The sequence below is a fragment of the Oryza glaberrima genome, chromosome 4 (genome assembly GCF_000147395.1).
Source record: "Oryza glaberrima chromosome 4, OglaRS2, whole genome shotgun sequence".
In the NCBI taxonomy this organism is placed as follows: domain Eukaryota; kingdom Viridiplantae; phylum Streptophyta; class Magnoliopsida; order Poales; family Poaceae; genus Oryza; species Oryza glaberrima.
Genome location: NC_068329.1, coordinates 4130708 through 4202495, shown reverse-complemented (window position 1 = coordinate 4202495; position 71788 = coordinate 4130708). Strand labels below are relative to the sequence as shown.

The 71788-nt window shown below is 42.1% G+C and overlaps 5 protein-coding genes and 1 long non-coding RNA gene across 6 annotated transcripts; 3 read left to right on the top strand and 3 right to left on the bottom strand.

The window, feature by feature from the left end:
- The first annotated feature begins 2593 nt into the window (after positions 1-2593).
- Positions 2594-6337, top strand: LOC127769567 (electron transfer flavoprotein subunit beta, mitochondrial). The gene is made up of 4 exons (XM_052295163.1): positions 2594-3036; positions 4542-4622; positions 5733-5821; positions 6007-6337. Exons 1-4 carry the CDS (start codon positions 2671-2673, stop codon positions 6230-6232), a joined length of 762 nt encoding a protein of 253 aa, XP_052151123.1. The 5' UTR covers positions 2594-2670; the 3' UTR covers positions 6233-6337.
- A 2727-nt stretch (positions 6338-9064) lies between these two features.
- Positions 9065-10854, top strand: LOC127770210 (protein FAR-RED IMPAIRED RESPONSE 1-like). The gene is made up of 4 exons (XM_052295877.1): positions 9065-9553; positions 9728-10432; positions 10613-10741; positions 10813-10854. Exons 1-4 carry the CDS (start codon positions 9065-9067, stop codon positions 10852-10854), a joined length of 1365 nt encoding a protein of 454 aa, XP_052151837.1.
- Positions 10855-13015: 2161 nt separating this feature from the next.
- LOC127769394 (uncharacterized) lies at positions 13016-34105 on the bottom strand. Its single transcript, XM_052294975.1, has 22 exons — positions 33079-34105; positions 32033-32148; positions 30596-30804; positions 27934-28053; positions 25984-26112; positions 25773-25898; positions 24726-24781; positions 24543-24642; positions 22680-22797; positions 22369-22578; positions 21726-22050; positions 20763-20856; positions 19873-19981; positions 19488-19756; positions 18720-18847; positions 17774-18008; positions 16952-17140; positions 16389-16672; positions 16108-16300; positions 15789-16028; positions 15482-15567; positions 13016-13681 (listed from the first exon to the last, which is right to left on the bottom strand). The coding sequence occupies exons 1-22, from the start codon at positions 33891-33893 to the stop codon at positions 13522-13524; spliced, it is 4311 nt and encodes a 1436-aa protein (XP_052150935.1). The 5' UTR covers positions 33894-34105; the 3' UTR covers positions 13016-13521.
- Positions 34106-37737: 3632 nt separating this feature from the next.
- Positions 37738-40292, bottom strand: LOC127772139 (uncharacterized). The gene is made up of 3 exons (XR_008017289.1): positions 39839-40292; positions 39650-39761; positions 37738-37789 (listed from the first exon to the last, which is right to left on the bottom strand). It is a non-coding gene; the product is annotated as an uncharacterized LOC127772139 (long non-coding RNA).
- A 3366-nt stretch (positions 40293-43658) lies between these two features.
- LOC127771551 (subtilisin-like protease 4) lies at positions 43659-46246 on the top strand. Its single transcript, XM_052297476.1, has one exon. The coding sequence runs from the start codon at positions 43734-43736 to the stop codon at positions 46008-46010; it is 2277 nt and encodes a 758-aa protein (XP_052153436.1). The 5' UTR covers positions 43659-43733; the 3' UTR covers positions 46011-46246.
- A 3953-nt stretch (positions 46247-50199) lies between these two features.
- LOC127769635 (1-aminocyclopropane-1-carboxylate oxidase homolog 1-like) lies at positions 50200-52565 on the bottom strand. The gene is made up of 3 exons (XM_052295237.1): positions 51918-52565; positions 50823-51144; positions 50200-50715 (listed from the first exon to the last, which is right to left on the bottom strand). Exons 1-3 carry the CDS (start codon positions 52460-52462, stop codon positions 50455-50457), a joined length of 1128 nt encoding a protein of 375 aa, XP_052151197.1. The 5' UTR covers positions 52463-52565; the 3' UTR covers positions 50200-50454.
- Between the last annotated feature and the right edge of the window lie 19223 nt (positions 52566-71788).

Below are 71788 nucleotides of genomic sequence, written 5' to 3'. Positions count from 1 at the left end.
ACAAAATAGAGGAGAACTAGTCATGCTTGCAATGCATATTTTGTATTAAAATAATAATATTCCACTAGTATTAGTATTAGGTTTACTAATCTTTTGCAGAGAATAACCATAAAGTGGAGAAGAATTGACATCAAATCAAACAATCAATCAATCGGACGATGTCGAGAATCAGACTTATGTATAAAATGGGCCAAGAACTCAGAATTGACATGATGAATTGGGCCAAAATTCACAAGTCTGCAACAAGGATCAGGAGAAGAGGCCGCCAGCTAAACCATGGCCTGGTTGGGCCGACCCCTGGTTCGGTCGAACCTCGGGTTCGTCCGAACCCCCCTCACGGCCGGGAACCCCACCGATTTTAGGGAATTTTATGATGTGGTCCATCACAAATGTTATACATGTTGCATGCTAAACTGTATGAATTATGATGAGAACCATAATCACGCCACACATGTAGAATTTACCGTGAATCTCACATGTCAATAGGACCGTTGATGAGGGTGCACAGTATGGACGACAAAACACGCCCCTAATTTTTTTTTAAAAAAATTAGTCCATTCCGATACGTTCCAATGTGTTTAAAAGCCTCTTGCTCTATTTTTTTTCAAAAAAAACACTCTTAGTTTTTATTGATTTGGCTAGAACATGTTTTTTTCTTTTCTTTAGCTTAGATAAGTGTTCGATAATTATAATGGCCGCCTCAAATAGCTATGGCTCATAACGATGATATACGTGTGTTGTAGGTATTAAAGATTTTGTTTTTCTGCTTATCAACAAATAAATGACATAATCAATTTTTTCAACCTTCATTTAAAAAAATATTCTTCCGACTTTGGAAGAGTGTCACCACTAATTCATTTTTTTTTTGTTTCTTGGTATTTTCTAAATATAGGACATCAATTTGTGTTTCGCGTAGGGGCGTCGAATTGCCCTGCATGTGAATGCTAAAGCGTATTTATAGAATTTACTTTGTACTTGCCACACATAAATCTTAGCAAATTTACTATATCCATATTGTTATAGTAGGAAATTGAAGTTTTTTTGGGATTCAACTGTATCGTGCCTTGCTTTTGTTCTTATTTTTGTTCTCTAACTTAGCCAACAGCTAGGTGAGGTGGGGGGACTGGATAGTAAAGAGGATAAGAAAGAAGGATGAAAACGAAAAAATGAAAGACTATTCCATAGGGATGTGGAAGGACCTTTCTGCAATAGAAGTTTCTCGATGAGAACTTTATGATATTTTCCGCAGATGATGTAACAAATAAAGGATCATCCTTTCACTTATTTAGATATTCTAAGGTGGTTCGTTAAAGTGGTTTTTATATCATTTATATATACGTTAGATGAGTTTATCAATGTGACATATGTATTGAACATATATGTTAAAATCTTCACCTAAATCTTTTTTACCCATTTTTTATCTCCCACTTACAAATGAATGTCGATATAATATTAGTACAACATTACTAGAGATTATAGATTGATGACCAGCTATTGATGATTGATAATATGTAAATATGTGATACTGGCTATTCAAACCACTTTTTTAAGCTTCCAATTATACAAAATCACCATCCAAAACCATCCAAAGTTGTAATATAAACAGTATTGCAAAGTTTGGAAGCTTGATGTCTAGTTTCAAAATTGGGGGTGCTAGATGGATTTCTATCCAAAGTTTAGGGGTATATGAACTTTTTACTAAATTCAATAAATCCTGGAAGTAATTTACATAAATCCTAAAAGTAACTTAACACAAATAAAAGTAAGTTTTCACGGAATTAAAAGTAAATCCGTTGTGTGGGGTTAAGGGTAAAAACATAAGTCTATTTAGAAATTAAATTTAATTATCGTCAATTATAGAGCTAACTAAAATTAACAATAAAAGTAAAAAACTAACAATATGAGAAGTAATTTAATTAAATTTAAAAGTAATTTACATATATGATAAAAATTAATTTACATATACAATAAAAGTAATTTAAAACATATTTTTCCTCGGAATATAATCATGTAAAATTTAATTATAACATTGGATAATAGACCTGATAAGTAATTTAAAAGAAAATTTTATTTGAAGGTTAGCTATTAGAAATCTTTTCCTTACGGTTGCATCCTTGCATACTCGAAATGTATACTGTTTTTTGCCATTTGTTAGAATGATAGTTGGTTAAGACTAATTAGTCATGTCTCTTTTTTTTTCATTCAACCAAAAACCAAACGAAACAAGGGTATCAAAATATTTCCACCCCTTTTTATCTTTTTTCCTCATCAGCCAAACGCTACCGCGGTGTTAAGAAAAAACAAACAAACGCCACCTAAGTGATGAGTCAGAAACAGTGAGATGCTCTAACTCGCAACTCTCCTCTCTTCTTCTTGCTTTTGCATATGCCCAGACCTAGGCTCAGGCTCGTGGGTTTAGAATTTTAAGTAAATTTATTGGGTTATATAATTTATAAACCGGTGAATTAAATATCTATTTTATATAAATTAAAAAAATAAAAGCTTCTCCAATTTAGCTTTTGGCTTAATAATATTAGAGTGGTTTATGACTTAAAAAGCCAAATGAAAAAACGACTTTTCTATAAGGTCCTTACTACCAGTGGTCTTTCCCCGTGAAGAGGAGGAAGGTAAGGTCGCCGGGCGCCCACCATTGCCGTCGCGTGGCGAGGCATGAAGATCCTAGTGGCGGTGAAGCGGGTGGTGGACTACGCCGTCAAGGTGCGGGTGAGGCCCGACCGGACGGGCGTCGAGACGGCGAGCGTCAAGATGTCCATGAACCCATTCTGCGAGATCGCCGTCGAGGAGGCGCTCCGCCTCCGCGAGGCCGGCGCCGCCACCGAGGTCGTCGCCGCCACCGTCGGCCCCTCCCAGTCCGCCGACACCCTCCGCACCGCGCTCGCCATGGGCGCCGACCGCGCCGTCCACGTCCTCCACGACCCCGACCCCTCCCGCCCCCTCCTCCCCCTCACCGTCGCCAAGATCCTCCGCTCCCTCGCGCTCCAGGAGAACCCCGGCCTCGTCATCCTCGGCAAGCAGGTAGGCGCGCCCAATCTTCGATTTGACCGATTTTGTGGTATAGAGATTGGATTTACTTGATTTCACTGATAAATTCGTGGGATTGTAGGTAGGTGATGTTCCTGCATGATTACCTAGTTGTGGTGATTCTTTTTTGCTTCATAGTGTGATTATCCAAGGATTTTCTTAATGGGAAGAGTTCATGGGATTTCAGGATTATTATATACTTCTTGCCTCATTACATATCTTGTTATGTTTTATTGCATTAGGGATTAGGGATTCTTGTTAGCTTGTTGAGACTGGGATTGGGGTATCTCAATTTGATCGAGAGCTTTCATTCTTAATGCGAAGAGTTCATGGGATTTCAGGATTATTATATACTTCTTGCCTCATTACATATCTTGTTACGTTTTATTGCATTAGGGATTAGGGATTCTTGTTAGCTTGTTGAGACTGGGATTGGGGTATCTCAATTTGATCGAGAGCTTTCATTCTTAATGTTCTTAATAATGTTCTTAATGCGAAGAGTTCATGGGATTTCAGGATTATTATATACTTCTTGCCTCATTACATATCTTGTTATGTTTTATTGCATTAGGGATTCTTGTTAGCTTGTTGAGACTGGGATTGGGTATCTCAATTTGATCGAGAGCTTTCATTTTTGCAGCATAATTAATTGTGTGCTTGTGATTACATTTTGACGGCTTCATCTAATCAAGACATATTCCTGTGATTTGGGGGGCATGACTTTTGTGAATATGGAATGATTGACTCTGTATTTGGAGCTTAGTACTTCATTCTTACGATAATAAAGGTTGCTATTTCCCCGCAAAAAAATAAAATAAAATAAAGGTTGCTATTAGTGTGTTTTGGGTTGAATCTTAGTGGTTTACTTCTTGGTTCGTTGAAGCTTGTGTAAATTGACAATGTTGATATCCATGTGATTGTATAGTGCAAATTTAGTTACCAATATGCAATATGGTACCAACAGTGAGATCCCATCTCAAAAAATAAAGTGAGATATGAGAGAACCATGGTTGTGTTAATGCAAGCCATTTGCTGATTTTGCTTCTACCTTAATTTAATTTATTGCCCTAAAGTGAGGTACAGTATTATTCTGAGACACTAGGGTGCATCTCTATACAGTGTACTTGTGTTCAACATCCATGAAATTGGCAAATTGCTCCTACACATGTCCTCATAGTGCTTGACTTTGTTGACCCTGTTTAATATGAAAGTTCAAAGTGTAGAATTGGTGCATTTTCCCCACTTTAGACCTAATGCTCCTGGATTATTTCATGACATTGTCTAATTGCTGCATATAAGACTTGAATCCTTAGTACTATTTTATTAAACTTTGACGTCTTGATTTTTTTTCAAAATGTTGACAGTCTTTGCTGTCATGAGCAAATGAGTACGTACAAAAGACGAATAAGAAAATATTAGCTAACTAGTGATAGGAAATTTAACTTGAAATTGTATATATATATATAATCATCAGGTATTATATCTTCTGGTAATTGCAGGCAATTGATGATGATTGCAACCAAACAGGACAAATGCTAGCTGGGTTGCTTAATTGGCCACAAGGAACCTTTGCCTCGAAGGTGTGTTTTTTGTTACTCCTTCCATTGCTTTTTACTGCTGTCATGATTGCCCTCGCATGCAAGTGGGGCGCCAAGAGCATGGCACAGCAGGCTGGGCTGGGCTTGTCATTTTAAGTTCATTACTTGAAGATTTGTTCTCCCCTTCTCATCACTTCCCCCCGTGCCTGTTAATCCTCTCCTCAAACACAGCTCCTGGCTGGGGAGATCCAGGGCCAAAACCCCCAGTTACCCAAGGGTTGTCCCATTGATATTTAAACCTAGACAACCATTACCTTTAATTTGATTACCAAATGAGTTCTTATCAATGTATTTGCTCCTTCAATTTTTTTCTGCATTTAAATGATCTGCTCCTAGACCCTAAACTGTATGAAGCTCGTGTTGAACTTTGGTATAGTTTCTCCCACAATTGTGGAATTGGCCACATAGGACCTTACAGTTTTTTTGGTTTGCTCATTTTCGTCCTTCTGCCATGTGGCGTCCCGTGTGGACTTGTCCGGTCAGCGCCTTCTTTCCAATTTAGACTATGCAGGTGACTGAAATGCGTGCTTTGCATCACCTGAAAAAACAAATAATGAACTACATAGGGTCATCCTACATCGATGGTAAGAAAAATTAGGGCAATTCAGTTACTTTATATAGTTTGTAGCATTTGAAGGCCCTGAATATTGCCTGCCCGAACCCTGGATATTGCCTGCCTGAGACCATCTGTGATGTCATTAGAGGCATTACCATTAAAACAAGCCAACTAACGAAGCTCAGGGCGCTAACATACCAATTCACAGTTGAATGACCAATTTGAGCAAGAAGCAAGGGACCAAATGAACTATTAATCTTTCAGATTGTGGAAGGAATTTCTGAGCACTGATGGAAGTTTGCTGTTCCGTTTTTTTAATCCCATTTTAGGAACATTAATTTTTTCTTCTTTCAAGATATCTGATTTCCTTTTGTTGGCCGAACATAGTAGAGCAACCAAAAAAAATCACTGTAATGGCGTTTTCTATGGGTTCACATTGACCAAGTGTTTATTGGTTTTCTCTTATCATGGTGTTTCCAATTCAAGTTTGTGTTACACAGGCAGTTGTATTCAAAGATGCTGTTTGATTCTGGCAGGTTATATTGAACAAGGAAAAGGCTACTGTGGAGAGAGAGGTCGATGGCGGAATCGAGACCATTAGCTTGGATTTGCCTGCAGTTATCACGTATGTTCCATGAAACATTTATTTTCTTGTTTTAGTTTTATTTAACAAGGCTAGTACTTCTTCGATTCTTCATAAGCATTGCGATCATTTAGTGATCTCTGTCACATAGCTGGATCTTTGTATTGCATTGTGGTTTTGAGCCAATTTCAGAAATTGCCTAAACTATTGTTTGATTTTTGTGACAGCACGGATTTGAGACTGAACCAACCAAGGTATGCAACATTGCCAAACATAATGAAGGCAAAATCAAAAGTCATCAAGAAAGTCACCCCCGAAGATCTGGATGTAGATATCAGATCAGACATGGAAGTAGTTGAGGTCACTGAACCACCTAAGAGAAAAGCCGGTGTCATTCTTTCATCCGTCGATGAGCTCATTGACAGGTTGAAAAATGAAGCCCGTGTTTTATAACATTCTTTGTACTAATGCTCATGAGCTAAGGAATGTGGCATATGCAAATAAAGTGTAATTATAAATGGTCATCATATGCAAATAAAAATGTGGCGTTCCCGTATAGCACCAGTATACCTGCTAATGGTCATCGAAATGCTAGTGTGTGTGTGTGTGTTTTTAAGAAGCCATGTAAGCAGAAGTGTTCACTAAAATCAATCAATCTTTACTCATTCAGAAAAAAAGATAATTCTATTTATAGAAATAAAGATCTAGGCATCTAGCACACGTGTGATGTGGTAAAATTAGTTTCGTCTCCACTAGATATGCCTTGAGCTCTACAACTATTTACGTTTCAACCTCGTTGCTGTTGCTTCGTGGGATGTAGTGCTGACTTGGTAAAGGTAATTTGGTTCAAAGCTGAAATATTTTCAAGTTAATAAATCGAGAGGACAAAAACATTGAGCTAGGAAAGTGTTCATAAATGGGAAGTGTCTGGTTTTTCTTTTAACTGAAGGAGCTCATGTGTTGTACTTGGAAGCAGCTTCTCACTAAAGTCAGAGATATAGGTCCAAACAGGAGGGACTCGTCCTCATAGACCCATACATTAAAAACACACATCCCGACTTATATAGGCCGTGTTTATGTCCCCCTTCAAACTTCCGAAAATTTCGTCATATCAAATATTTGGACGTATGCATGGAGTATTAAATGTAGATGAAAAAAAACAATTACACAATTTACATGTAAATTGCGAGACGAATCTTTAGAGCCTAATTACTCTATGATTTGACAATGTGATGCTATAGTAAACATTTGCTAACGATGAATTAATTAGGCTTAATAAATTCGTCTTGTAGTTTACAGGCGAAAAATGTATAATTTGTTTTATTATTAGTCTACGTTAACACTTCAAATGTGTATCCGTATACTTAAAAAAAATTTTGGCCAAGTAACTAAACACAACCATAGTATATTACATTACATGAGTCTTATCAGATTGTATTATCAGATCGTACTAAGTACATGAATAAATGGGAGTGACATACAGTTTGAGCCGATCTATACATACTCTCTTCGTCCCAAAAAAAGACAAATCCTGGGTTTCCGTGTTCAACGTTTGACTGTCCGTCTTATGTAAATTTTTTTATAATTAGTATTTTTATTGTTGTTAGATGATAAAACATGATTAATACTTTATGCGTGACTTATCTTTTTATTTTTTTCATATTTTTTTCAAATAAGACGGTCAAACGTTGGACACAGAAACTCAGGGTTTGTCTTTTTTTTGGGACGGAGGGAGTACAAAAGATCACTGACCCCTTGGTGGAAGCAGATCGTCTGACGTTAGGCACACAACGTCAGAGGGACGTCCAGCGTCGATCCATCGTCCGATCGGCATCTCACGGCGCTGCTGCTTCCTTCGTTCCGTATCGCACGAGCGCGGCGAGGACGGCCCATTCAGCCCATTTACGAGCAACCGCGGAGGGACAAAAACGAACGAAACTGCTCGTCATTCGTCAATCTGCCATCGCGCAAAAAAAAAGAAAAGAAAAAGCAATCCCCGGCATGGCTGCCCGCCGCTCCGCTGCGGCTCGCCGCCTTCCTCGACGCGGGCGTGAGAGGAGTGGACTGCCGAGGAAGACTGCTTCAACCTCGCCTCCTCTCCATCCCTCGGCCCCATGTCCTCCCCCACGCGAGAGCTTCCAGGCGTTGCCGTCCTCAACAACGACGGCTTCCACAGCGGCGGCGGCGGTCGCACGAGCGCAACGAATAAGGCGGTCAAACGGGCTCGCGGTCAGCCCATGCCAGTGAAAATGGCCCACAAACATCCTCATTGCCGTGCACCGCCATTCGTTGCTCTGTTTCTGGAGGGAAAAAAGGGTGCCATTATACTCGGATGGAGGGAAAAAAAAGACCATTCGGCTGCTGTTCTTACGGCGATGAAGATGGTGAGCGAGCAACAAGAAGCTTTTCTCCAATTGATCGTAAGTCTGCACTAGTTACGTATCTTCTTCTATATCCTTCATGAATAGCTTCTTAGAATTCATCAAACTCCCCTTATTAGGTTGCCCCCCTTGCCATCAAAGAAACATCAGACTGAAGATACAAATCAAGTTCTGCCATCTAACTCGTGAGATGGAAGGAGATAGATTTGTAATACATCTCCATGCTCGTGTATTCTTTTCCTTTTTGTCATATGTATGCACTAGTCTCATATTTTTTTATAGAGAAATGCTAGTACCATGTTCTGTACCTCACATTGGAATGGAATTCAAAAGTCCAGATGAGGCTTGGATATTTTGGCATCACTATGGAGGTCAAAAAGGTTTTGAGGTTAGGAAAAGGTACACAAACAAAAGACAATCAGATGACAAAGTTACATCATTTAGATATGTTTGTGGAAATGAGGGTCATCGAGGACAAGACAAGAGGGATCATCTAACAAAGTGTCCCCGAGCTGAAACCCGCACTGATTGTCAAGTCCGCATGGGTGTAGTATTGGACAAAAAGACGAAAAAGTATAAAGTGACTAACCTGGTTTTGGAACACAATCACTCCTTGCACTTGCCTGAAACCTTGCACTTGATGGTTTCACCAAGGAAAATTTCAGATTTACAAGCTTTTGAAATTGAAACAGCTGATGATGCAGGAATTGGGCCAAAGGCAGCACATGAGTTGGCTAGTCGCCAAGTCGGTGGATCACATAGTCTTAGCTATAGCCTTCGTGATCGCAAGAATTATTTGCGGAGCAAGCAGCAAAGAGAGATGGCATATGGTCAGGCAGGTAGCATGCTTATGTATTTCTAGGACAAAATTGCTGAGAACCCATCATTCCAATATGCATTGCAAATGGACAGTGAAGAACAGATAGCAAATATTTTCTGGGCTGATGCTAAGATGATAAGTGACTATGCACATTTTGGGGATGTCGTTAGTTTTGATACTACTTTTGGAACAAACAATGAGAGCAGGCCTTTTGGTGTCTTTGTTGGATTCAATCATTTTAGAGAAACAGTAGTTTTTGGTGCTGCTCTCATGTATGATGAAACATTCGACTCTTTCAAGTGGCTCTTTGAGACTTTTCTAAAAGCACATAATGGGAAGCATCCCAAAACAATATATACAGATCAAGATATAGCAATGGGAAAGGCCATTGAGGAAGTATTTCCTGTAGCATGGCATGGATTGTGCACCTTCCATATTTCACAAAATGCTGCAAAACATCTATCACAAGGGAATAATGGAGAATCAAGTATTCTTTCAGATTTTAGCGCATGCATGTATGAGTATGAGGATGTGACAAAAATTGAATATGAATTTAACATCATGAGGGAAAAGGTGAGCAAGCAAACTTGGCTAGATAGTATATACAAGTTGAAAGAAAAATGGGCTGAATCTTATATGAGGAATGTTTTCACATTGGGAATGAGAAGTACACAATTGAGTGAGAGTTTCAACAATGACCTGAAAATTCATTTCAAATCTGATTTTGATATCATTCGTTTTTTCAAGCATTTTGAAAGAGTGGTGCAAGGAAAAAGAAATACGGAACTAGCTTCCGAATTTGATTCAAGGAAAAAATTGCCTAGAATCAAAATGAGGACACCTATGCTGCTGCAAGCTAGCAAGGTGTACACCCCTATTATATTTGAAGCTTTTCAAGGGGAATATGAGAGATCAATGGCAGCATGCACTAAAGCATGGGATGGCGATAATGAATTTCTAGTATCAATTGGGAGTTTTGAGGGAGATCTAACATTTGAGGAGTACAGAGTTGTTGGTGATCCTTCAGAGCAGACATCTATTTGCAGCTGTGGGCAATTTAATAGGATTGGAATATTGTGTGGGCATGCTCTAAAGGTTCTTGATTTGATGAACATCAAGTCACTTCCAGCACAATATATATTAAAGCGATGGACACGGGAAGCAAGGAGTGGAATAGTAACGGACAGCAAGGGAATAAATATAATTGAGAACCCAATGATGGAAGCTTCCCTTCGCTACAAATTTCTATCCCACAGGTTTCTCACTTTGGCCCAACAAGCTGCTAGCTATCCTAAGTGCACATTGTTAGTAAATAATACACTTGACATTCTTAGCAAGCAAATTGAAGAGCACCTCAGTGGATGTGCTAGTACTTCAGATCAAAGTGCAACCCACAAGGAGGTTATGTCCCCAAATAACTTGTTGAGTAATGCACGCCTAAATAAAAAGGAGGTTCGTGTTAGAAGTTCAAAGCGAAAAAGAAATTGGCTTGATAAAAAACGAGACACTACACAAAAACGACAAAGTAAAAAAGGGTAAAAGTCTGAAGGTATGTTCTAAAAAGATATTGCAATACCATGTTACTATTCAGTCATGTGTTCACTTCATCTTTTTACATTATTTGGTTTGAAGGAACAAAAGACTAGGCAAAATGCACTCCATGTTGGTGCAGCAACACAAGTGGCAGAAGATAGTTTTGCTATGGACAAGGAGGAGCCTGGAGAATACATGCACCTAAATAGCTTCACTCAGCTTTTGACGGTAATACATGCACCTAAATAGCTATGAAAATATATAATAAAACAACCAATGATTAATCTTTTTCTTTGTAGGGGCAGATAAATGATGATCTTTTAGTTGACGATGCATTTTAGTGATGAAGTCATGTTCTGGAGGATAACCCAAGTTTGGTTGCAACACTATGATAGTACAAGTATGATGGAGCTGGGGAAAAAACATGAGAACATTTGTGTCTATGGTTAATTTTGTTTTGGCAGATCCTAGTGAAGCACTTCTGTTCTGTTTTGGGGTTATCCTGTCCAAGACATACTCTTATATTGGCAGCACTCAATGATGTATATATGTCTAGCTTTTTTTTGCTATCTTGAAAGCAAAACTTCAGGGACAAAATATGTTCAGTCATCAGATGTCCGATGCAGCAACAAGTATCACATTTTAATGTTCAGTGTTCACTGTCCAAGCCTTTCTGCCATTGCTATCTGAAACTCTCAATCTGATTTTGTCACAAATAAAATGACCCAATTAACTTCTTCACATTCTCAAATGCTCACAAAAATCAGAGTATCAAATTGACATTATTATCACATTCAATACTGAATCACAGTTTCAGTTGACATCGATTTTCAATCTCAATTCAGATATTCCCAAATTCTAAAACAGAGATTGTCGCCCTCTTCAGAAAGCTATGGTGGTGCTGCTATGCTGGTCGCCTCCTAACCATCCCTGTCTGGGCTTGGCAGCAACGGTCGCCCTTTCTCTCGTTTTTGTTCGGCTCTTGCGATTCCTCCGACGTGGGTAGTGGTGAAGAGCTTGGCGCCACCGCTGCCGCCGCCGCCGCTGTGGAAGCCGTCGTTGTCGAGGACGGCAACGCCTGGAAGCTCTCGCATGGGGGAGGACATGGGGCCGAGGGATGGAGAGGAGGGCGAGGTCGAAGCAGTCTTCCTCGGCAGTCTGCTCCTCTCACGCCCGCGTCGAGGAAGGCGGCGAGCCGCAGCGGAGCGGCGGGCAGCCATGCCGGGGATTGCTTTTTCTTTTCTGTTCTTTTGCGCGATGGCAGATTGACGAATGACGAGCAGTCTCGTTCGTTTTTGTCCCTCCGCGGTTGCTCGTAAATGTGTCCTCACCGCGCTCGTGTGATGCGGAACGAAGGAAGCAGCAACGCGTGAGATGCCGATCGGATGATGGATCAACGCTGGACGTCCCTCTGACATTGTGCGCCTAACGTCAGACGATCTGCTTCCCCCGCTGGAAGATTTCAATTATGGCTGTGTTTAGTTCAGCGTAAAGTTTGGATTTTGGTGGAAATTAGAGATGATGTGACTGAAAAGTTGTGTGTGTATGACAGATTGATGTGATGGAAAAGGACTTAAGTTTGGATCCAAACTTTGGATCTAAACACAGCCTATGACTAACCATTATTTGCCTGCGTAATATTTTACTACTACTAGGAGGCATTTACTATTTTAAAAAGTCTACCCCTCCGATTTAGATTATAAATCGTTTTGACTTTAATCAATCAAATTGCTTCAAGTTTAACCAAGCTTGTAGAAAAAAGTTATAATATTTTTAACCCAAGACATATATTATGAAAATATATTCAATTACAAATTAATGAAACTAATTAATGTTATAAATATTATTATATTTGTTTACAATCTTAGTTAAACTTAAAATGGTTTGGCTTCGACCAAAGTTAAAACCACTTATAATCTAAAACATACCAAAGTTAAAACCACTTATAATCTAAAACATACCAAAGTTAAAACCACTTATAATCTAAGGGAGTACTTAACACCAGTTTACCGGAAATCACAACACTCACCATTACCGTTTTCTTATCAGACACTAATATTTTACATTCAAGAACCAGCGACCAGGGGTTATCGGCCAAAAAATTCTAGCATGATTATTATACATTTTTTTTTACAAATCCAGACAAATACATTGCAAATATATTGCAAATATGTTAAACGATGAAAATGCAATCAAAGGAATGAGAAAGGCAAAGGAAAAGGAAAGAACAAAGAAAGCAAAGAAGGAAAGAACAAAGAAAATAGCTGTCAATGGAATAAATTGAATTATTGTGGTAAAATTTTATTTTTTGGTTCTCGCAAGATTGACTCCCGGCTAGGGTTCCAGCGGTTACCGCTAAGGATCCAAGATTAACGTTGCATAAATGCAAAGGTAAGTTATTTTGGGGTAACTTATCCTTATCTATTGAGAGCTACAAACATAAATAAATCATCATATTCTACAAAATTCTCACGTTCCATAACTTCCGGAAAGTTTACAAGATAACCCACAAAGCTGCCTCCAGAAAAACCCTTTTACTCCAAGATTCTTGCCACTAATTATCATGGCATTTTGTAAAGAGTCCAGGTATCGCTGACAAAATGAACCGGGAAAAACAGGAAAGGGAAAAAAAGAACCAAGCAACGTTTTCTAAGCACTACTCTACAATTGAATCAGCAAGGGTCACTATTACTTACACAATGTACAACAGATCTGACCTGTTCCACCTGTACACTCAAAACAAGACTTAAACCTAAGCCTAAGAACTCCAGAAATCTAGTTTACTCAAAATACCAAGGCTATTCTAACCACGATCAAAATGTATGCTAATGCATATCTAACTTTAATATATCTGCACTAGTCTGGAATACTCCTAGAAATTGGAGGAAAAGTTGCAGGTTTAGATCACTAGGCTGCCTCTCAAATTCAGAATGTGGCTGACCAACCATGAGATAAAAGGTGGCTTGTCAGCACCAAGCATTTCAGTGCCCTTCTAAGCCTATAAGTGATTACATTGCCCAGAATCTATCAGGGTCAGGGCTAAAGAGCGAATAATCTTGTATCTCCAGATTTGCTAAATGCCAATTGACGAATCCAGCTTGCAATGATTTGACAACAAAGAGGATAATAGGCAGTATCCACCATTCATTGTCTTCCCTACTCTTAAAGCTGCACAAGATTCCAGAGAAAGAAGAGACCAGCATATCAGTAAAGCAGATATGGCAAGGTGCAGGTTTTTCCCTAACATAGCTAAAAGAACAATTAAGTCCTGTGAATTGCCATTGAGAAGACAGTTAAAAGAAAGTGTAGAATATATAATCTAGATATATCTTTAAACAGTTTTTTTAAGAGTTCTTTTAACAGATTAGACAGAAGACATACCACATATTACATCACAGATAGAGACAAAATCAGATGTCCCCAATTTATAAAAGATTTTGGTTAATGAATCCAATTTGAAGAATGCTATTTATTGTACAAAACAAAAGGTTTCAAGTTGTTCAATTTAAATAAAGACAATTCAAATAAACATACTCTCTCCGTTTCAAAATGTTTGACACCGTTGACTTTTTAGCACATGTTTGACTGTGCGTCTTATTCAAAAAATTTTGTGAAATATGTAAAACTATATGTGTACATGAAAGTATATTTAACAATGAATCAAATGATATGAAAAGAATAAATAATTACTTAATTTTTTTGAATAAGACGAATGGTCAAACACGTACTAAAAAGTCAACGGTGTCAAACATTTTGAAACGGAGGGAGTACTATTTTAGGCTGGTCACTCATTCAGGTTTTCGATAAAGTGAGTATGCCAAAGATATAGGAAAATGTTGTTGGCTATTACCACCAGGACCAAAAACACACAATCGTACATACAGGAAATGAACATTGGAGACTAGTCGACATGAACTCATATTACATCAATTATCTTTCTGTTATTCCATGCAATAACTCTTGGGTGATTTAAATTCAATGACTACGGGTAACTCACAGCAGCCTATATATGATAATCAGGTTCATGAACCACGAATCCAAGTATATGGACATGGTCACATCTCCTAATCACCGAGAGCATGCACCCAACATCCAAACTAATCATTCAACTAATGCAAAAACAATGTGAACCTTATTATCATCACATGTATGGCTCATGCACTCATAGAGAAGAACTGATATGCTTTCCATGGTCCATCACTACTAAATGCACGCAGGAAGAGACTTGTGCACAAAAGAACATGAACAAGTTAACTCCTAACAGGGACTTTCTTAACCTAAATTATATTAATTTAGATTTGGATATAAATATATATTCTGTTATAAATGTATTTTGCAAACTCTTATTATTGCAACCAACAGTGGAAAATTTTGGAAAGGTTGGTAGATCTGTAGCATGTAGTCTTTCCCAACTAGACATGCCTTGAACCCACGATATGCAGCCACATGGGCATCTCTAAACCCCCAGAAATACTGCCTAATCTCTTATGTTAGTTTTGATGTGCAAAGTCATAGGATAATCTGGTTGGGAACATATCCTGTGCACACAAGCTTCCCGTGCACACCAACTAGCAAATGTCACAGAAAATTCTACAAAAAATTAGACACATAGTTTCAATAGTACTACGCCTACATGTGAAATCTTATCTTCAAATTCATTATATTTTAGCCGTAACAAAAAAGACAAAATCCTGACAGATTTTTACCCTTAAAACTGTCAGATTTTTCACTTTTTTGTTACGACTAAAATATAATGAATGAATATGAGACTTTGCATATATGTGTAATACTATTAGGAGTAAATGTCCATTTTGTAGAATTTTTCGCGACATTTCCTAGTTGGTGTGCACAGGAAAGTTGTGTGCATAAGGATATGTTCCCAAGCTAGTTTCCTGAACATTGGAAGTCACCTTTTCTTTATTTGGAGAATGAATTCTGGAATTCAAAAGAAATATTAGAACTACAAACCTTTTAGTGTTTAGGGCATGAGGAACGGAAGACACTGATAAAGAAGACAGCCCAGAGTACAAAGCTCCATAAATGATTGCTACAATCTGCATAGAATAAAAATTGCATATAAAATCTCCACCGCCTGTTATGAATAATTAAGCCATAAAATTGAGTATATGAACATTACTTAAGTAACAGGATGCAAACCAACTCTTGTTAGGCTATTCTGAAATAGAACTTTGTAACAAAGCATAACAGATCATGCTACTCATGCAATACCACAAATAAAGGGGTTCTTAGACAAACCATGAGAGGAAAGGCTTACAATGTTTATGACAGAAGTAGTATTCCAAAGTGCAAAAATACGGGTCACGGAAGATCTCTTTGGTCCTCGGCTGAAAAGTGCATTGAGACCAGCAAGAAAGGGAGACAGCAAAGCAAGGGGAGGAATAAGAAGTACAGCAAGGAATGCTCCAACAGATATCCAATAGTACTGCACAAGCATAAGCAGGGTGACGGAAAAATCACCCAGTAGTATAATACATATAAGCAGCTGCAAAGTTTCCTGAAATATTATAGCATGGTTCCAGTTAAGATGCCTTCCTCTCAAATATGTGTCTGTAAAACAGGATTATAGTGCTTACCGCATAACCAATGGGCCTACAATTTTGCAATAGCAATGAGAGAGGGAAAAGACAATCTCTTTTACATTCCAGTGATTTTAGTGTACCCTCATTGATTATCCCACCATTCACTCCACCTGTCAAACGCTTTCTAGAAACAGCATAGCTTGTGCAAGGCTGATCTTGATTTAGCTTCTTGGAACTGATGTTCTTCCTGTAGGATTAAAAGCGATACCACTATTTTACACAGCAAGAGTAATATTAGTAAAATATGATATTGTGATTGGTAATTATTTCCATACCTTGAGCGATCGATGAATTCTGAGACATGATCATGCTGGTGAAGACTCTTATAGAAGTGCTCATTGACAGCAACAACAATACCTAGCTGATAATAACAAGAAGCAGTGGCCTGGAACCATCCTAACTCCACTCGAACACCATGCCGCTCAAGTTGGGGATTTCCATGACTATTAATCCAAGAAACAACAGGTCCCAAAGTTGATCGGATGTTCCCTTGCCGTACTGTCCTCAACTGAGCATTCAAGCCCGCAACCAATCTGTTCCAGATCGCAGTTGACACATACTAGAGAAAGGGAATGAAGTCAATGGAAAGGATTGGATAATAATTTTGCACTTCTACATAGAGGCTTCAGATATCTAGAATATCATATCTAGACTGTTCATTATCTAAATACAGCATCTGCATGCTTTACTAGGTCCCAAAAACTATGCACCAAACATATCTTGGTCAGTGGCACCAATAATGTGGAACAAAGTGAACTGTCCTATGTGATGATATAATTGGAAGTTTGGAACACCAGGAATGTCATTAACATCCCTATTAAGTTAATCTTATTTTTACCTGGCCAAGAAGGTTAGATAGCAATGTATCACTGTGTAGGTAGTATGGAGACATATAGCTTCCATCACCACCAAAAATTAAGCACATGGGAAACCTCTTCTGGATTGTGGATGTAACATCAAGTCGTTTCTCATCACCCCCGAGAAAGAAATCAATGTACGCGACCATCAAGTCTGGTGTAGAACCAACCTGTAATGCTCAAAAATTAGCCATGTGCTCTCGTTATAGGCTAATGGTCTGTAACAAAAGGTGATGCACCTGCTGTTTTGAAACACATCCATTCCTACCACTTTTTTTTTTCTCTAAAATGCAGGACGAATATTCCTAACACTTCACTACTCATAGCCAGAACATATAGGATGTTGAGTTACTACCTCCATCCCAAAATGTAGCTACCTAGTACAGGATGTAACATTACCTAGTACTACGAATCTGTCCAGATTCGTAGTACTAGGTAATGTTACATCCTATACTAGGTAGCTACATTTTGGGACGGAGGTATTAGCAAATAACATCATTCAAGGTATTAGTATTTATTGGTTATTTAAGCTAAGTTCAGATACATCTTTAATGTATCATTAAAATGAAACTCTGCTGAAATTGGCTAGTAAGTTAGTTCATACTAATAAGTTCTGGCAAAAATGCTGCTACATCCACGTGGGTTATAACTTGATTGATTTTAAACAGCCTACATATTGTATAAAACCAAGAACGACTACTGTTCATTATGGTGCAAAACTGGACCAGACAGTTCTTGTTTTGAAAGTTATCACCACTGCTGGCTCTAGCACCACATAACATTATTGAATTACAATTACTGACCTTCAAGCCTTTATAGAGTGCTCGTGATCTGCAAGAGCGAAGACATGAATGGTCATATTCAGATTTAACGTACTCTTGAAGACGATGGATTTTCTTTCTTCTGCGCCATTGCTTCCAAGACCAGGCACAAGGATATGCAAGTACTGAAAGTATACTATGTATAGATCCTTCCCACCACTCGTATGCAGCCACCAAATTGATCTCATCGATAAAACGGTTAAAAGCATCTTCATATCTGGCAAAAAAAAGTAACAAGATATCACCTATGGCAAGGAATACAAACAAAATACTGATGGAGACATGAACATTCTTTGGAAATATATATGACATAGTTGGGATGGTGCAAGTAAAATATATGGGACTTTATGGAAGATCGTTATTCTTACAAATTGCATGAGATGGGATGGTGCAGCCGTGCAGGTACATTGTTTGGTTGGTTATATAGCATGGTAGGAGACTATCTTTGGTAGGTCATTTGGTAGTTTTTTAAATGATATGCATTATATTGCCTGTAGCTTAGTTTTTTAACATGATTACATGAATATTCATTTCTGCCAATAAGTTCATGAAAATGACCAAAAGATTATTTGGATCTTTAAAGGTATGTTTTTATATCGAGTTTCATCTGTAACATCAGTACTAAGCATGACATTTTGATCTGAGTCTAATCATTATAATTCCAAGTTCCAATCGCTCATAAAGAACAATGCAATTCTTATGCAGGTAGTAAGGTATGATGCTAGTAGTAGGATGCAATGTAGAATGAGCCAGCTATTAAGAAATTTAAATAGTGTATGTTTTCCCTGTTCAACATTAGTAAATAGTAACACGTAAAGTAGCTTTTTACTATAGAAAATGTATTTACATTGTGAATCATTATGAGATGAGATGAGATGAAATAACTATAAGTGATACTCTGCTAATGTAGATTCTTAGAAAATCTTACACGATTCCGATTATAGCATCAGGGGGTGAGTAAGGAAGGTGCCAAGGTTCCCGGAAGGTGTTAGGTCCCATGAAGTACATTCTGTGGGCATGGCTTTGTGTTTCTTCTGCCCTGCTAGCCCCAGGTACCTACAGAACAAATCAGAGCCACCATTTATCGAAACAAATACAAGCAGAAAGATTTCTTTAACAACCTGAGATAGAAAGCATAAGTGGTTTCTGGACATCCTTTAAAATCCAACTGCACTTTGAATCAGAAACTATTGGAGAAATTATGAATTTGTAAAAATCATGGATTGAGCATTTGACTATTGTGAGTTGACGTGCAGATGCCAGATCTAGTGATTTCACAATGGGGAAATATCCAGTGAAAACCATCAAATAAGTGAAAACCCATGAAAGCCATGCCTATAAGTTCTCTAAATTTAGACATAGATATAGGCATTAAATACTTTTCTACCAAATCGCAAGTCCAAATGCAACTTCATTTGAGAAATAAGACAAATTTCAGGTGAATAGCGTCATGTTACTGTTCACCTGAAATTTGTCTTTTTTGTTACGCCTAAATAAAGTTTGAGATTCGGTGGGAATGTATTTCATGCCTACACCTATCTATAGTAATCTTTTCATAAATTTACAGAACTTTTAGGTCCAGTTTTCACGGGTTTTTACTTATTTGATGGTTTTCATCGTATATGTCCCCTTTCACAATAGCTCTACATTAATATTTAATCGATCCTAAGATTATGTTGTATGAATTGATACATACCTCAGCCAATGAAAGCAAAAAGGGGAAAGAAGCACAGCCATCATTGTGGATTGCATTTGTTGACCGGTATGTGATGTCACTCTCACCAATCTTGACTCTGAGAGCACTTAAGACAAGTGCCAAAAGAATAATGGTAAAAGATAGGATAATTGCAAAAGACCAAGGACCACCAAAAGTATAAATAAGTTCCTCAAGTGGTGTGTAACAGTTTGGCATCTTGTACTTAGAAGATATGCACTTATATGGGCAGGACGGCTCGGTAACACCACCTAGCATGTAAAAAGTTAATGGTTAGTTTCTCCAATTTAACATCATAAATTTTGGAGTTACAAGGCAATTAAATAATTATAGTTCCACATAAGACCATGTCTTTCCAAGGACCTACCTCTTACATATATGAAGTCAGCGCGGTTAGGAAGACTATCCAGAGAACAAGGCATACACAGAGATGAATCGGACCCAACAACATTTTTGTATGTACCGATTGGGCATTCCTGGAATATAATTTAATCATTACTGGTTGCGAACAAACTAATAAAAAGCATTTGCTAGTTACCAAAACAATAGTACATAAAAAGAAACTACCTAGTTGCAAAGTATTGACCATATCAATATAGGATATTTTATTAGCTCATGGATACAGATAGAAAACCCGGAGTACACAATGAAATCCTACATAGTTCAGTTAAAATTAAAAGCGTGTCTGAATTTGCAAGTGACACAGATCAACCTGGCCATTATGAACTGTTAAAAGCATAATATAAACAGAGGTCTGTGTTCAACTAACTGTTGGTTAAGAACTCTGAGCATCAAGCAGTAGTTATTTTGGCAAAATGTTGCTTAAGATTATAGCAGTGGCACAGTTATTTGCAGTTTTGCACCCTCTGGGGGGCAAACAGTTTACGTAGTAGCTGGCATGCATCACCACAAAAACCATTGTTTATAAGGAACAAATAACCACCCCATCCTGGTATTTCTGGATAAGGGCGAGAAACCAGTGTGGCAACCCAAGTTCAAAATAGTTTATCTACGAGTGGTGGTGATATCAGAGGACATAAAATCTCCTCTATAACCCCTATAATTTTCCTCTATTCACATGGAGAGACCAAATTTTGGCTCCTATTGCACACATCTAGCATGAGGTTAACCAACAGGACAGAGATTAAATTTCATGAATACACACATTTAAAATAATAATATTATTTCCTATGGATTAGGTTATTATCATAACAGGAACATGAAGCAATAAAGGCACAATGAGAGAAGTGCTCATACGGTGCAAAATGTTCCATATAGTCCAACAGGACACTTTTTTCCTGTTACTGTTCCAGTTTCTCCAAAATGTCCATCATCATTACCAGATCCTCCACTATGCAAAAATAAAAACAACAATAAATTTTCAGAATATTTTTTTCTAAATTCTAGTACTCAAATACTTTTTGTTCTAGCTTTGTCCTAAGTCAAGCATGTATATCTTTGACCATCAATTTTTAGAAATCCGTATAGTTCAAAATATGAGTTGTATTTATTAAAGTATTTGTCATAGTGAATCTAAAAAAAAATCATATGATGTTAAACCATATGAGTTTTTAAAAATTGATGGTCAAAGATATACATGTTTAAGGACAAAGCTAGAACGACAAGTAATTTGAAATGAAGGGAGTAATACTTTTCAGGATCAAAGCAACACGCAAATTTAATTCCATGACAAATAAATAATGGGCCATGCAACAGCAATACTAGTAAAAGCAGGACTATATCCTGAAGGTCCACGAGGATGGTAATAATAGTTGCATTCATGAAGTAAGCATGCATTTCGAAAAAAGATGCACAAGGTTGCTCAGGATCACTGATCATGTAGCATACTATCTGTAGGTCCCTGAACACAAAAACTCAACTGGCAGGACACTAAGCTTGTAGCGTAGTGCCACTTGCACCATTTTGAGTACAGCTAAAATGCAGAGATTACACTGAAATAAAGGGATAACCATGATTTTGAGCATTAATTCATTATGGGAAGCCAAATTGCCACATTGATCATCCAGCTTAATAGTTGACATTTTTCTTTTGCAATAGCTTTATGATTGACATTAGTTTGGAACAGCTCATCAGTGGACATGTCACTGTATCTAGTTTTGAGACATGCATCTACATTAGAAGGCAGAAACTGATTTTATGATGACAACCAAGCAACCTCTTTTACTATATGCAGTTATCAAATAGACATAGTTTGCATACCTTGATGCTACTAAGCCATTGACAGAAGCAATCTGAACATACTCATCCCCAGTAGCAATATTTGACCAATGGAAATGGATTCTACCACCACCACCACCTCCTCCACCAATTAAACCTCCGTTGCCACCAGAAGCTGATAGTGATGAGTTTCTCTCTAGCAGAAGCCCTTGAAGAAATAACAGGATTGTCCCTCCAGAACCACCACCAATCCCTCCTTTATATGTCCCATTCGAATTTTTTTTAGTGCCTCTATGGCTTTCACCATCAGAGCTCAAGGAGCCATAAATTAGCAATTTTGATAGTGGCCATTTCATGGATCCAACAACTGGATTACGAAATTGTCAGATATTAGAACATAAAAGGAATACAAAAAACATTGCAAAGTAAATGCAATTAGCTTCAGAAAAGAAAAGGTGAATTACATCAAAGGGTAAAATCAGTATAATATGCTTATTTGCAATGCATTACATATGTCAAGAATAGAAGAATGGAAAGCAAATTGCATTAACTGTATATGGGGACTCATATGATCAAATTAAAAAGCTTGAAAGAACACAAAAATTCGCATGGAAACATCTAATATGAGGGTACAAAGGATATAAAAGACTGCAATATAGGATTACAAACAAAAGATGGTACCTACCAATTAATCCCCCACCAGCAGTGTTATCAGTTGACTCAGAGGAACCACTGCCACTCCCTAGCTCACACGGAAGATCAGCACTGCCATATTGTGGACCTCCTTCACTTCTCATCCCATTGTAAATCCCTATGCCACCCCGGCCCCCATGCCCAGCACCACCACCAGCTCCATATTTGAGAAACTTCCCTTTCCCAATGCCTTCCTTGCAACCTATCAAAGAATCCGAATTGATGAGTGCACAAAGTTATAACATTGATAAATAATGCATTCCAGTTGCTTTACTGATTACATCAAGAGAACACAAGAATCACCTAACTCTGAAGCACTTATTGTGCCATTATTTGTAACAGTGACAGTTCTTGCTCGATGAATGTGAATTATACTCCCCCTGACTATGCCACTGACAGTTATGTCTTCAACACGGCAAATCTGCAAAATGTGATTTTATTACCAAGAAGGCAGAAGCTTAAACACAATCAGCACGCCTCTTACTGCTGCAACTTGTCGAGATTCACATTTACATTAATATAAACACAAATATAACAATAAGTATAGCACTAATGTACTATCGTTTCTATCAGCACAATTGTTCACAAGGAAATACATAAATATTAGTGAAACAATCAATATACACGAACATAAGGGTGTATTTTCATTCAGAAGATGTCCCTCCATATTAAGGCTTTGTTCAGCATCCTGTGTTGGAAACACATCTCTTGCGCACGGAAAACAGAGGGGTCCATTAGCGCGTGATTTATTAAGTATTAGCTATTTTGTTTTATTTTTTTGAAAAATGCCATGTGGGCCCATGATGTTAGTGTCCACTATATGAAGACAAAATCCCTTCTATGACCCTAAAAGTTTAGCTAATCCCTTCTACACCCCTGAATTTTGCTTACTTCCTTGTATGCCCCTAAAATTTGATTTTGATCCCTTCCATGCCCCTTCCATCAGTTGACCGTGTAATTTCTATAAAAATAACCATTTTACCCTTTGGATGAACATAAAAATTTACGAATTACATTATTGGAAATGTAAAAGTTTGTCGCATGAGACTATTATAGTTATGAGTTTGGTGTGTGATACATTATTTATGACAAAATATTTTTAGATAATGAAATAAAAAATACGTATTTATTTTATTTTTAAAAGTCATAAAAATGAGGAGCATACATACAAAGATAGGACTGCGAATGCTCACCATATTTTTTTTATGAATGCTCCCGATAAAAAAATCTATTGTTCTATTAAATTTTAAATAAAAATTTTTATTTATTACATTTGTTTTATTTTCAAAATTTATGTTAAAATTTTCCGCACTAATTATTTAGTCCCATTTTCTACATAAAATGCACATATTCTGCACTCAAGCAAAATTTTCAATCGTTTTCAAGCTTATATTCAAACCTAAATCATCAAGGGCATTAAAGACATTTGCCACCAACTTAACGGTGAAATGAAGGAAAATGTGACGGCAAGGGCATGGAAGGGATCAAGTTAAATTTCAGGGGTATAAAAGGGATTGAGTGATTTTTCAGGGGTATACAGGAAATTTACTCCTATAAATCAAATATAATGTGTATAATTTATATCAATTGTTCATCACTATGAGCAATTGTGTAGCTCGACATACATGTACAAGATTGTACCAAATATGATATGATGATTAGAGTGGGAATAATTTTATTTTGCTTTTTGGGCTTTCATGTGATCCTGTTGCAACATACGGGTATTTAGATAGTTTGTACAAATATATGCAACTATTAGTGTTTGAACTTTGAAATCTGATATTTGCCATTTAATACCCGTGTGTTACAGATAATGCTGTATGAGAAAAAATGAATAAGTTCAATGAAATTCAGAAAACTGGCATAGAATGGAGAAGGTTCATGTTATTGTATGACCATGAAATTTGTAGTGCATATGTCAATTGACGTGATATGCAGGTAAAACACTTCCATAATCAAGTAGACCATCTATAAGACCTATCATGTTGGACACTGGGATGGAAATGATTATGAAATACACAAGTGTAATTTAAAGTCCATTTGTCACAACCCTCCACTCAGAGAGCGTCTCTGATTAATCCTCTGTTATCACTTAAAATATAAAGCTAATAAAATAAATGAGCTCCAGAAGAAAAGAATATCATAGTGTTAATGAACCATCCTTACTTGTAGTGTGAATGATAGAGAGTTGTTAACATGGCAATCATCAGGAGGTGTGATTAGCTCACTGGGGCAAGTTTTACTTTCACAGCGTGAAAGGGCATCCCTGATAAACACAAAAGTTATTCCACGGCATTATTTAAAAAGAAATAAAGATAATTAGTTTCACAGTGACATGAGATATCTTACAAGCTGCTTTGAACAGCATCATCTAGTGGTGCCTGAACAAATGAACCAGGACCAACCTGCTCATAGTCATATAAAGGGAGGTTGTTAGTTTCGAAAACAATCAAATGGAGAAAATTTTAATGAACACAAGATGGTTCGGTATGGGCAGCTGAAAATAAAAATGCAATGAATAAACTCCAAAAAAATATAATGGCATAGAATTGAGAATACATCAAGTTGATTTACTTGCTAGTTCCTAGTATCCAAAGTAATCGATTCATCGCTCTAATGCAGAATACGACAGAAGAAAATTATACCAGTGTCATTGGCACCGAGGACCTATTTGTAAGAAAAAATATTTACATTTTAACCCTTTTCAGAACTTCTTTACAAATAAGTCCTCACACCAGTGTCATCGGCACCAACCCCCTTCACATCAGTGGCTTAGCTTCCAGGGGGGGTGAGGGTATCGGTGCCAGCATCGTTAGCTAGACGTTGGACCTCGGCACCAGTAAGTTTGTTTTTTCAGGGGTCTATTTGTAAAATAAGTTTCCAAAAAGGACTAAATGTAAAAAAATCCAGCTACATCTACTGTCTAATTCCATGTTCTTAAACCCCAATCTCCTTCAAAGGGCACTGCGAGTTCAAAAGAACAGCGAACCAAGCTTACAGAACGATAAAAGGCACCTAGTTCTAGCTAATCACATTCTTAATAATAGGTGATATCTAATCGTAATACTAGGTTAATATATTTTGGGATGGAGGGAGTAGATTATATTAAGAAACAGCTTTAAAAACGCCCCTCTGGTGCAGACAGTCTGAAACTCTGAATGCAACCCAGCTCAAACATTTACTTTGTAAGTTATAGGGTCTTTAAGAAATTATAAGAAACTAATATATTTGTGATGGAATATAGTATATCAATTGTCCCAGCATAATATGACTTAGTGGATACCTAGTGGAAAGTGCATATAAAATAGAGGTATTATCTAGCATATACAAAAGGTAATGTATAGCATAAAGATACACTGTACCACAAATGTTACAAAAGGATGCAATTAATCTTACTTCAATGTTGTAAAACAGAGAGAGAAAAAGTCGGCGTGCTTTTATTCCATCACCAGGGCCAGTCAAGTTAAGAAGTCCTTGCCCATAGACTCCCAAAGCAGCATTCGAAGATATGACTGACCCATGCTGTAGTAGTTACATTAAAAAAAAATTAAAATTCCACAACTAACAAAAAGTTGACAGTGAGTTTTTTTTTTTTCAAACAACATACCCTGAGTACAACAAGGTTTCTGGCCTCAAGCATAGATGCAAGAACAACATCCTTACCCCCACCATCTATCTGAATCTCAGAATCCCACATCAAGAGCACTTTCACATACATTCTGAAAGCACCATAGACCTTTAACAAGAGATGGAAGTTAGAACTACAGAAAACACTAACAATGTTTGAATGGAGTTGCCATACACTAAACTTAAAATGCTCTATATAGCAGAGGTGACAGATCCAAAAGAACCCATATGGCAATACCACATAAGGTTCAACTAATAATACCTACATTTGATCAAAAATAAACCTTAGCTAATTTATTTATTTTTAATTTAACTCCACTGTATCAAATAGCACTTTCATGTCTGAAATTGCTGAACGTAGGGCACTTCACCAACACTTGTGGAGCAAGTGGGTGAACCACGTGAAGTATCTGATGCTCCCTCACGTGTCAAAGCCATGTTGGGTAACACACTCGCATGGTAGGATATTGCTACTCCGCTTTCAGGAGTTGACGATTCTACTGATAGTGTGTAACAGCAATGCCACAAGAAGTCCTAAATAAAAACCCCCCCTGTATTGCTGTGGGAATTTGCAGGGAACAATTTTGGACAAAAGATGATAAACTTTGTACAATCTGACAGCATCGTGATGAATCGAATTGCAGTTCCGTTCACAAGTGGGCTCTAATGCAGCCCAAACAGGCCTGTGCATTTGGCTGGCCTGGTAGGTTTAGCAGCAGGAACTACTAAAAACCAAAGTATCCAAGAACGCCAAGATAAAATCTAATAGCTCGCGTATTCTTGCTGTGGGTCACCTAAGAGTTTCTTTATAGCATTAATTGCAGCTAGTGGGTCACAACTCACAAACTCAATTATATAGAAATATAGGGAAAAGATTAAATAAAATTAACTATAAAATTCATGCCATAGGGTGTGGAGCAAATCAGAAGAGTAGCATGAACTAACAAGGTCCAGAATGGTATTTCTATAAAAAAAATATGTGAAATGAAATCCACAGATTACTAGTCCCTCCGCCCACAAATAAAGGCATTTTAGGTTGTTTATACAAAAATTAGGTTAAGGAGAAAAGACTTTGGTGCCCCTTATTAAATGAGGGATGGTTGGGGATGGGAGGGCTGATTGGGGGTGCGATGGGAAGAAATTTTAATGAGATGTGATTGATGGTACAGGTAGTACTCTAGGAATGCTTATATTTGTGGACAAAAGTCAAACAAATGGAATGCTTGTATTTGTGGATATAGGGAGTACTATACATATATATTTACTGCAAACAGAACGGGACAATTTGATAGGTGAAATTTGGGTACAAAATTATGAATTATTCCATGTTATGGCCACTGAAAATACAGCCAGATGCAACAGCATAATCCTTGCTCTACAAAGATGCCACAGTTGCATCCAAGGCATAGGTCATACTGTCATAGAGTATCACCACAAGGCAGAAATCCTACAGCTCAGATCAAATGGTGTTAAATATGTAGTTATGCACCACATATAATTTCCATTTGTCAAATTTACATATTAGCCCGTCGAGTCACTTGACCCCTCATGTTTCACATCTCTCAACAACTTATAAACACTATTTTATAATTTTCGACAACAAATATTTACATACTTCATTTGAGGTATCATTGTTGTTTCAAAACAATATAAAGAAATTTCATATTTCTTTCAAAATTTAAAGATGTAACAGAACATTTATTAGAAACCAAGTACGAGAATGTTTTTTTTGTTGACATAATTTAAAGTTTTTCAGGTAAATAGCATAATTATATGTTATTTATACTATCCCGTAGCCGGGGTGATAGCAGTGCCCTGCCCCGGCACTAAAGATGATATCTCATAGCGCACTATAAAATATATACCGAGTTGGTTAATTACGTGGGGCTTATGAATCATTTTGGCACCATCAATGATTGAAAAGACATACCTTTATAACTGAGTCACTCATTAAAAGCTCTTCTGCAACCAGCTCAAATTCTGATATTGGATTTTCAGACAACCCAAAGCTGATGCTACCCTTGCTAAGTAGTCTAATTTGGCCTGTGACCTGATAAATAGAAAAAGGGAGAGAATGTATTAGTGGACAGGCAGGTACGCATAAGTGGAGATGGTAATACAGGAAACAATAAAAAGCAGCACCTCGCAAAATAAAAATAAAAAAGAGCAGGTAAAAGGGAACAGATATGTGTTTTAAGAACTACTCATTTACTGGTGCTTGCTGGATTTCATAGTTTCATTGTATTCTGAACTTATACAGATCACTCTGTTGATTCATTTCCTCATCCATGGTTTTCAGATAGAATAGAAAAGCTGGCTTTTGTTAGGTTATTGTTCGGTTGTTTGCTACCCCTTGTCACATTAAACAGACTAGTCCCACGTTATCAAAGATCATACAGCATGAAAATCAGGCACAACTGCGCATCAACTTCTCTCATGGTTTTATATGTATCAATAATTTCTGTAAAAATAATTGTCTGATGGCCCGTGTAATGGAAAAGTTACAATTAACGACATAAATATAATAAGCTAACCTGAAAGATAGAAAGGAAAAGGCACATAAGGAATGAAAAAACATGACAGTAGAGTGAGAAGAATTGCCAAAAACAATTATTACATGTATTGATACTCTTATGACATTGCACTATATGACAACAGAGGGCCACCACAAGCCAATTCAAATAGTGCTACTCCCAGGCACCCATGTCACAACCTAGTCAGCATAGCAGCATTTCAAATGGTGGCGTCAAACCAACTCAAACATCTGGCACCACAGTACAACCACATTAGCTTGTTACTAGAGTGAAATGGATTGGATTAGACCAATGGGTATCCTAACCCACATTTTTTTCCCAAATTTGGAAATGGGTACGATTATGCATAATAAAATTAAGGTAGGTCGGAGTTTGGAAATCGGACAATCAGGACAGGTACATGACCACTTCAGATAGGAAGCAAACAAGTAAAGCAAGGTGGATGGCATATGCACATATAGAGCAGGATATGTTGAACTAACCAGAACACCATGTTTTCAAGCCTTCAACTATTAATCATGAGTATGTAAGTAACATGTATTAGCAGCCTGCACAACAAAGTGACAAACCACACAGCAATATGACTCATGGCTAGGTGGCTTAACCTTCAGCCCGGTGATCTCATTTTCGACTCCTCAAAGCCGCAATACTACTTTTGGTATGAGCAAAGGAAATGGAAATGAGCTCGACCGAGCTGATTGAAAGGTAGTGATGGGCTGGGATAACTAAAAAGCTCAATATAGGATATCTGCACGGATTCAGATCAGGAAATTGCTATCCAGAGGTTTTCTTTTTTCTCGAAAACCAGGAGGGCTGCATTTCATATCATTAAGAAGGAAGAGTAAAGTAAATTTCAGAAAACTCCATCTTTTATGGTTAAAGTTGCAGAAACCACATGTATTATGGCTTGTGGCACATAACCACAGGTTTATGGTTTAAGTGTTTCATATAACCCCACACTTATTCAAATCATATTAAATTTATCATATCTGAAACATTATTCTATACTACTTAAATTGTTAGTAGTGGTGGTGTCCGTTCAGCCACACCACCTCCTACCACTGATATTTAGACCCCACAATCTATAGTATTACACCACCCTCCAATGAGTTCTCTCCCGCTTCATTGCTGGTTTATCTTAAACTTCGAAATCACCTACTTATTCAATAAGGAAAATCATAAAAGCATTACTTTGACTAAATATGTGCTTAATTGACTTAATAAGCTATAAACTGAATTTGTTCCAGAGCAAAGCACGGGCTCTTAGCTAGTTTTTTAAAGTAGTGAAGAATCGAACCAATAACCTTAGTCAAGAAATCAACAATTAAAATTTTCATATAGACTTATTTTCAAATTTTATGTAAATCTTCACTCAAATTTCAAATTTTGTGAAACTTTAGAACCATAATAACTGAGGTTATGTGCCACAAGCCATAATACATGTGGTTTTCTACAACTTTGACCATAAAAGGTGGGGTTTACTGAAATTTACTCAAAAACATATATACAGAGAAGAAAAACAGGGAGAAAAAAAGGGGGAAACAACCCCTCCTCTCCCACCACCAAGACAAAACCAAACAAGAAAACAGCCTCCGTATCATAAGTTGGACTATATGTTCTCATATCCAAGTCCAATTAGTTGCAATAACTGGATATGGTGTCAGATCAGAAGGGGACTATCTAACCACTTTAACCCCTCCTTGTTACAGACGACATGGTTTCATATTTTGTTGTGCTAATATTTAGAATCAGATTGGCATAGGCCTTATAATTTATTGCCAAATGTCTTTAAAGGGAATACAGGGAAAAACTTTAAAAATGGATGTTAATGTGGTTTACAAGCAATAGTAAAGAACCTCAGCGGACAAGACATCATAGGACTTTTTTAGAGGGTTAGAATATCCCAAGGGATTGAGCATAACTGCCTAAGCTCCTTGCATCCAAACAACACATTAAGTATGTATGTTGCTGTGCAGATGCAATACAAAAGAACATAGAGACATGTAAACAAAAGCATAAGTGATCTTCAAATCGATATTAATGTCATCATGTGCAGACCTGTACTCTGGACCACAGCAATGGGACCAAGACTTTAGCATTACACTCCACAAGCACATTGGACCAAAGTCTAGTCATCGGGAAACCCAGCAATGGAGTTTCTGTATGTGTGGTGTAGTTCCCATTGCTGACCTTTAGAGTCTGCAAAGAACTTTCATATATTGTACCTGCTGCACCTGCATTCTGAGGGCACCCAAAACTTTGTCCACCTGATGAATGTGAAAAGGAATATTTTCCATTACAGGAAATAACAGGAGGAATGCATTACAAAAATGTTATAGAAGGACAAAGTACATGTTAAATATATACAAAATTCAGCACCATGAATGGGCGCAAAAGGTGAGAAACTGAGAACTGTGTCAGCTTAAAGAGATGCACAAAATTTTCAAAAGTGGAAAAGGGTCCTAACCATGGTGAATTCACAATGGAAGAATAATCAACAAAAAAGTTATAGAATCCGTATTAAGTAATAAAATTATGGAAAATGAGGCAAATAACAATCTAGTTGAGTAAATTAAGCTATTCAAATCATGGAAGTCGACATTTCTAGATAACGACCAACTGACCATGATTATTCAAAATTTCCATTTCAATTGTTCTTTTACTTTGCTCTACAATTTCCCCACCCTGCTACTAAACTTTATATTGTTTTCACTCTACATTCTAAAAGCGCTGCTATGCTACAAAACACTTACTGACGCGAATATAATGTAGAGTTCACATGCAACGACTCTAAGGCCCATGTGCTCAATTCATTCATATCTAGCTCAAGCACTATTCTAAAACATGGCCACCTAGCCCTCCTAAGTGATGTATTTCAACAGAAACACATTTCTGTGATGTCTTGTGGCAAATACCACAATTTTGGAGTGACTTCTGGCAACTTTTCCCAATAAAAATACAGAAAAGCTTTTACTTGCAATGCAGCTAATAAAGTGCACTAATTGAGTGAGTTCTGCAAATGGCATACTAGCATCAGCATGTCCCAATGACAATAACTTTGGTGGAAAAAATAACTAATGCTAGAGACAAATTAACCAATACGTGACCCACATTTCTGTGATGTCTTGTGGCAAATACCACTATTTTGGAGTGCCTTCTGGCAACTTTTCCCAATAAAAACACAGAAATGCTTTTATTTGCAATGCAGCTAAGCCAATAAAGTGCACTAATTATGTGAGTTCTGCAAACGGCATACTAGCATCAGCATGTCCCAAGGAAAATAACTTTGGTGGAAATAATAACTAATGCTAGAGACAAATTAACCAATACATGACCCAAAAGAAAAAAGAAAGAAAGTCTGTAGACAGCAATGTATATCAATTGCACCTATGTCGTTCTGTATTCTATAGTTTGGCCCATTATGTTCTCTGGGGAGAAACAACAGTAACAGATATCAAAAGAGCTGCATAAAAACCAATGCCAAAAAGTACTCACCATGAACTGTAATCTCCAGATCTTGCTGAATGCTGTAACAGTCCAGAGATATCCTCCCACCACCACCTCCACCCCATCCATTACCACCAGCAGCACTTATCGTACCATTTCCATATCTAAGAATGGCATTAGAATAAGGAGTTGGATCTCACAGATCACCACAGAAAGCATAGAACAGAAGTATGGGGTTTGCTTCAGTAAAACTCCTAGGGGAAGGTTTACAAACAGTTAATAAGGATAACTTTGTATTTAGAACAATTGTTAACTAACAGTTAATCAAGTTGAGGATGAGTAATAAACCTATTCTGGTCCTATAGGGCTATTCAATACCAAGTGCTGTTGAAACCTAAACCAGCAATCTCATGTGGACACAGCAATATCACTGGAAAGCAGATGAGCATTTTTCATGTTGCTGGAGGTGCACAGAAGTCAATGAGGGTGGGGGAGCGCCAGAGGTGGTTGCCATGGAAGAAGGTAATGGGATGCATGGGGATAGGAGCATAGGAGCACAGAGTTGGACGAAATCTGAATCATGTTATAGGGGAAAATGACATTAATAATGCAATTTGGATTAACAACAACTTGGATTCAACTTTGAGTGGGTTTCAGTTTTCTAAGGAACAATATTGTAAAAGCCTGTCTGATAGAGAAAAATATTGTGTAAGATAACATTCAAGTCACAAGCAGCTGAGCAAAGCAATTGAACCAAATTGTATACGGAATGAAAGAGACCATCAAACCTACAGAATACGGCTTTCCAATTCCTTTTAAAAATAATTCCAACTAAAACTTCTAGATGCGGATCAATCCAATGCTTTATATAGGGAAATGGCATGGTGAATCATCAAAATGCTCTAAACATTTCTGAGATAGCACTACCTAATAATGTTCATAAGAAAACAACTAAGTTGTCAGTCGGAGTGTTCAGTTTATTTATCTATATATCACTCATATTCTAACATTAAGTTATGTATAAAGTTCAGGTTGTTATGTGGTAAAGCAATTCATAGTAGAACAGGCGAAATTCAAATAAATGCAGTTCTTACAGCTTGAAAGCATATATCATAATGCTTCCTCCAGACCCGCCGCCTCCTTTGAGACTGCCCACACCACCTTCAGCAAGTACATCGCCGTCAACATTCAAGAACTCACTTGCCCTGAGCATGACACGGCCTCCACCATCTCCCCCAAACTGATGATCAGCAGCCATGCTACCACCCTTGCTGCCGTAACTCCATGGCCACGCCAACGTGGACCAAGCATACACATCACCTCCCCAGTTGGTGTCATTGGAGACCTTACACGACGCGCCACGCCCACCGTGCCCCCCTCCGGCACCTTCAAGGCTATGAGGCGTCCCACTCGTCTGCGGAGGGGGCTCTCCGGCAAGCCCGGTGGTGTTGACAGTGGAGCGTTGATCCAGCGACACGTTTGTCGCGTAGAGACTAACGGAGCCCGCAATCAAATCCACGTGCTCGCCGATGGTGATGCTCCCGGAGACATTGATGGCGATGTAGCAGCCGGCGACGGGGCAGATGATCTTCACATGGGGCGAAATCACCACGCTCCCGTCGCCGTACACGCAGAGGTCGCCGTCCAGCGAGGAGCTGGAGCCGATGACGCAGGTGGTGTCGAACGACCCCGACCCGTTCATCTCCTCGCACGACCTCGACCTCGCCGTGTGGCTCCCGCACGGGAACTCCCCCCGCACCGCTCCGCCATCGAAGGAGCGACCTCCGGCTCCGCCTCCACCGCCACCCTCGTCAGCGAGGACCAGCCCCGACGCGGGGGACGCGCCAACCAACCCCGCCGCCGCCGCGGCGACCACGAGCACCACCACCCACAATCCCACCCGCCTCATCTCCGCGGATCGCCCCAAAACATAGCTCAACGGCCGCGGGATTCGCCCGGGGGTGGAGGCGAGACGAGGCGAGGGTACGGATCTCGCGGCGGATCGATCCCCGAGCCCTAGAGCGGCGAGGCGGTGGAGGAGAGAGAGAGAGAGAGTGGAGACGAAGCAGCGGAGTGCTACGCTACGCTGCGGCTGCGGCTCGCGAGGAGGTGGGGGAAGGAGGAGAGAGAAAGAAGAGAGAGAGAGAGAATGAAGGGGGATGGTGGCCAGCTGGCGTGATTTGTGTGGGTGGGGTCAGTAATCAGTCCACGCTGTGCTGTTTGCTTGCTTGATCACCTCTCTGACCATCGTCGTCAAGTGGGAGGATTAGAATTAAGCAAAAGCGATTAGTGGTTAGTAGTCGTAGTAGTACTAGCGAGCGACGGGGAGGGAGGGAGAAGAGAGACGGTCGCTGTCGCGTCATGGTACATGGCACGGGTGTCTTCCATCCGTTCCGTCCGCTGTCACAGGATGGAGCCGCGGGGCCGACGCTGCCGTACGTGGATCACCGCCCATCGGTTTTTTTTTTCTTTTTCTTTTTCTTTTTCTGCGGGGCGGTTTTTTTTCTAAGGGTTACGTATGATAACGCCACAAATCAAACCACCAAATGATCATATATATTTCTTTTCAGACCAGCATAAAAATATAGTATATTTAAAATTCAGATAACACATGTACAAACGGCCTGATCAGCCATCAGATAACACATGTACAGAGTTAAAAAAGTGTTTGTTTGAGCCGTTCATTTGAACTGGACAGCTTGGTTTAATGGACACACGCAAATGTGATGGATGATTAGCTCATGAGTCATGATCAATTACGTGTTAAATATTAAAAAAATAGATTTATTTCATTTTAAAAAGACTTCTATATAAAACAATTTTACATAAAATAATCGTTTTGCGGTACAGAAAGAGTGTCATTGGAAAACTAGAAAGTTAACGTTTTGGGTTGCTGAAAAGAAATCGGCCTAAAAGTTATGGTGAAGTAAAAACCTTACACCGTTTCTCAAAAGGAAAAAAAAAGAGAACCTAGCCCAAGAACCCATAAGAGAATAATACGTGATAAGTGATTTTGTACTCTTTGTCGACCAACAATATTTTAATTCATTGTGTTGAAAAATAACCTAAAGTAATATTTTTAAAATCGGAAATGCTAGATAAAATGACGTGGAGAACACCATATTTCATGACGGTCGTTACGGCGCAGAGACAACCAGATTTCGCACAAGGTTGCGGCATGGTGGCGCGGTGGGTCCGCTACCGCAGGTCATGGGCCTTGCCGTCACGCTGCGCAGCTACCTATGCTGGCCGAGGGTAGCGGCGCCGGCGCGCCGCGCAGGGCTTGGTCATCGTCGTTAAACCAATAGGAGAGGTCCCGCGCCTGAGAACATGTGAGCTTGGGCATCAGAGCCGATGGACATGGGTTGTGGTGGCGGTTAGGATGGAGCTGTCATTGAAGTGGATAGACGCGAAGCGAGGAGGACGTGGCCGCCAGTGACGAGCTCCAACGTGGGGTGTGGACAGTGGAAGACCTACTCGCGGAGGATGCGGCCACCGGTGACGAGCTTCGGCATGGTGCCTGAGCAGAGGAGGACCTGCTCAATGCGAAGGATGTGGCCACTGGTGACGAGCTCTGGCATGGGGCGTTGACAGTGGAGGAGGACCTACCTCTCGTCAAATACATTGTTGCCCATAGGGAGTATCGTTTGATACCTCATAAGTATCACCTAACAGTTCACAGGAATCATTCGATACCTACAGCTATTAGAACCTAAGTATCATGTGATACCTCGCAAGTATCACATGACACCACACAGGAATCATCCGACACCGTACCTATAGGTATCAGAACCCGATATCGTAAGTATTTTGTGGTACCTGGTAAGTATCACTTGATACCTCACGAGAATCATCTGATGCATCGCATGTATCGATGAATATCAGGTGATATTGTCGTAGGCTTTCCGGACCTTCCATTATATTTGAGGGATGAAGTGAATAATTCAAGTCATCAAACAAACATAATGAAACATCCGACACCTCGAGAGAAGAATATTGGAGACATTGCTGGGCCTTTAACCTGCCAGTCAACTTCAGCCTGAGATGTTCCCGTCAAACCACTCGAAGGCGGCGACCAGATGTGTTACACATTCAGGAGACTTGACAAAAATGGCTAAAGATCTACAACATCTCAAATATTCTTAACTCATACTCATGTGAATCTAGTTCCCAGGATATGCAATAGATTCACACTTTCATCTCAAGCATGATTATACATAGCAAACACAAATAAGATGAAAGCGATTATAAACTACATCTACTTTAGTTACATTGGCCGACCGGCCAAATAAATATATAGAACAGCGGAAGCTTGTCTACCCAATCCACAAGCACACCGACTAGGGGTTTACCCCATTAAGTTCAAGTCCTAGAAGAAGCAGTCGATTACCCGCATCACTCAAAGACTAAGACTAAAACCTGCAAGCAAAAGATTAATTCAATAGCAAGAGTCAGTACATTATTAGAAATAATGTACTGGCAAGCACCAAGACAAGCCTAACACCCTACTTGCAAGGCATATAATCAAGGAAGGCATAATATGGTTCTTTTTAGCATAAAGTTCGTTTTATTTGCATAAAACATTTTCAAATCAGATTTGCTTTCAAATAAATTTCAGCAAGCAAGTACTTGACATATTGGGCATCAAAGTAGTCATTAATCATGTATAAATGTACACCTCATTGCCATCCATGGCAGCAAGGAGATCATTCTCAAATCTCATCACAATTTGAAGGTAAATTTCAGCATTTAGAAGAATAAACACAAGTCTATACTCAATACATATCCACATGCCGCTCATGACCGCGAGCACGGCTAATCGATTTGTTTTAACTCTACAGAGTTTGTACACTTTACCCACATGATGCGAAATAATAATCATGCAAGAGCATGGCACGCGATACATAAGTACCCGATTTATTACCCGCAACAAAGCTTTTCCAAAATTCATGATTTAGCCTTACACCAGCACGATACGTGTACCTCCATCCTAGTCATACTGGAAATATGACCTAGAACCGTTAAGTGGCGGGCCCACGCCTTGAACTTAACGCCGTGGTGGCGGACACAACGGGAACCCACCCACGTGGCACAATACTGTTGTATTGGACAGACTTAGTCACCTAAACTACCACGTCGGGGTAAATAGGAAGTTCCTCTGAGTTATCCGAACTCATACACACCGGCCTACCAGAATGTAAGGCTAAATAATTTACTAAGCTTGAGCTATCCCATACTAGCACATGTGGTTGTACTGTATGCGAAATGAACTGACATTGAGTGAAGTCCTTAGGTCGGTTTGGGCGCACTCTCCCCCTATCGGTACACAACTAATCACCATATGTGCACCACTTGAGGCCCAAACCTAAAATCCATGTTTTCCACCATTTTATTTATCAAATACTTCATTTATTCATATCTGTCCAGAACTTAATAAAATCATTTTTCATGTTAATATGAGCCCAAGTGATAAGTAAAACTATTCTAAGCATGGCTAAGCAATATAGTGAACTAGTGACAATGTAACTCATATTCCAAGTAGTATTAGGATATGATTCCTAAGGTTAGGAATGAGGGAGATGGATATATGTGGGGTTAAGGTGATAATGCAAATAATAGGAGTTTGTCTAACAAGTTTAACAAGATTTTAATGTATTACTGTACAATCGACATGCAAGATTTGCAAACATTTTCAATAACCTCCAAAACATAGGTTCAAAGTGATCAAAGAGAGGGAGGTGGGACTTGCCTTGAAACTGGAAAAAGTCAGCACCTAAATCACTTCTTCACCGTTTAAGCAATCATCTATACAATGTACACGTTACGCAATTAAAAACACTGAGATATGCGAAAAATCCAAAATGCTCTAAAATGCATGATTTGTGCACAGTGGATAGGTACTGGTCTAAAATGAATTTATGTGAAAGAATTTCTATTTTATCTCATTTCATTTGAGAGTAATGAATTTTAGAAGTTTCGTCGGTATAGTGTAGGATTTACTTAGGTACTATTATGAAGTGCTGTCGTAAGGTGATTCTTATTAAGTTCATATTTGTTGGGGTGAAGATATGTGTTTTTCTAAAACTAACACATTTGGTTTCATAATCTTTAGAGTTAATATGAATTCTTTATGTATTTTACATGTTTTAACGTGTTCTAGGAATATAGTCTCTATGTGTACATGGCTTGGGAGATTTAGGTCCAGAACTTGCTCTAACTTGCTAGTGATGTATAAAATGAGTATTTTAGTTATCTAATCTAATCTTAGTTCATAATTTTAGAGTTTATATTGTTTTACTACATATTTATAAATAGGGATGGTCTATATTAGTTACTTATACCAACCTAGAAATTGTTACACGAGTTAAGTTTGCTAAGTATTTAGGAATTAATGCTGCAACTATGACCTCTCTGATCTAACAAGTTTTATTTTGGTTTATTCATAGCTAATGTGCATTTTAAATACCTCTATACATATATTTTGCTTAACCATCACTTGGTGATTAACTCCTAGGTTATCTATTTAAAGATTAGAGCTATAATTTGTACAAAAGGTGTCATATTTTATTTTTACTATGATGAAACTCACTATTTGCTGGTTCTAAAGAAACTTAGTTCATTTCATTTGGACTAAAAATGAATTTTCTAAAAATTTTACAAATTAAAGGCTGCTCTATGTTGGTTATTCCTTACACGAATATTTAGAGGCTTTTATTACAAAGTAGGTATATAATTTTATTTTATAACTTGGAAGTATATGCTTTGGTGATTCTTCAGAACTTGGGTTTACTCAAAAAGGATCTAAGATGAATTTTATATAAACTTCTAAAGTTCAGTCTATGTAAAACTAGTTATTTTAAAGATAACAGTTTTAGAGGCATTTGGTACAAAGTAAGTAATTACTTTTATTTTACCTAATCAGAGAGTGCATGATGATGAATCTGTATAATTTGAGTTTGTTTCAAAATAAGTTAAATTGAATTTTCTATGCATTTTATAAGTTTGTATATGCTTTACGTATGACCTAACTTAGATAAATTTTAGAGACAAAGTTTGTACAGTGAGTGTCAAGTTTTATATTCCTGGAATAAAGGTCATAACTTTGTGACTCTACAGCAACTGGAATCACTTCAAAATGAGCTATATTTGATTTTATATGGATTTTACAACTTTGGATGTTTTCCTGTTGAAATTATAATGCTTAGATGATTTTCTTTATATTTTCCAATTTTTAAAAGGGATGGGTCCACTGGTCAGCCTCTGGCCAATATGCAAAAAGATCCCTAGGGCTTTAGGCAATCAACCCGCAGTCCTGTGATTGTTCTGTGTGTGAGGTAGGTTTTACAAAATAGCACCCAGAGTTTTGATTCTTCTCAAGTGAGGTCCTTGGTTTGAGCTGATACAGAGCTTGCCATGGCCGAGCTCGTTCTCGAGCTCGCCGGCGGTGAATGGTAGAAAATCTCGGCATGAAACCTAAACAGAAGATGTAGAGGAGTTTTGGGCGAAGCTAATGGTGGTCTTCTTGTGAGCAATGTTCACCGGAATCAACGGCTACGGCAGCGCGAGCGGCGGTGGTTCTTGGGTTGCTAGTGCATGTGGGTGTAGAGTCCAGATCCTAGCAATTAGTGTGCATGCATGTGGTCTCCTAGTTTCCAGGGTGCTCACCGAGGGCTCAGACGAGGTCGTTAAGGTCTTGGCGGCTGCGACGGCTTGCGGATCATTCTAGTGGCGGCGTTTCTCCGGGGTTGAACGACGTCGGCTCGAATGGCTCAAGGACCTGCCATGCATGTGTGTCCAAGAGGTTCGTGAGGTCCCAAAGATGGCGTGTACACAAAGAATCGGACTATAGCTCACCGGAGTGGAAGGAATTGACAATGGCGATGGCGACGGGTTCAGATCGGCGACGAGGAAGAAAAGGATGTGTTCTCCGTGTTCCTAGTGTCTCTGGTGGTGATTCTTGAGGTGTCTTGAGGAGGAAGCCTAGGCAATCTTTGCGGCACAGCGGCTTGGCTCGAGATGAACGAGGATGGCCAGACGACGATGATGCCGAAGCGGCGGCGCTCCGGTGCGTGCTCCAGGGCATCGTCGGCGTGGCTTGCGTTCCGGTGGCTGTGATGCACAAAACGAATGGTGGTCAACAGAGAAAATGCTCGGCGTTGTGTGGAAAGATGGGAACACGAAAAAGATGGAGGTGACCTTGACTCAATCGGCAATTGCGATGGTCGTCTCTCCCGCGGCCGGTGATGAAGATGAGAGCAGCGGAGAGGCAGAGGACCTACTCCCTCGGTTCCTTCAGCCTCAGAGTGATGTGTGGAGTTGGGCGACTCGGTCTGGAGGAGATGGAGGCTTGACTTGAAGGCGTCGACACGTCGTCACCACGCGTCGACACGCTCGATCTCTCCCTCTGTGTTCTTGGTCAGCTGAGGGTGAGGGACAGAGAAGAGGGCAAGCCCAGGTCACTGCCAAGTGGGTCCATGACGAAGTGCTCTAGGTGGAAGGGAGAGGTGTGGGTAAGATTCTGGGTGAACACGGTTTTGGACGAATTTTCAGGATTATTTCTCTTCTCCATCTTTGTTAATTCATATATTAATTTGTAGTGCAGAAAAGCTCATGTGGATTTTACTGGAGTTATATAAATGTACCTAGTTTCCATTTTCTTTGGTTGCACTTAAAAATTATGGATAAATTACTCATAGAAATTAGAAGAAATTGGGCCCTTTGGATACTAGTTTGAATTTTTAGGAGACCTAAACAGAGAAGATAAATTCTGAAAAAAAAATATATTTATTCATAATAATTAACCTAGTATTTGAATAAATTATTTTCCTTATACACTTCCACGCAGTTAAATGTACTTTTAGACAAGGTGTGGTTTTAGCCAATTGAGAATTATAATTAATCTAATATTTGACTGGTTTGACTGATTTATTCGAGGTATCAAATTTAGTTATTAAATTGTACCAAAATTACAGTGAGATGTATTTGTTGAGTAGAACCTACATGAATTTTTCCATGATTTTATCTTGCACAAATTATTTTAGATAATTAGCAAGACTTATCTCTTGTATGCAAATGTATGTAAACATTTATAGAAGTTATATTTGGACCTAAGGTGATGTTGATATGTTAGAATTACAGTTTACCTTACACATGTCATAAGCTTCTTACCTATTTATCCATAAGTTTACTTTAGCATTAAATTAAGAGGATGCTCATAAAGGTAATTAAGATAGAATATTTTCTATATAAGTTAATTTATTTACTAACTTCCATATTCATGACATGCTTTCAGATGAATAGCCAAATTAGTTTAGTGAGGCTTGACATTAGCCATGTTGATATATTTTAAGGTGTACGGTTTCTATTTTAACTTCCTCTAGCTAGCACTAGGCCCTAATGGTTTAGTTGTTTATCTAGATCTTAGTTAATATTGATGAGACCTATTATGAAATGCAAATCGAAAATCCAAATGCACATGAAGGACTCAAGTCAAAACATGTTTTATGTGAGTATGTATGCTTACACATAAGTTTACATTTTTGTCCTAGGTTATAAATGAAAAAGTTTTAATTTTCCCTCCAATTTTATTCATGCAAGAGTTAAATCAATTTCACCTAGGTTTAAAAATGGAAATTTTTGGTTCACAAAATTGAAGAACTTTGCTTTCAACTAGTTTTGATTGAAATTCCTTAATCCTAGAATTCGGGTATGTTACAGATATCAACGGATATCATATGCTACCAACAGGTATCAGTCAATACCTATAGGTCTCTCAAGTATCACTCGATACCTGGTAGGAATCGCCTGATACGGAGTACATGATTGGTATCACCTGATACCGGTTAGGTATCAGGACATGATACAGCTTAGAGGTATTTGGACTTGATACCTAACAGGTATCATTTCGTCCGAACGGGATTCTGTTGTATAGCATCCCCTTTTAGTTGGATGTATTTGTAAAAAAAATTCTAAAAGGTTAAAATGTAATTTTTTATTTGTAAGATAGTAGGCTGAGGACCTATTTGTAATAAAAAATATTTACACTTTGTAGCCCTTTTAAATAAAGAAAACTATTGTACAAATAGGTCCTTGTCGCAGGTATGTTTGGTGATGACCTCTCTACATGTTGGCTATGAGGGGAATGGTAAGGTGGTCAGTGTCAACGTCATTGATGCCGAGGAAAGGGTTCATTTCTAAAATAAGTTTTACAAAGATTTATTTGAAAAATAAGTTTTTAAAAAGACCAAAACTAGGAGATGAATGAATGCTCTATCCGTCGATCGGACATGTGTCAATTAGGAAGCGTGCGCGGTCCTTCCATCTGGGTCCATTCTAAGGGCCTATTTAGATTGGTGCCAAAATAAACCTTATCAAAAAATTTGGCAATGCCAAAGTTTTGGCAAATTAATAACATTGTCAAAATTTTGGTAGAACTGGTTTAATAATGTTACCAAAATTCAATACACATTACCAATATTTAGTAACAAACTAAACATAGCCACATACTACCTCTGTTTCATATTACAAGACTTTCTAGCATTACCCACATACATACATACATACATACATACATATATACATACATACATATATATGTGTGTAGATTCATTAATATCTATGTGAATGTGGGCAATGCTAGAAAATCTTATAATATAAAACGGAGAGAGTAATTATTAATTTTACCAAATAATAATATGGTTGAAAATGTCATCAAGAACATGCCCTAATTTTACCAAACCTATGCAGCTTTCATTGTGACTGTCCCTAAATATGGAAAAAATTTGGTGGAGACCGGGTGTAACCGATCTCATCTACAGCCCTGCTCCGGATGGATGCCACGTGGATGACCTAGGATTGAACGGTTAGCTCGGCCCTGCTCCCGGCACTGCGCGACGAGGACACAAGCGGCTTGGCTCCACGAGCACCCGTGTCTTTCAGGCTCTCCGTCGGCTCGATTTTACGCACATCGCGTCTCCTTTGCCTGGTGCGCAGCGACCTGCGTCTTCGTGGGGTCGTCCTCTTCCTCCTCCTCCAGCACCGCGGACGTCCTGAGACTGACATATGGGAGCACCATGGCCAATGTGTTGAGCTCCACCACTGACATCACTTTTGATGTGCTCTTTGTACTGGTGTTCTTTTTTTTTTGGCGATCGGCTTCTAGAGAGTCAGGTGCTGTCGCCGGCTGCTTGTCCATGGCATGAGAAGAAAACACGCAAATTAAAAGTGTCATAGGAGAACTGGAGGCAGCAGGGTCATCGTCGAAGCCGTAATCGATCAAGTGTTGCGTTTTCTCCGTGGCGGCCTCCAGGAATTGGAAGACGGGTACCGTCGCAGCCAGCATCCAAACGCGCCGTGGGATCGATCGCCTGGCGCTGCGGCTCGCCAGGCGAGGAGACGCGGTCTGCGTTGAATCGAGCGGTCGGCGAGGCTGAAAGCGTCTGCGCCTGGAGCCAACTAGCCAAGCCATCTGCATCCTCTTCGCACAGCGCCTGGGGCCGAGCCACGTGATCCATTCGATTCTTAGGTAGTCCACGTGGCAATCATCCAGTGCGGAGCTGCTCAGCTGCAGATGAGGCCGATTACACCCGGTCTCCACCAAATTTTTTTTCCCTAAATATAGACAGGTCCCTCACTCCCTCTGCCATGTTGGTCAGCTTCAAACGCTCATGGCCTCTTAAGCGCGCCATTAAAACTAACACTACACTGTCTACACACCACCACGTACCACTTCTCCCCCTTCACCGCCACCATGCGCTCCCCGATCCGACCTCTTCTCCTCCTCCTCCCCACCATCCTCTCCGCCCTCGATCTCACCGCCGCCGCCACGGACGATGACGACACCCTCAGGACGTACCTGGTGGTCGTCTGCCGGATGAATGGCCCCAAGGAAGGCGGCGAGCCGCTGCGCGCGTGGCACGCCTCGCTGCTCGCCTCCGTGCTCAACAGCACAACCGACGCGATCCTCTACGGTGCCGGCGCCGGCGGCAACAGGGGCGCGCCGGTGATCGGCGGGGAGAGGCTGGTCTACTCCTACCAGCACGTCGTCAGCGGGTTCACCGCCCGGCTCAGGCCGCGCGAGGCGGCGGCCATGGCGAGGCTGCAGTGGTGCGTCGACGCCGTCCCGGATTCCACGTACACCCTCACCACCACGGACACGCCGCGGCTGCTCGGCATGAGCACCCCGCGGACCGGGGCGTGGAGCGTGGCCGGGAACATGGGCGACGGCGTCATCGTCGGCGTCCTCGACAACGGCGTCGACCCGCGCCACGTCTCGTTCGGGGACGAGGGGATGCGGCCGCCGCCGGCCAAGTGGCGCGGCAAGTGCGACTTCGGCGGCGCGCCGTGCAACAACAAGCTCATCGGCGGGCGGGCCAAGACGCTGGAGGACCACGGCACGCACACGTCGGGCACCGCCGTGGGCGCCTTCGTCAGGGACGTCATGGTGGAGGGGTCCAACCTCGGGACGGCCTCCGGCATGGCGCCCCGCGCGCACCTGGCGATGTACGAGGTGTGCCTCGCCGACATGTGCTCCGCCACGGAGATGCTCACCGCCACGGAGAGGGGCGCCTTCCTCGACGGCGTCGACGTGCTCTCCATCTCCGCCTCCGACAACAAGCAGAAGCCCTTCTACGACGACCTCATCGCCGTCGGGAGCTTCTCCGCCGTCATGGCGGGCGTCTTCTTCAGCACCAGCGCCGGGAACGCCGGCCCGACCGCCGAGACAGTCACCAACTGCGCGCCGTGGCAGCTCACCGTCGGCGCGAGCACCATGGGACGGCGCGTAATCTCCAAGGTCCAGCTCGGCAACGGGCTGGTGATCAACGGCGAGGCTTCCAGGAGGTACAAACGCGTCCAGAACAAGCCGATCGTCTACGTCGGCGGCAGGTTCGCCGACGGCGCGCTGAAGGCGGTCGACGTCCGGGACAAGATCGTGCTCTGCAATCGCGTCGAAAGTGCAGCCATGCTCGAGAAGATGGTCGCCGACGCCGGCGGCGTGGGCATGATCGCCATCTCCACCCAGATGCAGTTCCTCGCGACAACACCACTCGGCGCCAACTTCATGCCCCTGTCGCGCGTCAGCTACCCCGACGGCGAGACGATCAAGGCGTACATCAACTCCACGGCGAACCCCATGGCGAGCCTCCGCTTCGCCGGCGTTGTGCTGAACGCGTCCGCGCTGCCGGCCATCGCCGAGTACTCCTCGAGAGGGCCATGCGACCTGCCCAACATCGGCGTGCTCAAGCCGGACATCACCGGCCCCGGCACGAACATCGTCGCGGCCGTCCCGGACAAGAGCCCCGGCGCGAACGCCACCGCGGCGCCCACCCGCACCTTCAGCGCGAAGAGCGGCACGTCCATGTCAGCGCCGCACCTCGCCGGGATCGCGGCCGTGATAAAGAAGGCTCACCCGGAGTGGTCACCGGCCGTGATCAAGTCGGCGATGATGACGACGGCCGACGTGACGCACCGTGACGGCACGCCGGTGATCGACCTGTCGACGGGCGCGCCGGCGAGCTACTTCGCCATGGGCGCCGGGCTGGTGAACCCGACCAAGGCGCTGGACCCGGGGTTCGTCTACGACCTCACCGCCGACGACTTGGTCCCCTACATCTGCGGCCTCGGCTACAACGACAGCTTCGTCAACGACATGATCGCGCAGCCGCTGAAGAACGTCACTTGCGCCAAGTCCAAGAAGATCCAAGGCAAGGACCTCAACTACCCGTCCTTCTTGGTGACGCTCACCGCGGCGGCGCCGGTGGCCACGGCGAGGCGCACGGCGACCAACATCGGGAAGCAGCCGCTCGAGGTGTACAGAGCGGAGGTCGTCGCGCCGCCGGGCGTCGCCGTCGAGGTGGTGCCGAACAGGCTGGAGTTCGGCGGCGCCGCGCTCCAGAGGAGGGAGTTCACCGTCAAGTTCACGAGAGGCCGCAACGCCGCCGTCAATGGCGCGGCGGAGGGCAGCTTGCGGTGGGTCTCCGGCAAGCATTCCGTTCGAAGCCCGCTCGCCGTTCTCTTGAAGCCATGAATGGATCATCGGTTGTATGGTTAGCGATGATCGATTCTAAATAGGATCATTAGTGGAAGAAAATTAGATCAAAGTATGCGGTTAATAAGATCGCCTTGTCTAAGCTCTCTGTTTGGTGTTTGCTATATAAAATCAGTTTCAGTAGGCAATTTTTGTGTGTGATTTTCATTTTAAAATCCACAAATCCATGGACTAGTTAACAAGGGGTATGTGAGTTGCATTATCCTAATTTCAGTTTTTGCTACACAAAATTTAGGCAGTTCAGAAACTATTGTCGTAATAATTAAACGCTAAAGCACACAAGGCATTCTGAAGAAAACTATAAAAGGAGTAAAGCATTGTCAGTTGTTTTCAGAAGAAGTAATATAATGTACCAAATATTCAGAATCTCAATCCTTGAAACGTTGTCAGATGTTTTCATAGTATGAACTATCAAGAACAACATGAACTGTAATCTGAGCTGGTAAAAATATTTGAATGTTACAACATATTGAGAGATCTCTGTGAGGGTTTCAGATTTCAGCTTCACTCTTTGAGAGTTTCAGGAACACCGCAGCTAGCGTGTACTTGTCCAAGAGCAAGATAATATGTTGTTTCAGCTCAAATTGCCTGATTAAATATCCAAAACTTTCATGAACACGTCATACCAGCCCATTATAACATACAATACCTTCATGAACACAATGAAATCAACCGTCAACTTCTGCTTGAAATTGTTAAGGTTTTTAGTCCATCAGAGGCCAAACAAATTGGAGACAAAGCACTAACCATCATAAAAAAGTAGTAATGACAACAAGGTTGCTGCAACCTAAAAACTTACAATATAAATCACAAGAACTGGGCAGTGTTGGAAATTAATCTTGTTGTTTACATTTTTAGTTATTTTTTGTATTTGCATTTTGGGACAAGGCAGAAGTGTAGTATGTGTAGCATCATTTTAGATAATGGAAGCTTTATTTAGACTCAGTTAATTACATCAAGATGATACAATCAAACTGAGTCACCCACGGCCTCTGCATAAAATGCACACAGCCAAAAAAGAAGAAAGAAACAGCCAGAACATTTCCCAAGTACAAAAGTTTGATAGAAACATATATCTTAGTGGCTATCAATCCATAGACTAGACAGCTACCCATGCTCCTGGGTAAAAAACTCTTGCGCCACCTGGTCCAACTGTCGTGATACCACCGCAATAGTATCCCATAGTCCCGGTTGGTGGAGGATAGCCCAGGTACGGAGCCACCGAGTAACTAAAGTGATAACCTGCAAAGGAGAAGACACCAACACCATCTTGTTATTAAAAATTACTCCATTCCTGCTTAGCCAAATAGACCAACACAGAGTTGTTGCACCCATAAAAAGCAGATTCCTCATGTCTTTGGGGACACAAGATAGCCAACTCCCAAACATATGACAAACATTGCGAGGAGGTTTTAAATTAGAAGCCAAATGAACTACAGACCACACCAAGCGAGATAAGCGACACTGAAAGAACAAATGTTGGATGGTTTCATCCTTGTGACAAAAACAACATGTCTTGCTACCTTTACAATTTCTCTTAGCATGGTTGTCCTTGGTGAGAATTACGCCTCGACGCAACTACCAAATGAAGATTTTAACTTTTAGGGGCACTTTCACCTTCCAAATCCGTCTATTGATAATCGGAAATGTGTAGGATCATGGCATAGCAATTTGATTAGCAGAAGCATGTGTAGTGCGGAGTGGGCAGATCAACAGCTAGGAGTTGAGTGTCTACTCATACATGTGTAGGTGGACTTGATTAGCCATGCATGTAGGTGATTAGCAGCCATGCATGGTGATTAGCCAACAGGGGAGGATCTATCATGGGGGGCGCGGGGTCTCAATCCTCCACTACTGGCGTAAGGACCATGGGTGCCCCCATGAAGCCCCCTCTAATTTTTTGTGCTATAAGTAGATGGGATGGGGGATGTAGCTTTGTCTAGCTTCTTCAGACCATCCTGTTATTTCTTCATAGATCCGCCACTGTTAGCCAAGTATTAGGATATGCACGTTTGGAGCAAGAAGCGGTCCAGGTAGTACGCATGCATGCAGAGTTAGTTAGCTTTGGATTCATGTGTGTGGTTGCATGCATTAGCAATGTGCTCCTGCTTATGGCATCCACGGCTGTATCGTGTGAGCGAGAGTAGTTGGGTTGTTGGCCAAAAGGCTCGGGGCCCAACGGCCTGGCCCACAACACGGCGTTTTGGTCCGGCCCAAGCATGGCATGGCTCGACTGCTGTCGGGCCATGCTGGCCCAGCCCGATTGGTGTTGGGCCATGCTTGGGCCTCTGCCTCGACATGGTGGGCTAGCCCGACCTAGCACAGTCCAATGACCAAGGAGGCAAAATAAACTTATTTCAGCCATATAAGGCATGGACCAAAGAGATGAGGCACATAAAATAGACTTATTCCAGCCATATAGGACACGACCCAAAGAAATGAAGGAGGCAAAATAGACTTATTCCAAGGAGGAGCACGGTGGGCTTTCGTGCCTTCAGGGCGGTTTGGCACGGCCCGAGTCTTATTGGGCCATGCCTGGGCCATTGGTGCAGCCCGTGGGTGGGCCCGACCCAGCCCGATGTAGGTCGGGCCATGTTGGTCCGACTGATTCAGACAGAATAAATTGAACAGAAACTCGAAGAAATCTAACCAAGAACATATGCGAGGCTGCACCAAGAAAGCTACCAGAACAGAGATTAACTAAGTTGAAACTTCACGCGCCCAAATCAAGAACAGATAGACACCCCAAAAAATCATGTGATGGTCATTCCCTATACCAAAATCTTCAGAATTTCTGTTTGTTACAGGGGGTAACATGAGTCACATCTCTGGACCAAAAAATAATCACAATGATAAACTACAAGAGTCACAAGAATGAACTAATGCAACACTAGGAGCTAACAAACTTGGTGGGGTCACCGTGTATTAGACATCTGACGGTTCTGGGATGTGGATCAGAGATCGGACGGTGGATCAGTTGCCACGACGGATCACGTCGATTGCTTAGGTTCTTGAAACCAATCTTAGTGTTAGTAGCTTCTTGGAGATTCCATTATGTTCTTTGGATAGAGTTTGTACTTTGGGTTGGCTGACTTTTTGATGGAGCTATGTGAATATTTGTGCAATGACAGGCACCAATTTTTGTCAGTTCTTGTGATTCCTACAATATCTGAATATTGTAAATATCTGAATAAATGTGGAATGATAGTCATCCATTTCTGTCAGTTCTTGTGATTCCTACAATATCTGAATATTGTAAATATCTGAATAAATGTGGAATGATAGTCATCCATTTCTGTCAGTTCTTGTGATTCCTACGAATCTGAATATTCTCAATGTCTAAATAAATGTAGAATGACAATCATGCAATTTTATCAGTTGTTGTGATTCCTGTGATATCTGAATACTCCGAATATCTGAATGTTGTTACTGTTATGATGATCAGTGCTTGTTTCCAAAAACCTGAATGTTTGTGTTAGTTCCTGAAGGAAATTGTTGGGATTGGTGTTTGTCAGTCAGTCACTGTTCTGGTGCTTGATAGATTTGGTGATGAATTTTCAGTTCTTTCGACATTTTACTACTGTACTAATAATTCAGATGTAATCTTTAGTTTGAGGTTGTCTTGAATGTGTTGAGCTCCTTCAATGTACTTGATCTTGTGAGCACTTCTTAGATTCTTATGCCATGTTTTGTCTGATTCACAGTTAAATCTTCAAATTGCTACTCTCTGATGTTCCCTGCTGTTTAGTTAGAGCTTCAGAAGTAGGGCAGTAACTATGATTCAGGTTTAGTATTACCTAGTAGTCGGTGTTATTTTAATGTAGATCTTTTTGTTGAGTTGATTTGAGTACATGCTATTGCCAATTTTAATTTTGTAAGTTGTTAGTATGCTTTGATATTGCCAACAGTGAAGAATGTGGTTTTGTAGGACATAAGAAATAAGTCCCATATCCAAGTTCGTCCCTCAATTGCAAAACCATGCAAACTCCATTCTTCAGATCTCAAAATCAGGCAACACCATCCCTGTTTGATTGTAATTTTGACACCACTGTCAAACAAAGTGGAGGTCTGGGTTTTGTTTGGTTTTGAGAGCAAGGAACAGATTTATCCAATTTTGCACTTGACACAAAAATGAAACTGAGTAAGAGCTCAGGTATGGGTAAGTATCTTTATTCAAGAGATCTCTTTATTCAATGGCATAACAATACATAGCATGATAGCAGTACTCCTTACAAACAAGGGTGGATCCACAGCTCCTTGTGTAATTGTTTGAAACTATACTTCCATTCTGTTGTCTACAGCATACATGCCAAGTACATCATCTCTCTGGAGTAGTCATACACACTGTCCCTATCTCTATGTTTACTGATTTCAAGTACATGATACAATTCACACCGGTACATCATAGACTTTCTTTACCAATCTATAACCGGAATTCAGAAAGAGTAGTCTTGAACTTGCCATCTAGCCCAACGGAGTAGTAACGCGCGGTGTAATCTCTGACGAGTGCCTCCCTGTACAAAGGCGGGTTCTCATCAGACAACAGCTCCTTGATCGGGCCATACATCCTCGTGGAAATCGGATGAAAATGGGTGCTGAAGAAACAGGCAATCGAGACTCTCGGTTCAGTGTTCTTCGCCACCACTCTATGCTCCACACTCTTGTAATTGTCATTGGAGATCAACTGAACATATGATCAAATGGAAAGAATAAGCTCCGAACAATCAAGAACATGTTTCTAGACTATTTTCTGAATTCAAGTTTGGTTGGTCTTGACTCTGAGCATGGTACCTGCAGGAGATCGGCAACATTGACGATGAACGCTCCAGGAGTTGGCGTGACATCGACCCATCGGTCCTCATGGAGGATCTGGAGGCCCCCAATGTCATCCTGGAGAAGTATGGTGAGGAAGCCGGAGTCCGAATGCCGGCTTGTCCCGATGGCGAGCTCAGGCTGGGGGCAGGGAGGGTAGTAGTGGCATAGTATGATTTGCCCCTGGTTGCATTCTATGTCTGTCAGGTAGCTCGGTTTGAGCCCAAGGCCCTCCGAGAGCAGCTCGAACAGTGTGTTCCCCAAATTCTTTACTTGTTTGGCATATTCAAACAGTGCATCCCTGCATATTAATGCAAGCTACATATGTTACCCTTAAACACCAAAAGAGAACTGATGGTACGACTAAGTCTCAGCAATCCAATTTATAGTCTAGAAACACTATATGCTAAAAAAAAGGGGGCATCTATAAGTACAGGTAAAACTCTGATTTCGTCAAAGCAGTGCCCCTTTTACTGACAGTACAGGATAAACACAGGGCTCACTTTTTTAGATAATATAAAGGAGGTCCCACTCTGAGTAATTTCATTGTACAATTAGTTTTTTTTTTATAACCATGTGATGTGAGTTTGAATAAAAAAGGCTACTAATTATATTGATATCCTGGAAACTATTCTTGTATCTTATTTTTGGGGCACCGGACATGAAAGTATGTGACCCAGCAATCATCTTTTCCTTCTCTGCCCTACTACTACGCAGCTTAATTTGTCATTTCGGATACTATTCGAAAATTTCCAGATTCAAGATGCATGATCCTTTCACACAAAAAAGCACAGCAACAACAACAACAAAAAGGCTGTACTAGTTGTTCTTCCCAATAACAACAATAAGCTTAACTGGGATTGTTAAATTAGTCAGCAAATGACTCAGATCTTGGATCTAATCAAGCTGATCTCACTACAGATTTCACTAATGAGCTTAATTAACTCGTACAAAGGCCATCATATTCTAAAGATTTACCAGCAATATCCTAATTGAAGTGTGATACTTGCAAGATCTAACAGTATTCTAGGGAAGAAGTATACAGTGAGGCTGTGAGAGGAAGCGGCTTATTACCGGCAGATCTCCGGCAAGTCGGCGGCGGGCGGCGGGTCGGGCGCCATGCGGAGGTAGAGCGTGTCGCGCCAGTTGGCCACCGGCGACTGGTACAGGTCGAAGTTGCAGTGGTACTTGACGGCTCTCCCGGGCTCGCGCGAGTAGAGCCGCGCCTTGTCGCTGCCCTCGCCGCCGCCGGACTCGTGGAACGCGCGCGCCGCGCCCGCCGCGGCGTCCATCGCGGCGAGGGGAACCCCGTGCCCCGTCACCTGGAAGAACCCCCACTCCGCCGCCGCCCGCCGGACGGCGTCGACCACGGCCGCGCGGCTCCCGCTGATGTCGATCACCGGGACGGTCGTCGTGGTCGTGGCCGCGGACGATGGCGCCGTCGCCTCCGGTGGTTCTTGATCACCATGGACGACGTTGTGGAAGATGCGGGGGAGGTGGGTGGCGCCCGACGCGACGAGGCCGCGGACGCCGGAGAGGGTGGCGTCGAGCGCGCGGAGCTCGGCGGTGCGGTCGTAGGCGGCGGCGGCGGCGGCGGGGGCGGGGTCGGAGGCCGGCATGGTGGCTGCGCGGTGGATTGCCGGTGCTTGGTGTATATATCGGCGCAAAGCGAAGCGATTGAGCGAAGCGTGGCGAGACGCGCGTGCTCGGTGCTCCTACGGCGCGCGTTTTTTTTTTTCTCTTTATTCTTTTTGAGAGGGAGTGCTTCTACCGGCGCTTGATGAGTTTGACCGTATTAACACCATTACTACGATGATATGAGCATCTCACGTATACCCATCTTATTTCTAAGTACCTCACACTATGTTTTATATTAAAAAAATAGCCGTAAATACCAGAACGAGCGTTAACTTTAGAATTTAAATTTCGGTGGACAAAATTTACCACAGAAAAACTAATCAATTAATAAGTTACACTCACTTCTAATGAATTAAATTTGAATATATATTATTTATTTTTTAAGAAATATCTGGGATGTAATTTTTATTGGTACAAATATACCGCCGTCGCTGCATGGGAGTGTGAAATCAACACGATATCGCTGAAGCGTTACACGAAAATGACGATAACATGACGGCGCGGGCGGTCTGGCAGGACCAAACAACGACACCGCTTGGAAATGATTAATTATATCGATTAATTACTAATAATGCTAAGTAAAGAAATAACAATAATTAATTAATTTCTAATGAAGCTAATTACTCTATTAATCGCGCTAGTTCAGATGCGAAGACGCGTCTCGCGCACTCGTCACGCGAGGTAGATCTGTCTCGCGCCCTCGCTCCGTGAGACTCTGGCGAGTGCATCTCGTGGCACTGTCCTGCGACAATGGTATACGTCTGCAAATTTCTTATAAACGTGTATACTTGTGTAAAACCAGTAAAAAAAATGTTTTCATATTTTTCCCGCTTCTGACTCCCTCTGTTTACTCACTCCATAAATAAGAGTAAAAATTTGTTCTAAAAGATTCTTGGTGGTAGAGTGATCTACTAGTCCTGAATGAATATAATCTCTTCTTATCGTTACGTATTAATAAACGATAAGTAGTTTTTAATCATTTTCAAAATATATTTAGATTAGCTAAAACACTTATAGTTATTTAGAGATGGATGAAGTAACTTTCGAAGAATGGCTGCTGCCGGTCGAAAAAAAATCGGGCGGTCCTTTCTATCCAGACGTCTCTCTCAACTCTACGCTTTCTGCACATGTACTGATTAGTGATTGAATATCATGCACTTTCTCACTCCAAAGAAAGCACGTGATGCACGAAGAGAGTATCCAACCAAATCCGACTAGATTACGCCCCTACAGGAGGAAGAACAAGCAAAAGATGTAGACAATCTACCAACTTATGATGTGTATAGATGACATGTGCCAGCAATTTAGCCAAGATAGACCAAAGCCACTTTTGGAAAGGTGAGTAGGCTGAGATGAAGGGCATGTTTTAAGAAGGTAAATTTTACTACAGGACACTGCGATTTCGTGGTTTTAGCCGTAGGACACCGCCCGAACTTACTTTTGGGGGAAGACACACTATAAACGTGGTAATTTGTCAATGGACACCGCGTCGATTAAAATAATAATTTCCGGTTGAAGAGGAGAGAGAAATCACGTGAATGTCAAAAATGCCCTTGGGCCCACATGTCAGCTCTCCTGTCTCTCTCTATCCCCTCCTTCCAACGTCTGATGCGCAGAGCGGAGCGACAGCGATGGCGGGACAGCGCGGGCAAGTTCTGGCACCGGCCCTCGCCTTCACGCCTCTGCTGCCACCGACCATGTCCCCACCATCATCCTCAACACCGCGGAGTCCACCAAGCGGCAGGTCAACAGGATCTCCTCCTCTCTCTCTCTATGCGTCTCAGCCATGGTGGAGAAGGCAAACTCGACGTCTCCGTCGCCTGCTGTTTGCCGTGGTAGCCGCAGCAGCAAGTGTACGATAGCGGCGGCCTTCCGTTGCCGACAAGCCCGCTCGACCGTGCGGCACTTCACACGGCGCCGTCGCCACGCAGCGGCGGGTGGCGCCACCGTGACTCGGGCGGGGTCGGGCTCGACATCTTGACGGCGCTCGAGGCGTAGGAGGAGGAGGAGGCGTAGAAGCCCACGGTGTTGGCGTCGTCCTCCGCCGCCACGACCACCCAACACCGCATATCAGACGCTGGAAGGAGGGGATAGAGAGAGAGGAGAGATAGGAGAGCTGACATGTGGGCCTAAGGGCATTTTTGATACTTCACACGTTTTCTCTCTCCTCTCCAACCGGAAATTATTGTTCTAATCAGCGCGGTGTCTATTGGCAAATTACCACGTTTATGAAGTGTCTTTCCCCAAAAGTGAGTTCGGGCGGTGTCCTATGGCTAAAACCACGAAATCGCAGTGTCCTGTAGTAAAATTTGACTTTTAAGAACGAGTATAATAAGGTGATGTAAATAGGCTGTACAAGTTGCCACATCACATTTATGCTTAGAGAGGAAAAACTAAGTTAGAGGGCATTAGCCCGTCGATCCGCCATCCATCAAGCATCGAACGCTCGCTACTCGCTCAGAGAAAAATGGGTGCCGCCGATGCACTACTCGCTCGCTGTCGTTCACCGCACCGCTGGCTTCTGCTGTTGTTAAGTTAAGTATGCCGCTTGTGAAGTCGATGGCTGGGTAGCATTTATCTGTGTCCAAGCTGTTTGGCCAGAGGAGCAAGAAGCAGAGCAGGAAGCCAAGGTCCTAGGGGTAGGGATCGAGCAACCCCGCCGTGATCTTTAGCTTGGTCGGCTGGAATACTAGTCCGTCCTCGCCGTCGAGGAGCTAGACGAGGAACAAATTGAAGAAAAAAAAACACTCGTTTTCTCTTCATTTCATGGCCGCAAATTTCTTTTCTTGGTTAACACATTACACTCTCTTGATGTCTTCTTTAACAAATGGAAAGAAAGCGTCATCTTCGATCGGTTCTACTCTGCCCTCGCCGGAGGTGACATCGCGTGCCCCACGCACGGGGAACATTGACGGCCGACGTGCTCCACCAGCTCGAGAGGAACTCGAGGAGGTTGAGCGGCGGTTCCGGCGGCCGGAGCTCCCTAGCGACGTGGGTTGAACGACTGGGCGATGCGCTTCTGGGACAAACGACAAAGGACGAACTGCAGCGGAGCGAATGCTGCCGTGCCGTTAGATACGGGATTGTGGAGTCGGACCTCCACGTAGCCGGAGCGCAGCGAGGCTCCCGCGCGCACGACGGCACGAGGGAGGACGCGGAGGCGTGGGACGGGGTCAAGGAAGAGGGCGGTGGCAGAGGGGGCTTCATCGGGAAGCACGGGTTGTGGCCGTGTGGCGACGGCAGCATAGGCCTCCCCTCCCTCACTTGTGGCGGCGGCGCGGCGCACCACCGGCTGCACCGCAGCGGCTCGTGGTGGCGTCAACGCGAAGATGTGGGCCATTTTTTATTTGCCGTGGGCCGAGCCTGTGTGCTGTGCGTGTTTAACTCCGTTGGATGCTGAACGGATGGTCGAGCGCTGCCGGACGTCGCGCTACGTCAGAGGATCCGGTTCCGGTGCGGGCAGTTTCGCACAACCAAAAAAGGACAACGCTGGGAAAAGATTAATGATTACTAGTGATTAAGTATCTTAATTAATTACTAATAATGCTAATTAAAGAAATAATAATAATTAATTAATTGCTAAGGACGCTAATTAGCCTATTAATTGCGCTAGTTCGGATGCGAAGTCATGTCTCGCGCACTCGTCACGTGAGGTTGAGCGGTCTCGCGCCCTCGCTCTGCGAGACAGTTGCGAGTCTCGCATCTCCTGGCATCGTCCTGCGACAACGGTATACTTATGCAAATTTTTTATAAACATGTATATTCATGTAAAACCAGTAAAAAAAGATATATTTTTAAATTTTTTCCCACTTATGACTTCCTCTGTTTACTCACTCTATAAATAAAGTAAAATTTTGTTCTAAAAAGAGATTCTTGGTGGTAGAGTGATCTACTAGTCCTGAATGAATATAATTAATCTCTTCTCATCGTTTCTTTTTCTCGTTTTCTGTACGTATTAATAAACGATAAGTAGTTTTTATTCATTTGCATAATATATTTATATTAGCTAAAACACTTATAGTTATTTAGAGATGGATGAAGTAACTTTCGAAGAATGACTGCTGCCGGCTGAAAAAAAATCGGACGGTCCTTTCTACTCAGACGTCTCTCTCAACTCTACGCATTCTGCACATGTCCTGATTAGTGATTGAATATCATGCACTTTCTCACTCCAAAGAAAGCACATGATGCATGAAGAGAGTATCCCAACCAAATCCGACTAGATTACGCCCCTACAGGAGGAAGAACAAGATAATGACAACCTACCAATTTATGATGTGCATAGATGACATGTGGTCAGCCATTTAGTCAAGATGGACCAAAGCCACTTTTGGAAAGGTGAGTAGGCTGAGATGAAGGGCGCGTTTTAAGAACGAGCATAATAATAAGGTGTTGTAAACAGGCTGCACTAGTTGCCACATCACATTTATGTTTACAGAGGAGAGAGGAGATGAGAGAAGAAACTATGTAGGTATTAGTAATGAAGTATATATCTACAACAAACTATACAATAGGCTGTTATATTAGCTATAGATGATGTTTTAATTTTTGGAGCTAGTAGTTGGCTATATTATTAAAATTGCTCTAAAGAGCTAACCGCCAAAGAAATAAGCATACAAAACGAAACTTTTCATAGGAAGTGCACCAAAATAAAATAAACTTTCAACTGTCAAATGAGATATTATCATGATATTCACATTGTCGGGAGATTCGTACACATGTTACATATACAGCCATCATGAAAGGTCGAGGCATACTAACAGCCCCATCTCGGCATATTTACAAACCAAAAGCGATCTGTGAATAAAATTTTTATATACGTGTTCTCAGCAATCTAACAATAAATGATGAAAAGTAAACTTCGATGAGAAAACCTCAAAATAAATTTTAACTGAGAAGTATAAGCATAAGCGAAAAGATGAGGTCCTAATATAAAAAGTTACAAAACATATCATGTATAGCAAATAATACTACCTGTATTAACAGGATCCAAACTTACACACTTCTTCCAGAATTGTTTTCTGAAATTTAATATTTCCTTCTCCTCAATTCATAACGGTATAGCCTTTTTTTACCTTACCCAACAGAATAATAATGTGCTAAGTTGACAAGTACTGTTTCTCTGTACAAAGCAGGACTATCATCCACTACTTCACAAACGATTTTCCTGGACAGCGACCTGTCAGGGTTATGGATACAACCTACCTAATAGTAGTTGACTAAATCTCGGCAGGACCCACTACATACCATGTCATATACGGAAGCAACCTTCAGATATAGGAGGAGTTTCGGATAAGAAAAGACAACCAGAGTTCTACATGGAGACGAAAAAGGATTACTCGAATTGTATACATATTAGTTTCCCTAGTTCTATTTGTACAAGGGGACACCTATGGGTATAAATACAAGCCCCCCTAGGAGGAGAGGGGGGAGGATCAACACCCAACACAATCGACATAGAAGCCACAACATAGAAGCCTACATACACCAAGACACGCCGCCGGATATCGACTTCAGGGATAAGCACGGCAAGTACCCTATGGTGTCTCCGGATACTGTCAGGAGAGACGAAAGCGCTATCTCTGATCTCGCCGGGCACGGATTCGAGGAGGAAGGCTACCCTGTTGTCGACTACGAGTCAGATCGTCAGACCGCCATGTCGACAACAGTTAGATAGGCTACCCCAAATATTGTACTGGTGTGATTATCATGAATAAAAGCAATACCGGCTTCGGCCAACAGGATGTAGGGTTATTACCTGACAAGTCAGGGGTCTGAACCTGTATAAAAATCCCTGTCTCCATCTCTTTTACCTCAGTCTCGCGTATATCCTAGTACCAACGATCCCCATGCCATGCAAATACCGTAGTCGAGACATCAAACGTCGACAGTGACGCGCAAGGTAGGGGGATTTTGGTGCTTCGGGATTTCGACGAGAAGGGTTTAAGAGATGGATTCTCCAACAACAAGCTACTCGACGACTTCGGCCGTGAGAGATCTAACCCGACCGGAGTATATCTTCCGACAAGATCGAGACTAATCGCCGCCACGGAGAACCATGATGTCGGCGGCAGCCTGATCCGTCGACGTGTGCGACATCAACTGGTGCGAGGCATCGACGGGCCGAGTCCAAGTCGAACCCGACACCGATCCCTACCAACCAAGCAAGCGCGTCGAGGAGCTAAAAATCTACCGCTGGATTAGTACTACAGTGTTCTAACTAGAACACGATTTCTAATCAGTCGACAGCCCGACGTCACTATGCATGTCCCTGTACCGGGCCAACACCCATGTGCGCACGTGCATGCATATTGGCCGTACAGAGCTCTTATATGTGTTTCCATGACACATACTCCATGTCTCCCATGTCTCCCAAGGTAATTAGTAAGATTAATTTTTAAATTGATCTACTAATTTCGTAGATATATCTGGCATATATCTACAAAGGTACGTAATATCTTATATGCAATTTATCGTACCTATTCAGATCATACAGCATTGTTAGATCATTAGTTTATTATGTCTACCTAGAGCATGTTTTTTATACAATATCTACTGTGCAAGTGTCCCCGATGTTAAATCGACTACGGTTTAACGCTGGGGCTCGCTCTGTTTTCTGCTGTATAAATCATGCTTGTTTACGGTCTATATAATACCTGATATTTACATCTGCTCGTTATATCGTGATAATGCTAGAAGATCCATGCAGTTTTTTTTTGAGTACATACTCGATATTATCTGCTATATATTTTGTCTTCTAGAAAATATTTTTCAGGAACAATTGAGCACTCGAGTAGGTTGTGGTCAAGTACACCGCATTATCGAGAACGATCTCGACAAATGCAGAGTCGTCGCGCCCAACCTACCAAGAAGATCGACGACCTATCTTATAGCACCGGCCGTGGCTGGACTATTTGAGAAAAGGTTGTTAACGGATAATTCCTCGTGAATGTTGTCGGTTTGATCACCCGACATGATTGCGAACGGACATCCGGATATGCTACAAGTTGGGTGTGTGAGTCATGCTGGCCACATGAGATACGCACATAATAAACCAACTCTAGCACTTTCATTGGTGTTCGAGAGATAATTCTACTCGCTCGCTGGTCCTCGAACCAGTACGTAGCAATCTCTCGCACCGCAACTTCCATTGGTGTTCGAGATATAACTCTACACGTTCGCTGGTCCTCGAACCAGTGCGTAGCAATCTCTCGCACCGCAATCTCCATTGGTGTTCGAGAGATAATTCTACTCGCTCGCTGGTTCTTGAACCAGTACGTAGCAATCTCTCGCACCGCAACCTTCATTGGTGTTCGAGAGATAATTCTACTCGCTCGCTGGTCCTCGAACCAGTGCGTACCAATCTCTCGCACCGCAACCTCCATTGGTGTTCGAGAGATAACTCTACACGTTCGCTGGTTCTCGAACCAGTACGTAGCAACCTCTCGCACCGCAAACTTCCATTGGTGTTAGAGAGATAATTATACTCGCTTGCTGGTTATCGAACCAGTACGTAGCAATATCTTGCACCGCAACCTCCATTGGTGTTCGAGAGATGATTCTACTCGCTCGCTGGTCCTCGAACCAGTACGTAGCAATCTCTCGCACCGCAACTTCCATTGGTGTTCGAGAGATAATTCTACTCGCTCGCTGGTTCTCGAACTAGTAAAACGTAGCAATCTCTCGCACTTTAACTTCAGATGGTCGAGGTACGACTACAACAATAATGCAGCGGTCCTCTGTAACGGCCCGCCTTCCCCCAGGCCGGGCCCACTTACATCTGATAGCTTTCATAGGTCATAGACTGCCCTCACAGATCAACACATGTCTTTTCTGCACACTTTGTCCTCACTCGTGTGCTCCGGGAAAAATTTCCCGGTCGGTCACCCATCCCAAATTGCTCCAGGCCAAGCACGCTTAACCTTGGAGTTCTTTGGAGATTGGCTTCCGGAAAAGAAGTTGCAACTTGTTGATATGAGTATTCTATTAATCCTATTAAGCCCTAGGCCGGGATGTTACACCCTCACCCCCTTAAGAGATCGACGCCCCCGTCGATCAACCCTAGGCCAGGAACGTCCTCTCTTGGCCACGTCCATGTGTCCAGTGCCAGCGCATGTGCCATGCTGTGTAACCACTCCCAGTCTACACCAGCCATGCGCACCATGCCTGCGCAACTGTGACACACGCGCCCGTGAAACCGCGAGAGTCGGCTCTGATACCATTTGTAACGGCCCGCCTTCCCCCAGGCCGGGCCCACTTACATCTGATAGCTTTCATAGGTCATAGACTGCCCTCACAGACCAACACATGTCTTTTCTGCACACTTTGTCCTCACTCGTGTGCTCCGGGAAAAATTTCCCGGTCGGTCACCCATCCCAAATTGCTCCAGGCCAAGCACGCTTAACCTTGGAGTTCTTTGGAGATTGGCTTCCGGAAAAGAAGTTGCAACTTGTTGATATGAGTATTCTATTAATCCTATTAAGCCCTAGGCCGGGATGTTACATCCTCGCACCATGACTTCAGATGGTTGAGGAACAGCTACGACTAGTCTTCGACCGGCAACGTAGCGGTCGTCGTACCACGACTCCAAATGATCGAGAGACACCTACTCACTGGTTCTCAACCAGTTAATCGTAGTGATCTCTCGTACATTTACTTCTAGTGGTCGAGTTACGACTACTACCTGGTTCTCGACTAGCGGTGTAGTGTTTCTCCCACTACTTCCACTTTAAGTGGTCGAGTTACGACTACTACCTGGTCCTCGACCAGAGGTGTAGCGATTCTCCCACTACCTCTACCTCAACAAAGTTGATATCAGGTGTACAATATCGCCAAGTGTTTTACCCAGAGATCCCTTACCACAAAAGACACCTAGCGTTGAAACCTATCCTAATGTCCCTTTACGCCGTCTTGACAAAGCCTTTGAGGAACCTAAGGGAACTTCGGCTGGGGACGCCCAGAGCGGATAAGGCTTTGTCGGATCCTTCAGAGACGAAAGACCATGTAAGATCTGGTCGTGTAAGAGTTCTCGCCGTGCGTATTAACCAAGCCGTGTAATCGGAAATGGATTTTCCAATTTCACGGCTGGGGGCTAGGATCAGTGCTTGTTCAACTAAGGCAGGTCAAAGGTCTAAGAGCCTTATCATCCGAGAACTATTCTCCGACGACAAGGCTGGGGGCTAGGGAGAGTGTATAACTCAACAAACTGACTGGTCGAAGTCGGTAAAAGAGTAGACGCTCATATACAAAACACTGGTTTGTAAACCTAATTCATTTTCAGTTTTCCATACATTCTATAACATATTACCCTTTGAGCACTTGCTCGGGGGCTATTTCTATCTAATATTCTTTTCTGAGTATTGATTTCAGGAAAATTCTATTCGACATTATCGAAGACTCCATGTCTCTATGGTTCTACACCAAGATCGACTAAGGCGAGTACGACAAATGTTGACAAGGCTCCGTCGCAGACTCTACACCTACTCGATTACTCGAGAACGGTTGATGGATCTCGACAAGGAATACGGAATGAAGAGATGGTGTGCCCGTCGAAATAAAATTTCTTGACTTCAATCCAAATTCTCGATTACAGCAAGACGGGGAGATTTAGTCGTATGCTCTGTACTTTCTTGGTTGACGTCGGAGATTGACTCAGATAAACCCTTTAGGTGTCCGCACGAGGCTGATAAAGGAAGTCTAACGTTATCTCTGAACTCACCGAGAACGGTCACGTGCGCTCGATAACAGTTCCTCCAAGGTCTGCGGTTGAGAATATGAACTCGTTCATTTGCATTGAAGTCGGGGGCTACTGTCAGGGTTATGGATACCACATTCCTAATAGTAGTTGACTAAATCTCGGCAGGACCCACTACATACCATGTCCTATACGAAAGCAACCTTCGGATATAGGAGGAGTTCCGGATAAGGAAAGACAACCAGAGTTCTACATGGAGACGACAAGGACTACTCGGATTGTATCCATATTGGTTTCCCTAGTTCTACTTGGACAAGGGGACACCTATGAGTATAAATACAAGCCCCCCTAGGAGGAGAGGGGGGGAGGATCAACACCCAATACAATCGACATAGAAGCCACAACATAGAAGCCTACATACGCCAAGACACGCCACCGGATATCGACTTCAAGGATAAGCACAGCTAGTACCCTACGGTGTCTCCGGATACTGTCAGGAGAGACGAAAGCGCTATCTCTGATCTCGCCGGGCACAGATTCGAGGAGGAAGGCTACCCTGTTGTCGACTACGAGTCAGATCGTCAGGCCGCCATGTCGACAACTGTTAGATAGGCTACCCTAAATATTGTACTGGTGTGATTATCATGAATAAGAGCAATACCGGTTTCGGCCAACAGATGTAGGGTTATTACCTGACAATTCAAGGGCCCGAACCTGTATAAAAATCCCTGTCTCCATCTCTTTTACCTCAGTCTCGCATATATCCTAGTACCAAGGATCCCCATGCCATGCAAATACCGTAGTCGAGACATCAAACGTCGACACGACCCTTTTAGATTGCGTGCGGGCGGTAACTCGGTCCGCACAGGAAAATCGGCTTATTTTCACGTGCGGTCCATTTAAGAGGACTGCACGAGAAAATCGATTTTTCTGTGCGGTCCTCTTCAATGGACCGCACGCGAAAATGTGTCGATTTTCCCACGCGTACCTATTAAGAGAGCCGCACGGGAAAATAGTTTTCCTCCTACCCACTTTAAAAATTTCCCTTTTTCTCTCCTCTCCCCTATCCGCACGGCTAAGTCCCCTCACTCACGCGCGCTCTCTCTCACGCCTCAGTCCTCTCTCTCATGCTTCGTCTCCTCTCCTCACTCCTTACTCCTCCCTCCTCTCCTCCTCACTCCTCTCTCCTCTCTCCTCGGCGGCCCACGGCGATGGCGGTGGGTGACACGGAGGCCTGTGAGAGGCGGGCGGCGTAGAGGCCGGGAGCGGCGGCGCCGACGGGAGGCCGGCGGGAGGCGGGCGCTGACGACGATGAGGCGGGCGGGAGGCTAGCGGCGACAGTGACGGCGGCACGCAGCGGCCTCCTCCACGCGGCAGCGGTGGAGGCGCAGGATCTGGTGGGCGGCGGTCGTCCCCGCACGGACCTGGCAGCGACGGCTGTCCCCGCACAGATACGGTGGCCAGCCTCCCTCCCCCCGCGCGGGATCCGGCTTCCCTCCCCTCCCCTTCCTACCCTCCCTAGTTCCGGCAGAGGGGAGGGGCGTCGATGGTGGGCGGCGCTGACGGGGGGTGTTTGGCCAGCATCGGCAACGGGAGCGGGCGGTGGTGGTGGGCCTCGGCTAGATCAGCGGCGGTGTAACATCCTCAAATTTTAAACTAAATTTTGACTGCATCATGCTGGCTTTTGACTAGATTAATATAATTTAAAAATCTATTTGAATACTTGTTATTCTTATTTTATTGGTTCAAGTATTACTCCTTTAGAATTCTTTTAACCTACTTTAAATATTCCCGTAACCTAAACCTTAGTGAATTTGAGCAAAATCTCTCAAATTTCAAACTTTAGTTTATTTCCTTAGTTTACACTTTTAGTAGTGAGAGTTTGCTATACTTTAAACCCTGGTGAAACCCTCTCAAATTTATAGTTTAAATTCATTCTTTTCCAGGAAAAATATTCAAAATTCTCTGAAAACACTGTTCATCGCACTCAAGGTGCTCGATGAAATGCCCAGCCCAACTAGAGCAGCCCAACATCCATCCAATCTTTCACTAAGTCTAGGTTGGGTCCTTGGGGACCACAACCCACCCAAAGCCGTGGTCTTCTTTGCCTTTCCATCCCCTTTACTCGCGTTGCCCGGGCATCCGACTTTGCCGCGCGCCGAGCCGCTGCGCGTCGGCTTCAGGGCTGCTCGCGCGTGCCCGACAGCCTTGACGCGCCGCCAGCCGCACGACTCCTCTCAGACCACCGCCATCACACCAATCTTGATGAGGACGAAGCCGGGACGACCTCCGCCGCAAGTAATCGCCGCTCGACGTTGTGCACGCCCGTCCAAAGCCGCCGCCAAGTCCAATTTTTCTTCTACCTGGGGTGAATCGCGCCAATTCTTGCCGCACGGTTGGATTGAAGATATACGATGGTTTCCCCTCTCTCAATTCAAACCAATCACCACCGAGCCGGCCGTTTTAACCATCGTCGCCGCCGCGCGTCGTGCTCGGATTGGCGCCAACACGTCGCCAGCCGTTTTCACCCGCGGTCAAGTCAAGCCTTCATCGGTAAGAATTCGAACGTGGCCTCCCGCCACTCAAATTGATCTTGCCCTCCCTCTCTCAGCCCTCTGCCACCCCTGCCACACCTAATTCCCGAGTTCATCAATGGCGATAATGGCGCCCGAACTCATCCGCTTCTCCTAGCCCTATAAATAGGACCTCAGCTCCTTGTCCATCATCGATCATCACCAACCATAACCCCACAACCCCGAAGCCCTGCTTTGTCAATTCATATCATCAACCACTCTCGCCCATCGGTCGAACACCTTGTGCGCGATCGACTTTACACCCCTCCATCCACCCTCCACCCTAACCAACCCTTAGAACACCTATAGTCAACCATGTTCTAGCTTACTAAAGCCTAACCGAAGCTCCGTGTCAATTTCACCTCACCGCACTGAGCCGAGCACTGTCACTCCTGCTCTGCTCTGTTCTTCACCGCCGAGAAGTTTTTTCGGCCGTAATCCGTCGTCTCAGCCTATCTCGGTGAGTTCTTCCATTTTAACCATCTACAAACCCCCTAGATTCCATTTTCGCAATAGGTTGGCACTACCATACATCCTCCTTGGTTGCCGACGTGCACACGACTGCCGCTAATGGAGGCGCTCGTTGGCAAGTATTTTCCACACCTTGCCAAAGGTCGGCAAGCTACCTAAATCCTTCTAGGTACCTCATAGATGCTCTAGGAACCCTCTCCGAGCCATGTCTAACTCTCACCACTTCGATCACCATCTCAGCTCATCCATGGCACCGCCACCCTAGCCGCTAGGCTATCCACACATCAAATTAATCCCTCCGCCGCCACTCGCCGTCGCCGGAGAACCCTAGCTACCTTCTCTCCTCGGCTGCAACCCCTTTCTCCCTCTATCGCCGCCGAAATCACTAACCCTAGCACCGCCGGCCGTAAATGGGGAATGGCTGGAGGTTGAAGAAGAGAAGAGAGAGAGAGATAGACTGACAGGTGGGACCCGTACATAGTGCCATTTCACATTTAATTTGATTTTCAAACTTTAGAAGCCCGTATCTTTTAAAATTTGGATCCAATTCCAGTGAAACTTGAATCAATATTCTCCTAAAATCATTCTCTATCTTTTGAGACTACTTTTTCTATTTTTCTATTTTATTTTATATTTTTCCTATTTTTGGATTTTATTTGAATCCCTTTTTGAATTTAAATTTTATATGTCTAACCCTAGGCCTTGAGGATTCTTCTGACACACTAGATAATATCAGTCTATCTCCGGACATCGAGCAAGGCAAGTTACTATACACCTTTTGATCATTTAAGCCTATATTTTACAAATTATTTATTTATAGCCTTTCTGTTCAATACTCTATTTTTATGCATAATTCAACCATAGAAACTCAGACAATTTAGTATTGCTTACTCTGCTTACAATCTGGTTAAAATGTCTTACCCTTAAATTGGGACAATACGTTAGAATGGGATGATTTCTTGGTGGCTAGTACTGTCTCGATCGATATAGTTATTACCAGGTACTTATGTCAAACGAACGGGTACGACCGCAGTTTCTAGAATAGGGACAGACCTAGTCATTATGTTAATTAGCAATGTGGTACCTCTGTATCGTGGTTCTTATTTTTAAGTCCTCGAGCAGGAGGCAACTATAGCCGCGAAGGGAAAATTTTACCATTACCATGTACAGGTAAATGGTTTATGACACTTGAGTATAATTATAAGTATAATGGTAATTCTAAACCCTGATCGAGATGACGTGGTGTCATACGATCAGTTCCCCTTAAATACCTCGGGAACACCAGAACTCCTCTCACTGCTGTTAACGTCACGTTCAGAGCGCATGAGGATATAAGTTCACGGAACAGGTACCACAATTGTTAATAACCTAATACTGGGCCATGACTAAGCTAATGAATATTGGCAAGTCGTGGACTGCGGGTAAAGCGTACATCTGCTGCAGTAGAATATTCATGAAACTATTCGAATAGCCGTACTCACGGAATTGAGTACCGGGACTCATATGGTACCCTGGTTAGAAACCTAAAGTATATTTTTTACAAACTCTTGCTTTAATACTTCCATATTGTCTATTATTGCCTTTTGCAAAGAACTCTACTCTATGCCAATGCATAACATGTTTCCTTGTTAACTTGCTGAGTATTGTGAATACTCACCCTTGCTCTTATAACCCTTTTTCAGATTTGGGTCAAGAGGAGGACCCCTATGTTTATTACTATGACGACCCTGATAACTTAGAAAATCCCTAGAGGTTATACTTTCCTAGTTAGAATGTGTTAGAACTTCTGCTGTGTAATATCAGTACCTATGTTTAATTAGGTGAGTACCTATTCTTGTAAAACCCTTAGTATTGTTAACTTTAACGTATGCAATGAAGGACCAGCTGTATTATATGCATCAATATTTACTGATCCAGGGATTGATACATTAATCTTAGTCGGATCCAAGTCTTTAGTTTTGGGACCCGATAGGCGGCTGGATTAGGGTTAGGGTTTTGGTTTTGATTTTCTTTTTTTTTCGTTTCGATTTTTTATTTTCCCGTGCGAGCGGCTTAAGCGCCCGCATGCGAAAATCACGATTTTCGCAGACCCTTCGTTCCAGACGGGAGAAACAACCGCACGTGAAAATGAGTTTCGACCGCACGGAAAAATAGTTTGTGTAGTAGTGATCAGACAACAGCTATTTGAACGGACTGAACATATTTGTCGACGCTGGATTTGCTGGGAAAACACGCGATTGATACTCTTGGCCCTGAACTTTGTGCCGCTGTTTGAATGTTCCATGCTTTTGAACTAGTCATTCGAGATCATATGGACATTAGTTAAAACAGGTCTCCGATATATGTTCAGAAATGAAATGATGCGCAAGTGTTTTGCGTGTTCTCAAAAATATATGTTCAATAATGTAGGGTAAACAAGTTGGGTTTTTAATGTTGTCTCAAAACAAAATGTGTGTTTTGTGGATTCTGATGATATCTGCAAGATTCATTGTATTTTTGTGCATAGAAGAAAACCTAATCGCATTTTGGCTAAATGTTGTACCAAAAGTATCAAATTGGTGGACATAAAAGGCAATAATCAAGAAAATAAAAAGAGAAGTGAATGGGCTACTTTTATGATGTATCACCTCTCCTAAAATCAACCCTCCCAAATCACTATGAAACATGGTACAACTCTGCCAACAGAAAGCATTCAGATTTCTTGTGTGCACTCTTCCTATGTATAATAGTTATAGATTTTGTCAACTTATGTTGATCTCACCAGTATTTCAAATCAAAGCACTTCAAGTAGAACGAGAAGTATAAAAAACAACATTATTACAAACGAATCTGTAAGCGGAAGGGGCATGATTATTGAAGATTCTATGCAGCTTTACCACTTGCGCACTGAGATAGCACAAAGACGGACATATCAACCTGGCAATTCAATACAATCTAACATGAGTATGTAATAATAAGAAATAAAAAGGTTCCATTGTTTTAGTTGGGTTGATGAAGTGTACATGACCATGTTAAAAAAAAAAGGATGGGTGGCCAAAGTTACAAACACACTACTGGAAAAACCATCTTTCGTGGGTTGGCCAAAAAACCGTGACTAAAAATCATTTTTCATCCCGGTTCAAAAGCCCAGGGTACTTTTTGATAGATCATTATTAGTCCCAGTTCAATAAATGGCAGGCGGTGTCAGACCCCTCTACTATATTTAGGTCCAGTTGGTGTTACCAACTGGGACTAAAGATCTAATTTTAATCCCGGTTGTTAAACAACCGGGAAAAAAAGCCTTGAGCCGCGCACGCGTGTGCAAGTCTGGTTCTTTCTCTCCATCCTTATTTCCTTCTCCTCTCCCATCCCCCATCCTTATCTCCTTCTCTCCTCCTCTCCTCCTCCCCTTCCTTCTTCTCTCACTCCATCTCCTCCTCCCCTCTCCTTCCCTTCCTCCCCTCCCCTCTGGCGGGCGGCGTGATGGGAGGCCAGCCAGTGGCGGCCCAGGGAAGGCCGGGCGCGGGGCGGTGACCTCACCCTCCCCTCCGCCGATCCGGCCGGAGGGGAGGCGGTGGGATGGGTGGCTGGCCGACGGCGGGATGGGAGGCTGGCCGGTGGCCGGGTGGCACATGACGATGCGGATTTTGATTTGTTTGAGTTTTTCTTGATTTTTTTTGATGATTTGTGGATGTTGTTGATTTGTGAATGTATATGTGAATATGTTTGTGAATGTTTATGTGAATAAATTTCCGATGATGTGCTGTCAATGAATTTGTGGTGTTGTGAATGAATTTGTGATGATATATGTGAATGAATTTGTGATATCTGTGCTGTGAATCTAAGATCATGAAAGGAGAAAAAAAAAGAAAAAAAACCGAAGGAGGAAAAAAAAGAAAAAAACCATAGTCCCGGGACTAAAGATGGTTGTTCCCAACTGGGACTAAAGATGCATCTTTACTCCCGGGTATTTCAACCGGGATTAAAGATAGCGATCTTTTGTCCCGGAATCTTAGTCCCGCTTTGCAACCCGGGATTAAAGGGGGTTGCAAACCGGGGTTAAAGAGGTTTTCCCTAGCAGTGACATGACTAGTATATAGGGGTAAAAATGGAGCAGATTCGGATGGATAGTGGTCAGACCATATCCTAAACCATATTTTCTAAACGGATTCAGAGCGGATGCGGATGCTGCAGATTGTTTCAGATGTTGGAAATGGTGCGGACTCGGTTTAGAAACGGATTAAATTTGTTGGATGTTATGTGTGTATGCAAGCAATATACCATCGAGTTAACAATGCAAGGGACAACAATGCAACAATCAATGAACGACCTATCGTAATAATTATGTGCTTAAGTACTAAACAAACATCATGAATACATGATATCCATAATATAAAAATATAGCTAAGCAAGTGTGAGATAGACGGTGAAAGCCTCGGACTAAGGAATCTAGGTTAATTGATGAATTGGGCCATTAGATGTGCTAGCTCATGTTATATGTAACAGATTGAGTGGTTGCATGGGTTGATAATTTTGGATTATCCAACAAACGACTTATAGGATAATTTGACAGAAATGTCGGATAATCTGCATCCGCCGGATTTTAGAGAGACCATATTCGTTAGATTTTTAGAAACCGATACCATATCCTTCTTTCGGACGGATTTGGAACGGAGCAGAGTGGATAATATCCGATCTGTTTTCACCCCTACTAGCGTATCCAGTGATGAAACCAGAGAAAATACAACACTGGGCCATCTTTGTAGCACAGGTGCTAAAAGATAAATTATGTTGAGAACACGAATATGAATTTTGTTTGAAGATACATTAATAGGAATTAGATACTGAAGGTTGAGAAACATGTATACTCCCCAATCAGCCAAGAATTCTTCAGGGCGAATCTTTAGGCCCTGCTGCCATGCATGCATATATCAATACCATTTGCATCAGTAATCTGGTCCATAACATTTTTGTCTGCTTTACATTTGTTGTCTACTTTTCTTGTCCAGCTCTGACTGCAAGATTGACTGCTGAGGCTCAGCACCCAATAGTTGTTGTTGGTGAGATCAGTGATCCTCATGTGCCAAGTGGTTCACACCAACAACAGAGCTCTTACATGGACAAACTGCAGCAGCTGCTTACACAGAGGCAACCATCACAAACCCAACAAAATCAGCCACAATAATATGTGGAACTTTTAAGATGATTTCTCATTAGAGACTTTTGAAAGGCTTATTGATTTTTTTTTGCTAAATGTTGAGTAATACATGTGTGGAGACTTTCAATGTACAACTAGAAGATACCCCGTGCGTTGCTGCAGGATTACAGAAGGTTTATTCAGAAAAAGAAGTATAGTTTATAAACTATATTCAGTTATTCACCAGCAAGGCAAGAAGTGTGTTACCTTCAGTATTTTAGGTTCAGAATTAGGCTTGATTGGAAAACGGAAATCTAACATAGCCTACATTTCATAGTAGAAAACGATCATGCCAATAAGGACCAGGCCAGTATTCCCATGTGTGGAATTTGTTCTTGGTCAACACAAACAAAAAACTATACACTGGAAGACAAGGACAGTGGCAAGGTATCCTCTATACTACTTCTATTATTTGTCTGCAGACAAGATCATCAAATTGCGCACATCCCCATAGTTGATAGTTGCGTACCTTAGAAAATCAAACTTCGCAGAAAGTGGATCATCAAAGTCTTTAACATGGCCGGTTTTATTTGTATGCATAGAGGAAAGTTCAGGCATGCAATCAATGCTAATTTTTGCAAGGAATCACTATATACAATTACCAAGAAAATTTAAACATTATTTACCCATTATTCACGCACCAAGCTAGGGACAAAGAAAGCCAGTTGGGAACACTACGGGTCCCACACCGCAGTGTTAGTGGCAGGCGTGATCACACATAGGAACAATAAACAAGTGTACCGTTTGAGAGTCAAAACGGAGAAAATTTGGCATATTACCCGTTTTCTCTCTCCGTATTTACCCTCTTACTACGCCGTCCCATCAAAGGGTAGTTGGCTTGCCTTGTTGTCGAACCCGAGAAAGGCAACATGGGGCAGCGAGAGAAGTGACGGGTGGCAGAAAGTGTGATGATGGCTGTAAAGGTGAAGAAAGTTAAGGATAGAAGAAAGCACAGAAGAGTTGAGACATACATGATAAACATCTAAGAAGAAAGAGAAGATCGTAGAGACGTATATCTCCAAAGAAGAATAGGGACACGTGCCCAGCTCGTAGCCGTCCGTAGGCCGGTTGCCTGAGAGGTGATAGGTGGCAAGCCACCTCGGGTGGAGTAGGCCTAGCATAAGTAATTGGGCATTGATGTGTGGCAGTGCGATCAGCTCAGGACCATCCACCGCCTCACTCCCAGCAGGTGACAAATGGCGGCCCTTGAGGTCATCGCCGTTATCAACCCGATTACATACTAGACATGGCATTTGTTACCCTCCAAGCCATAGGCAGGGGAGAGCTTAGGAGGCCCCGTGCACTGACCTCTAACCTATATGACATGCTAAGGAGAGTAGAGTTGCAACTATGGTATATGAAATTGTCATGATTAATTGTTTGCAGTGTCCCT

Bases quoted from the DNA above. Each gene is read 5' to 3' on its own strand.
- LOC127769567 (XM_052295163.1), top strand. From the start codon at position 2,671: ATGAAGATCCTAGTGGCGGTGAAGCGGGTGGTGGACTACGCCGTCAAG. The intron at 3,037-4,541 runs GTAGGCGCGCCC...TGGTAATTGCAG, and splicing joins TCGTCATCCTCGGCAAGCAG to GCAATTGATGATGATTGCAA. The intron at 5,822-6,006 runs GTATGTTCCATG...TTTTTGTGACAG, and splicing joins GATTTGCCTGCAGTTATCAC to CACGGATTTGAGACTGAACC.
- LOC127770210 (XM_052295877.1), top strand. From the start codon at position 9,065: ATGGACAGTGAAGAACAGATAGCAAATATTTTCTGGGCTGATGCTAAG. The intron at 9,554-9,727 runs GTGAGCAAGCAA...CGTTTTTTCAAG, and splicing joins TTAACATCATGAGGGAAAAG to CATTTTGAAAGAGTGGTGCA. The intron at 10,742-10,812 runs GTAATACATGCA...TTTTCTTTGTAG, and splicing joins GCTTCACTCAGCTTTTGACG to GGGCAGATAAATGATGATCT.
- LOC127769394 (XM_052294975.1), bottom strand. From the start codon at position 33,893: ATGAGGCGGGTGGGATTGTGGGTGGTGGTGCTCGTGGTCGCCGCGGCG. The intron at 26,113-27,933 runs GTATGTCTTTTC...CTCTTGTTAAAG, and splicing joins TGAGTGACTCAGTTATAAAG to GTCTATGGTGCTTTCAGAAT. The intron at 24,782-25,772 runs GTAAGATTAATT...GACTATGAGCAG, and splicing joins CTCTGTTTTACAACATTGAA to GTTGGTCCTGGTTCATTTGT.
- LOC127771551 (XM_052297476.1), top strand. From the start codon at position 43,734: ATGCGCTCCCCGATCCGACCTCTTCTCCTCCTCCTCCCCACCATCCTC.
- LOC127769635 (XM_052295237.1), bottom strand. From the start codon at position 52,462: ATGCCGGCCTCCGACCCCGCCCCCGCCGCCGCCGCCGCCGCCTACGAC. The intron at 51,145-51,917 runs GTAATAAGCCGC...ATTAATATGCAG, and splicing joins GACTTGCCGGAGATCTGCCG to GGATGCACTGTTTGAATATG. The intron at 50,716-50,822 runs GTACCATGCTCA...TCATATGTTCAG, and splicing joins ATGTTGCCGATCTCCTGCAG to TTGATCTCCAATGACAATTA.